Genomic DNA, 72,089 nt, shown 5'->3' with positions numbered 1-72,089 from the left:
CTCGAAACACCACTGCACTGCCCTAAACCCTGAATTACCAACCCCAGCATGACCCCCTACACTGCCCGAACACCACTGCACTGCCCTAAACCCTGAAACACCAACCCCAGCACGACCCTCTACACAGATCGAACCCCACTGCACTGCCCTAAACCCTAAAAGACCACCAGCAGCTCGACCTCCTACACTGCCCGAACACCACTGCACTATCCTAAACCCTAAAAGACAAGCTCCAGCATTACCACTCACACTGCCCGAACGCCACTACAGTGCCCTAAACCCTAAAACACCAGCCCCAGCACGACCCCCAACACTGCCCGAAAACCACTGCACTGCCCTATACCCTAAAACACCAGCCCTTGCACAACCTCTCACACTGCCCGAACACCACTGCACTGCCCTAAACCCTGAAACACCACCCCCAGCAAGACCCCTACAATGCCCAAACACCACTGCCCTAAACCCTGAAACACCAACCCCAGCAAGACCCACTACACTGCCCAAACACCACTGCAGTGCCCTAAACCCTGAAACACCACCCCCAGCAAAACCTCCTACACTGCACATACACCACTGCCCTAAACACTGAAACACCCCCCCAGCAAGACCCCCTACACTGCCCGAACACCACAGCCCTAAACCCTGAAACACCACCCCCAGCAAGACCCCCTACACTACCAGAACACCGCTGCACTGCCCTAAATACTGAAACATCACCCCAGTATGAACGCCTGCACTGCCCGAACACCGCTGCTCTGCCCTAAACCCTAAAACACCAGCCCCAGCATGAACCCCTACACTCCCCAAACACCTCTGCACTGCCCTAAAACCTGAAACACCACCCCCTGCACGACCCCCTACACTGCCCGAACACAACTGCACTGCCTTAAACCCTAAAACACCAGGCCCAGCACGACGCCCTATACCGCCCAAACACCACTGCACTACCCTAAACCCTGAAACACCACCCCCTGCACGACCCCCTACACTGCCCGAACACAACTGCACTGCCTTAAACCCTAAAACACCAGGCCCAGCACGACCCCCTACACTGCCCGAACACCACTGCACTGCCCTAAACCCTAAAACACCAGCCCCAGCATGAACCCCTACACTCCCCAAACACCTCTGCACTGCCCTAAAACTTGAAACACCACCCCCAGCATGACCCCCTATACCGCCCAAACACCACTGCACTACCCTAAACCCTGAAACACCACCCCGTGCACGACCCCCTACACTGCCTGAACACAACTGCACTGCCTTAGACCCTAAAACACCAGGCCCAGCACGACCCCCTCCACTGCCGGAACACCACTGCACTGCCCTAAACCCTAAAACACCAGCCCCCCACAACCCCCTACACTGCCCGAACACCACTGCATTGCCCTAAACCCCATAACAGCACCCCCAGCATGACCGTCTACACTGCTCAAACCCCACTGCACTGCCCTTAACCCTAAAACACCACCCTCAGCACTACCCTCTACACTGACCGAACACCACTGCACTGCCCTTTTCCATGAAACACCAGCACGACTCCCTACACTGCCCGAACACCACAGCACTGCCCTAAACCTTGAAACACCATTCCCAGCACGACCCCCTACACTACATGAACAGCACTGCTCTGCCCAAAACCCTGAAACACCAGCCCCAGCACGACCCCGTACACTGCCCGAACACAACTCCCTAATCCCTGAAACAACACCCCCAGCTAGACCCCCTACACTGCCCAAACACCACTACCCTAATCCCTGAAACAACACCCCCATCTAGACCACCTACACTGCCCGAACACCACTGCCCTAAACCCTGAAACACCACCCCCTGCATGACCCCCTATACTGTCCGAACACCACTGCCATAAACCCTGAAACACCACCCCAGCATGACCCCCTACACTCCCCAAACACGACTGCACTGTCCTAAACCCTGAAACACCACCCCCAGCAAGACCCACTACACTGCCCGAACACCACTGCACTGCCCTAAACCCTGAAACACCACCCCCAGCACAACCCCCTACACTACACGAACAGCACTGCTCTGCCCAAAACCCAGAAACACCAGCACCAGCACGACCCCCTACGCTGCCCAAACACCACTGCACTGCCCTAAACCCTGAAACACCAGCCCCAGCATGACCCCCTACACTACCAGAACACCACTGCCCTAATCCCTGAAACACCACCCCAGCAAGACCACCTACACTACCAGAACACCACTTCCCTAAGCCCTGAAACACCACCCCAGCATGTCCCCCTACTTTGCCCAAAAACACCACTGCACGACCCAGAAACCTGAAACACCATCCCCTGGTTGACCCCCTACACTGTCCGAACACCACTGCCCTAAACCCTGAAACAGCACCCCCAGCAAGACCCCCTACAATGGCCGAACACCACTGCCCTAAACCCTGAAACACCAACCCCAGCAAGATCCCCTACACTGCCCAAACACCACTGCAGTGCCCTAAACCCTGAAACACCACCCCCAGCAATACCTCCTACACTGCACATACACCACTGCCGTAAACACTGAAACACCCCACCCAGCAAGACCCCCTACACTGCCCAAACACCACTGCACAGCCCTAAACCCTGTAACACTATCCTCAGCAAGACCCCCTACACTGCCCCAACACTACTGCACTGCCCTAACCCCTGAAACACAACCTCCAGCAAGACTCTCTACACTGCCCGAACACCACTGCACTGCCCCAAACCCTAAAACACCAGCCCCCGCACAACCCCAGACACTGCCCAAACACCACTGCACTGCCCTAAACCCTGAAACACCAGCCCCGCGTGACCCTCCGCACTGCACGAAAACCACTCCACTGCCATAAACCCTAAAACACCAGCCCCCGCACGACCCCCTTCACTGCCCGAACACGACTGCACCGCCCTAAACCCTGAAACACCAGCCCCCGCATGACCCCCTACACTGCCCGAACACCACTGCACTGCCCTAAACCCTGAAACTCCACCCCCAGGACGACCCTCTACACGGTCCGAACACCACTGCACTGCCCTAAACCCTGAAACACCAGCCCCCGAATGACCCCCTACACTGCCCGAACACCACTGCACTGCCCTAAACCCTGAAACTCCACCCCCAGGACGACCCTCTACACAGTCCGAACACCACTGCACTGCCCTAAACCCTGAAACACCAGCCCCAGCACGACTCCCTACACTGCCCAAACACCACAGCACTGCCCTAAACCTTGAAACACCATCCCCAGCACGACCCCCTACACTACACGAACAGCACTGCTCTGCCCAAAACCCTGAAACACCAGCCCCAGCACGACCCCCTACACTGCCCGAACACCACTCCCTAATACCTGAAACACCACCCCCAGCTAGACCCCCTACACTGCCCAAACACCACTACCCTAATCCCTGAAACAACACCCCCAGCAAGACCACCTACACTGCCCGAACACCACTGCCCTAAACCCTGAAACACCACCCCCTGCATGACCCCTATACTGTCCGAACACCACTGCCATTAACCCTGAAACACTACAACCAGCATGACCCCCTACACTCCCCAAACACCACTGCACTGTTCTAAACCCTGAAACACCACCCCCAGCAAGACCCACTACACTGCCCGAACACCACTGCACTGCCCTAAACCCTGAAACACCACCCCCAGCACAACCCCCTACACTACACGAACAGCACTGCTCTGCCCAAAACCCTGAAACACCAGCCCCAACATGACCCCCTACACTGCCCAAACACCACTGCACTGCCCTAAACCCTGAAACACCAGCCCCAGCACGACCCCCTACACTACCCGAACACCACTGCCCTAATCTCTGAAACACCACCCCCAGAAAGACCACCTACACTACCAGAACACCACTTCCCTAAGCCCTGAAACACCACCCCAGCATGTCCCCCTACTTTGCCCAAAAACACCACTGCACGACCCAGAAACCTGAAACACCATCCCCAAGTTGACCCCCTACACTGTCCGAACACCACTGCCCTAAGCCCTGAAACACCACCCCCAGCAAGACCCCCTACAATGCCCGAACACCACTGCCCTAAACCCTGAAACACCAATCCCAGCAAGACCCCCTACACTGCCCAAACACCACTGCAGTGCCCTAAACCCTGAAACACCACCCCCAGCAATACCTCCTACACTGCACATACACCACTGCCGTAAACACTGAAACACCCCACCCAGCAAGACCCCCTACACTGCCCAAACACCACTGCACAGCCCTAAACCCTGAAACACTATCCCTAGCAAGACCTCCTACACTGCCCCAACACTACTGCACTGCCCTAACCCCTGAAACACTATCCCCAGCAAGACCCCCTACACTGCCCAAACACAACTACACTGCCTTAAACCCTGAAACACCAGCCCCCGCATGACCCTCCGCACTGCACGAACACCACTCCACTGCCCTAAACCCTGAAACACCAGCCCCCGCATGACCCCCTACATTGCCCGAACACGACTGCACCACCCTAAACCCTGAAACACCAGCCCCGCATGACCCCCTACACTGCCCGAACACCACTGCACTGCCCTAAACCCTGAATTACCAACCCCAGCATGACCCCTACACTGCCCGAACACAACTGCACTGCCCTAAACCCTGAAAAACCAACCCCAGCACGACCCTCTACACAGATCGAACCCCACTGCACTGCCCTAAACCCTAAAAGACCACCAGCAGCTCGACCCTCTACACTTCTCGAACACCACTGCACTGCCCTAAACCACCACCCCCAGCAAGACCTCCTACACTGCCCGAACACCACTGCACTATCCTAAACTCTAAAAGACCAGCCCCAGCATTACCACTCACACTGCCCGAACCCCACTACAGTGCCCTAAACCCTAAAACACCAGCCCCAGCATGACCCCCAACACTGCCCGAAAACCACTGCACTGCCCTATACCCTAAAACACCAGCCCTTGCACAACCTCTCACACTGCCCGAACACCACTGCACTGCCCTAAACCATGAAACACCACCCCCAGCAAGACCCCCTACAATGCCCGAACACCACTGCCCTAAACCCTGAAACACCAACCCCAGCAAGACCCACTACACTGCCCAAACACCACTGCAGTGCCCTAAACCCTGAAACACCACCCCCAGCAAGACCCCCTACAATGTCCGAACACCACTGCCCTAAACCCTGAAACACCAACCCCAGCAAGACCCACTACACTGCCCAAACACCACTGCAGTGCCCTAAACCCTGAAACACCACCCCCAGCAAAACCTCCTACACTGCACATACACCACTGCCCTCAACACTGAAACACCCCCCCAGCAAGACCCCCTACACTGCCCGAACACCACAGCCCTGAACTCTGAAACACCACCCCCAGCAAGAACCCCTACACTACCAGAACACCACTGCACTGCCCTAAATACTGAAACATCACCCCAGTACGAACCCCTGCACTGCCCGAACACCGCTGCTCTGCCCTAAACCCTAAAACACCAGCCCCAGCATGAACCCCTACACTCCCCAAACACCTCTGCACTGCCCTAAAACCTGAAACACCACCCCCAGCACAACCCCCTACACTACACAAACAGCACTGCTCTGCCTAAAACCCTGAAACACCAGCCCCAGCACGACCCCCTACACTGCCCAAACACCACTGCACTGCCCTAAACCCTGAAACACCAGCCCCAGCACGACCCCCTACACTACCCGAACACCACTGCCATAATCCCTGAAACAACACCCCCAGCAAGACCACCTACACTACCAGAACACCACTTCCCTAAGCCCTGAAACACCACCCCAGCATGTCCCCGTACTTTGCCCAAAAACACCACTGCACGACCCAGAAACCTGAAACACCATCCCCTGGTTGACCCCCTACACTGTCCGAACACCACTGCCCTAAACCCTGAAACACCACCCCCAGCAAGACCCCCTACAATGCCCGAACACCACTGCCCTAAACCCTGAAACACCAACCCCAGCAAGATCCTCTACACTGCCCAAACACCCCTGCAGTGCCCTAAACCCTGAAACACCACCCCCAGCAATACCTTCTACACTGCACATACACCACTGCCGTAAACACTGAAACACCCCACCCAGCAAGACCCCCTACACTGCCCAAACACCACTGCACAGCCCTAAACCCTGAAACACTATCCTCAGCAAGACCCCCTACACTGCCCCAACACTACTGCTCTGCCCTAACCCCTGAAACACCACCCCCAGCAAGACTCTCTACACTGCCCGAACACCACTGCACTGCCCCAAACCCTAAAACACCAGCCCCCGCGTGACCCTCCGCACTGCACGAACACCATTCCACTGCCCTAAACCCTGAAACACCAGCCCCCGCACGACCCCCTTCAGTGCCCGAACACGACGGCACCGCCCTAAACCCTGAAACACCAGCCCCCGAATGACCCCCTACACTGCCCGAACACCACTGCACTGCCCTAAACCCTGAAACTCCACCCCCAGGACGACCCTCTACATGGTCCGAACACCACTGCACTGCCCTAAACCCTGAAACAGCAGCCCCAGCACAACCGCTACACTGCCTGAACACCACTGCACTATCCTTATCCCTGAAACACCAGCACGACTCCCTACACTGCCCAAACACCACAGCACTGCCCTAAACCTTCAAACACCATCCCCAGCACGACCCCCTACACTACACGAACAGCACTGCTCTGCCCAAAACCCTGAAACACCAGCCCCAGCACGACCCCCTACACTGCCCGAACACCACTCCCTAATACCTGAAACACCACCCCCAGCTAGACCCCCTACACTGCCCAAACACCACTACCCTAATCCCTGAAACAACACCCCCAGCTAGACCACCTACACTGCCCGAACACCACTGCCCTAAACCCTGAAACACCACCCCCTGCATGACCCCCTATACTGTCCGAACACCACTGCACTGTTCTAAACCCTGAAACACCACTCCCAGCAAGACCCACTACACTGCCCAAACACCACTGCACTGCCCTAAACCCTGAAACACCACCCCCAGCACAACCCCCTACACTACACGAACAGCACTGCTCTGCCCAAAACCCTGAAACACCAGCCCCAGCACGACCCCCTACACTGCCCGAACACCCCTCCCTAATACCTGAAACACCACCCCCAGCTAGACCCCCTACACTGCCCAAACACCACTACCCTAATCCCTGAAACAACACCCCCAGCTAGACCACCTACACTGCCCGAACACCACTGCCCTAAGCCCTGAAACACCACCCCCTGCATGACCCCCTACACTGTCCGAACACCACTGCCCTAAGCCCTGAAACACCACCCACAGCAAGACCCCCTACAATGCCCGAACACCACTGCCCTAAACCCTGAAACACCAACCCCAGCAAGACCCCCTACACTGCCCAAACACCACTGCAGTGCCCTAAACCCTGAAACACCACCCCCAGCCATACCTCCTACACTGCACATACACCACTGCCGTAAACACTGAAACACCCCACCCAGCAAGATCCCCTACACTGCCAGAACACCGCTGCACTGTATGAACCCCCACACTGCCCGAACACCGCTGCTCTGCCCTAAACCCTAAAACATCACCCCGCCCCAAGCACGAACCCCTACACTGCCCGAACACCACTGCACTGCCCTAAACCCTGAAATTCCAGCCCCCGCACAACCCCATACACGGCCTGAACACAACTGCACTGCCCTAAACCCTGAAACAACAGCCCCAGCACGACCCTGTACACTCCCCGAACATCACTGCACTGCCCTAAACCCTGAAACACCACCTCCAGCACGACCCCCTACACTTCCCAAACACGACTGCACTATCCTAAACCCTAAAACCCAGCCGCAGCACGACCACTCACACTGCCCGAACACCACTCCAGTGCCCTAAACCCTAAAACACCAGCCCCAGCACGAACCCTATACTGCCTGAACACAACTGTACAGCCCTAAACCCTAAAACACCAGCCCCAGCACGAGCCATCACACTGCCCGAGCACCACTACACATCCCTAAACCCTGAAACACCACTCCCAGCAAGACCCCCTACACTGCCCGGACACCACTGCCCTAAACCCTGAAACACCACCCCCAGCAAGACCCCCTACACTGTCAGAAAACTGCTGCACTGCCCTAAACACTGAAACACCACCCCCAGTACGAACCCCTACACTACATGAACACCACTGCTCTGCCCTAAACCACCACCCCAACACGAACCCCTACACTCTCCGAACACCACTGCACTGCACTAAACCCTAAAACATCAGTCCCAGCACAAACCCTTACACTCCCCGAACACCACTGCACTGTCCTAAACTCTCAAACACCAGGAGCAGTATGACCCCCCACACTGCCCGAACACCACTGCATTGCCCTAAACCCTGGAACACCAGCCCTAGCACGAACCCCTACACTGCACGAAAACCACGGCACTGCCCTAACCCCTGAAACATCACCTCCTGAACACCACTGCCCTAAAACCTGAAACACCACCCCCAGCAAGACCCCCTACACTGCCCGAACACCACTGCACTGCCCAAACCCTAAAACACCAGCCCTGGCACGACCCTCTACATTGCCTGAACACCACTGCACTGCCCTAAACCCTGAAACACCAGCCCCGCACGACCCCCTACACTGCCCAAACACGACTGAACTACCCTAAACCCTGAAACACCAGCCCCGCACGACCCCCTACACTGCCCAAACACCACTGCACTGCCCTAAACTCTGAAACACCAGCCCCAGCACGACCCACTACTCTGCCCGAACACCACAGCAATGCCCTAAACCCTGAAAAATCACACCAAGCACGACCCCCTACACTGCTCGAACCCCACTGCAGTGCCCTAAACCCTAAAAGACCACCAGCAGCTCGACCCTCTAAACTGCCCGAACAACACTGCACTGCCCTAAACCCTAAAAGACCAGCCCCAATACGACCACTCACACTGCCCAAACGCCACTCCAGTGCCCTAAACCCTAAAACACCAGCCCCAGCACGACCCCCTACACTGCCCGAACACCACTACACTGCCCTAAACCCTAAAACACCAGCCCTAGCATGACCCCTAACACTGCCCGAACACCATTGCACTGCCCTAAACCCTGAAACACCACCCCCAGCAAGCCCCCTACACTGCCCGAACACCACTGCCCTAAACCCTGAAACACCACCCCCAGCACGACCCCCTACACTTGCCAGAACACCGCTGCACTGCCCTAAACACTGAAACACCACCCCCAGTACAGACCCTTACACGGCCTGAACACCGCTGCTCTGCCCTAAACCCTAAAATACCACCCACAGCACGAACCCCTACACTGCCCGAACACCACTGCACTGACCTAAACCCTGAAACACCATCCCCAGCACATCCCTACACTGCGTGAACACCATTGCACTGCCCTAAACCCTGAAACACCAGCCCCAGCACAAACCCCTACACTCCTCGAACACCACTGCACTGCCCTAAACCCTGAAACAGCAGCCCCAGCATGAACCCCTATACTACCCGAACACCACTGCACTGCCTTAAACCCTCAAACAACAGCCCCAGCACAATCCTCTGCACTGCCCAAACACCACTGCACTGTCCTAAACCCTGAAACACCAGCCCTAGCACGAACCCCTACACTGCACGAAAACCACTGCACTGCCCTAACCCCTGAAACATCACCTCCTGCAAGTCCCCCTACACTTCCCGAACACCACTGCCCTAAAACCTGAAACACCACCCCTAGGAAGACCCCCTACACTGCCCGAACACCACTGCACTGCCCAAACCCTAAAACACCAGCCCTGGCACGACCCTCTACATTGCCCGAACACCACTGCACTGCCCTAAACCCTGAAACACCAGCCCCGCACGACACCCTACACTGCCCAAACACGACTGAACTACCCTAAACCCTGAAACACCAGCCCCACACGAACCCCTACACTGCCCAAAAACCACTGCACTGCCCTAAACCCTGAAACACCAGCCCCAGCACGACCCACTACTCTGCCCGAACACCACTGCAATGCCATAAACCCTGAAAAATCACCACCAGCAAGACCCCCTACACTGCTCGAACCCCACTGCAGTGCCCTAAACCCTAAAAGACCACCAGCAGCTCGACCTCTATACTGCCCGAACACCACTGCACGGCCCTAAACCCTAAAAGACCAGCCCCAATACGACCACTCACACTGCCCAAACGCCACTCCAGTGCCCTAAATGCTAAAACACCAGCCCCAGCACGACCCACTACACTGCCCGAACACCACTACACTGCCCTAAACCCTAAAAAACCAGCCCTAGCACGACCCCTAACACTGCCCGAACACCACTGCACTGCCTTAAACCCTGAAACACCACCCCTAGCAAGCCCCCTACACTGCCCGAACACCACAGCCCTAAACCCTGAAACACCACCCCCTAAACTTGCCAGAACACCGCTGCACTGCCCTAAACACTGAAACACCACCCCCAGTACAGACCCTTACAAGGCCTGAACACCGCTGCTCTGCCCTAAACCCTAAAATACCACCCACAGCACGAACCCCTACACTGCCCGAACACCACTGCACTGACCTTAACCCTGAAACACCATCCCCAGCACATCCCTACACTGCGTGAACACCATTGCACTGCCCTAAACCCTGAAACACCAGCCCCAGCACAAACCCCTACACTCCTCGAACACCACTGCACTGCCCTAAACCCTGAAACAGCAGCCCCAGCATGAACCCCTACACTACCCGAACACCACTGCACTGCCTTAAACCCTCAAACAACAGCCCCAGCACAATCCTCTACACTGCCCAAACACCACTGCACTGTCCTAAACCCTAAAACACCAGCCCCATCACAACCCCCAACACTCCCCGAATACCACTGCATTGCCCTAAACCCTGAAACACCAGCCCCAGCAGGACCCCCTACACTGCCCGAACACCACTGCACTGCCCTAAACCCTGAAACACCACCCCCTGCACGATCCCGTACACTGCCAGAACACCACTGCTCTGACATAAACCCTGAAACACCACCCCCAGCACGACCCACTACACTGCCCGAACACCACTGCACTGCCCTAAACCCTGAAACAACACCCCCAGCAAGACCTGCTACAATGCCCGAACACCACTGCCCTAAACCCTGAAACACAAAACCCAGCAAGACCACCAACACTGCCCGAACACCACTGCACTGCCCTAAACCCTGAAACACTACCCCCAGCATGACCCCCTACACTACCCAAACACCACTGCACATCCTAAACCCTGAAACACCACCCGCTGCATGACCCCCTACACTGCCCAAACACCACTGCACTGCCTTAAACCCTAAAACACCAGCCCCAGCACGACCCCCTACACTGCCCGAACACAACTACACTGCCCTAAACCCCAAAACACCACCCCCAGCATGACCCCCCTACACTGCCCGAACATCACTGCACTGCCTTAAACCCTGAAACACCACCACCTACATGACCCCCTACATTGCCCGAACACCATTGCACTGCCCTAAATCCTGGAACACCACCCCCAGCACGACCCCTATACTGCCCGAACACCACTGCACTTCCCTAAACCCTGAAACACCAGCCCCCGCACGACCCCCTACACTCCCCGAACACCACTGCACTGCCCTAAACCCTCAAACACCAGCCCCTGCATTACCCCCTACATTGCCCGAACACCACTGCACTGCCCTAAGCCCTGAAACTCTACCCCACAGCATGACCCTCTACATTGCCCAAACACCACTGCCCTGCCCTAAACCCTGAAACACCACCCCCCTGCACGACCCCCTACACTGCCCGATCACCACTGCACTGCCCTAATCCCTAAAACACCACCCCTAGCAATACCCCCTACACCGCCTGAACATCACTGCCCTAAACAATGAAAAACCACCACCAGCAAGACCCCCAACATTGTACGAACACCACTGCACTGCCCTGTACCTTAAAACACCACACCAGCACTGCCCCCTACACTACCCGAACACCACTGCACTGCCCTAAACCCTAAAACACCACCCCCTGCAAGACCCCCTACACTGCCCGAACACCACTGCACTGCCTTAAACCATAAAACACCAGCCCCGCAGGACTCCCTACACTGCCCAAACACCACTGCATGCCCAAACCTTAAAAAACCAGCCCCCACACGACCCTCTACATTGCCCGAACACCACTGCACTGCCCTAAACCCTGAAACACCAGCCCCGCACGACCCCCTACACTGAACAAATACGACTGAACTAACCTAAACCCTGAAACACCAGCCCCCGCATGACCCCCTACACTGCCCAACATCACTGCAATGCCCTAAACCCTGAAAAACCACCCCCAGCATGACCCCCTACACTGCTCGAACCCCACTGCAGTGCCCTAAACCCTAACAGACCACGAGCAGCTCGACCCTCTATACTGCCCGAACACCACTGCACGTCCCTAAACCCTAAAAGACCAGCCCCAATACGACCACTCACACTGCCCAAACGCCACTCCAGTGCCCTAAACCCTAAAACACCAGCCCCAGCACGACCCCCTACACTGCCCGAACACCACTACACTGCCCTAAACCCTAAAACACCAGCCCTAGCAAGACCCCTAACACTGCCCGAACACCATTGCTCTGCCCTAAACCCTGAAACACCAACCCAAGCAAGCCCCCTACACTGCCCGAATACCACTGCCCTAAACCCTGAAACAACACCCCCAGCAAGACCCCCTACACTGCTCGAACACCACTGCACTGCCCTAAAACCTGAAACACGACCCCCAGCAAGACCTCCTATACTGTATGAACACCACTGCCCTAAACACTGAAACATCACCCCCAGCAAGACCCCCTTCACTGCCCGAACACCACTGCCCTAAACCCTGAAACACCACCCCCAGCAAGACCCCCTACACTGCCAGAACACCGCTGCACTGCCCTAAACACTGAAACACCACCCCCAGTACAAACCCTTACACTGCCTGAACACCGCTGCTCTGCCCTAATCCCTAAAACACCACCCACAGCACGAACCCCTACACTGCCTGAACACCATTGCTCTGCCCTAAACCCTGAAACACCAACCCAAGCAAGCCCCCTACACTGCCCGAATACCACTGCCCTAAACCCTGAAACAACACCCCCAGCAAGACCCCCTACACTGCTCGAACACCACTGCACTGCCCTAAAACCTGAAACACGACCCCCAGCACTGACCTAAACCCTGAAACACCACCCCCAGCACTTCCCTACACTGCGTGAACACCACTGCACTGCCCTAAACCCTGAAACACCAGCCCCAGCACAAACCCCTACACTCCCCGAAAACCACTGCACTGCCCTAAACCCTGAAACAGCAGCCCCAGCACGACCCCTATACTGCCCGAACACAACTGCTCTGCCCTAAACCCTCAAACACCAGCCCCAGTGTTGGACTTGGCCCTTCTGGCAAGTTCACCCCTAAACTTTTTGCTTTTTATTGTGACCTGGTGTTAGTGATTTTTGGCTTCTGCGCACTTTACCACTGTGTCCCAGGGTAAAGTGCGTGTGTGTAGTGAGGTTGGCCTGCCCTCCCATAGGAATGCATGGGGGAATGTATGTGTCCCTGGTAGTTCCTGATGTGTGGGGAGTGCAGGTGCGAGTTTGGTATGTCCGGACTCGTTTGATGAAATGCTGCGCGATGATGTGTGCGGCGTCAATGTACCTAGTGTGGAAGTGCCACTTCTAGAAGTTGGCATTTCTGTGTGCAGTGTGAGATGAGTGCCTTGTCTGGCGATTGGCTGGCTGAGGTCATGTGATGGGCTAGGGAATCCGGCAGGATGAGTCACCCAGTGGTGAATGGGGAGGTCAGCAGCCGGATGGGTGGGAGGAGTGCAACTGGGACCTGAATAGGGCTGGGCTTTCCCCACACAATGCTGGCTCTGCCCCCTGTGGTGCGACTGATGACCCAGGCCTGTCCTGTGAAAGGAAGGAGAGGAGCTGAGCAAAACAAAGTGCTCAAGTGCTCCTGAACCAGTTGTAACTGGTTCTGCCCTAAACCCTGTGCTGTGTCACAAAAGAAAAATGTGTATGAAAAGGGGCTGTGACCCCTTACAAAGTGTTCTTCTGATCCTAACTGGGGGGGCCTGCTGCTGCTACTGGGCGCCAGGAGAGACCGCAACTGGGGACTGCCTCCCTGCCTGGAGGGCCCTGTGAGCTGGCCCCTAGGCCCAGCCCTTGCCCCCCTGCCCTCCTAGAAGACTTTGTTCCTGGGCCTTGCCTGGGAGGAGCGCTGTGTCTTCCCTGGCCGAGATGCGCATTATTTTTGACTTGCTGAAGTGCGCCTTCGTGATGACCAGCAGCGCTGAGCTGCAATAATTTATGAGGGAACCCCGACGTAGGGATTCCCCCGCTTTGCCCATGGATTATAGCGGGTGCCCACCCTGCATTGTGGTGCTCGTTGACGGGTGCCCACCCCGCTTATTTAATTATTTTTATAGCGGGTGCCCACCCCGCATTGCGGTGCTCGTTGGCGGGTGCCCACCCTGCTATTTCCGCCTATTTTCACTTTAAGACGAAGGCGGGAGCACACCCCGCGCTTCGGGGAAAGCAGAGGAGAAATCACCGCCGCAGCCGGGCTCCCACAGGAAGTCAGGCAGTTCTTGTTGGGACGTGGGCGGGGCCTCGTCCCGAAACCCAGAAGCAGACGGGAGCCTACCTGCGCTCCGGTGGTGAAGGAGGAAAGGGAAGCAAGAAGTCAGGAGCCCGGCAGGCTCCGCATCCAAGTCCCGGGTCCCAGGAGGGGGCCCGGATGAAGAGAGGTCCGCGCCGCAGAGGAGAGACACCCGAGAGAGGAGACGCCGGCTCCCAAACCGAAGGTGAGTGCGGGCGTCCCCGTGGGTCCCTCCTCCGCAGCGCACAGTGCTTTCTCTGCTGCCCTGCCCGCAGCGGCAGCTCCACTGTCGGGCCCATTGTCCCTGTGAGGCTCGCGAGTCACCCGAGCGGGACTCCAACGTCGGGGGTGATTTTTGTTGCAAGGGCCCCAGAGAGGGGGCCCCCACCTACCTGTGCCAGTGCTTGAGCGGCCCCGCCTGCCAGAGGGCCGCTCCAACGAAAGGGGCAGTAGTAATCAAGAGCCCATTGAGGCTCCAACATACGGGGGCATTCTTTTGGCGATAAGAGCGGCCCCGGAAGGCAGCGGGCCGCTCCAACGTTGTCCCGGGGGAATATTGGTGTTTTCGAGCCCACGAGGCTCCAACGTGATTGGGGCATATTTCTTTCTCTGATCTAGAGCCCCCGAGGCTCCCACATTGTTTTGGGCATACCAGAGCCCAGAGAGGGCTCAAGAGGCACGCCGGTGCCAGGTTCATTCATTCACAGCTGCCCAGCACTTAGTGGGCAGCTGCAACGTTTAGGTGGTGCCCTGCGCCCTGCACCCTGTGCGTTGTTGCATTTGCAGCTAGCCCTGATTCTGCTGGACAAAGGGCGTTTGAGCCCCTGAGAGGCCAGGTTGGCCTAGGAGACAGGTCTAAGTGATCTGTGCGCTATTTGTCATTATTGCCTAATGTGATTAATGCAATGCTTTGTGTATCCCTCTAGATGTATTTTTATACCTAGGAGGTTGTGTTACCTAGTATAGTGATACTAGTGATTTCATGGTTCCCTGCGCAATATTTTCCTAAGGTGGTTAGGGTTGCGTAGGTGGTACTTACCTGTTACCAGTGGTTACTGGTTGTGCTAATTGGTGCTACAGTGATTATATGTGCTATGTTCTAAAGTGTTATTCCTACAAAGTGCTAGTTCTAAAAGTGCTTATTCCTGACAGTGGTCCATGAGGCCCTGTCCCATGTAGATAATTCCCCTGTAAATTCTGCCCGTGCCAGTGGCATATTGTAAAGTGTGTATTTATTATCTAATGTGTTTGGTATAATACAAAGGCTATTTTTATATATACCTTGTGTGGAGTTTCTTTTGTGGTGGGCCTAGGGTGTTGTTGCTGTGTGTGCGCGCAAACGCTTTACACATTGCATCCGGGATAAGCCTGACTGCTCGTGCAAAGCTACCAAGGGGGTGAGCAGGGGTTAGCTTTGGCGTGTAACTCCCCAGCCCTGACTAGAGTGGTGGTTTCTGCCTGGCTTTGGCGCAAGCCCTAGCCAACTAGAAATCCCATTTCTAACACCCAGCACAACCCCTACGCTGCCCGAACACCACTGTACAGCCCTAAACCCTCACAAATCAGCCCCAGCACGAACCCCTACACTGCCAGAACACCACTGCACTGCCCTAAACCCTGAAACACCATCCCCAGCATGACCCCGACAATGCCCGAACACTACTGCGCTGCCCTAAACCCTGAAACACCAACCCCAGTACGACCCACTACACTGCCCAAACACCACTGCACTGCCCTAAACCCTGAAACTCCACCCCCAGGATGACCCTCTACTCTGTCCGAACACTACTGCACTGCCCTAAACCCTGAAACACCAGCCCCAGCACGACCCCTACACTGCCCAAACACCACTGCACTGCCCTAAACCCTGAAACTCCAGCCCCAGCACGACCCCCTACACTGCCCGAACAACACTGCAATGCCCTAAACCCTGAAACACCAACCCCAGCATGACCCCCTACACTGCTCAAACACCACTACACTGCCCTAAACCCTCAAACACTAATCCCAGCATGACTCCCTACACTGCCCAAACACCACTGCTCTGTCCTAAAACCTGAAACACTACCAAAAGCATGACCTCCTACACTGCCCGAACATCACAGCACTGCCCTAAACCCTGAAAAACCACCCCCAGCGAGACCCACTACACTGCTCGAACACCACTGCACTGCCCTAAAACCAGAAACACCAGCCCCCGCATGATCCCCTACACTGCCCGAACACCACTGCTCTAAACCGTGAAACACCAGCCCCAGCACAACCCCCTACACTGCCCGAACACCACTGCACTGCCCTAAACCTCGAAACACCAGCCCCAGCACGACCAATCACACTGCCCTAACACCACTCCAGGGCCCTAAACCCTAAAACACCAGCCCCAGCATGACCACCTACACTGCCCGAACACCATTGCACTGCCCTAAACCCTAAAACACCAGCCCCAGCACGACCACCTACACTGCCCAAAACTGCTGCACTTCCCTAAACCCTAAAAAAGCAGCCCCAGCACGACCCCTCACACTGCCCGAACACCACTGCACTGCCCTAAACCCCAGCACGACCCCTACACTGCCCAAACACCACTGCACTGCCCTAAACCCACAAACACCAACCCCAGTACGACCTCCTACACTGCCCAAACACCACTGCACTGCCCTAAACCCTGAAACTCCAGCCCCAGCACGACCCTCTAAACTGCCCGAACACCACTGCACTGCCCTAAGCCCTGAAACACCACCACCTACATGACCCTTATTCTGCCCGAACTCCACTGCACTGCCCTAAACCCTGAAACATCACCTCCAGCACGACCCCCTACACTGCCCGAACACCACTGCACTGCCCTAAACCCTGAAACACCAGCACCAGCACGACACTCTACACTCCCCAAACACCACTGCACTGCCCTAAACCCTCAATCACCAGCCCCAGCATGACCCCCTGCATTGCTCGAACACCACTGCACTGCCCTAAACTCTGAAACTCCATCCCACAACAAGACCCTCTACAATGCCCGAACACCACTGCCCTGCCCTAAACCGTGAAACACTACCCCCTGCACGACCCCTATACTGCCCGATCACCACTGCACTGCCCTAAACCCTAAAACACCACCCCTAGTAATACCCCCTACACTGCCCAAACACCACTGCCCTAAACCCTGAAACACTACCCCCAGCAAGACCCCCAACACTGCCCGAACACCAAGCACTGCCCTACACCTTAAAACACCATCCCCAGCACGACTCCCTACACTACCCGAACACCACTGCCCTGCCCTAAACCCTGAAACACCACCCACTGCAAGACCCCCTACACTGCCCGAACACCACTGCACTGCCCTAAACCCTGAAACACCAGCCCCCACATGACCCCCGACACTGCCCGAACACCACTGCACTGCCCTAAACCCTGAAACACTAGCCCCAGCTAGACCACCAATACAGCCCGAACACCACTGCACTGCCCTATACCCTGAAACACTAGCACCAGCACAACCCCCTACACTGTTCGAATACCACTGCACTGCCCTACACCCTGAAACACTAGCCCCAGCATGACCCCCTACACTGCCCGAACACCACTGCAGTGCCCTAAACCCTGAAACACCACACCCAGCATGACCCCCTAAATTGCCCGAACACCACTGCACTGCCCAAAACACTGAAACACCAGCCTTAGCATGACCCCCTACACTGCCCGAACACCTCTGCACTGCCCTAAACCCTGAAACACTACCCCCAGCAAGACCCCCTACAATGCCCGAACACCACTACCCTAATCCCTGAAACACCACCGCCCACTAGACCACCTACACTGCCCGAACACCACTGCCCTAAACCCTGAAACACCACCCCCTGCACGACCCCCTACACTGTCCAAACACCACTGCACTGCCCCAAACCCTGAAACACTACCCCCAGCACGACCCCCTTCACTCCCCGAACACCACTGCACTGCAGTAAACCCTGAAACACTACCCACAGAAAGACCCACTACACTGTCCGAACACTACTGCACTTCCCTAACCCCTGAAACATCACCTCCAGCAAGACCCCCTACACTGCCCAAACACCACTGCACTGCCCAACACCCTGAAACACCACCCCCAGCACAACCCCCTACACTACACAAACACCACTGCACTGCCCTAAACCCTGAAACACCACCCCCAGCACAACCCCCTACACTACCCGAACACCACTGCCCTGCCCTAAACCCTGAAACACCACCCACTGCAAGACCCCCTACACTGCCCGAACACCACTGCACTGCCCTAAACCCTGAAACACCAGCCCCCACACGACCCCCGACACTGCCCGAACACCACTGCACTGCCCTAAACCCTGAAACACTAGCCCCAGCTAGACCACCAATACAGCCCGAACACTACTGCACTGCCCTATACCCTGAAACACTAGCACCAGCACAACCCCCTACACTGTTCGAATACCACTGCACTGCCCTACACCCTGAAACACTAGCCCCAGCATGACCCCCTACACTGCCCGAACACCACTGCAGTGCCCTAAACCCTGAAACACCACACCCAGCATGACCCCCTAAATTGCCCGAACACCACTGCACTGCCCAAAACACTGAAACACCAGCCTTAGCATGACCCCCTACACTGCCCGAACACCTCTGCACTGCCCTAAACCCTGAAACACTACCCCCAGCAAGACCCCCTACAATGCCCGAACACCACTACCCTAATCCCTGAAACACCACCGCCCACTAGACCACCTACACTGCCCGAACACCACTGCCCTAAACCCTGAAACACCACCCCCTGCACGACCCCCTACACTGTCCAAACACCACTGCACTGCCCCAAACCCTGAAACACTACCCCCAGCACGACCCCCTTCACTCCCCGAACACCACTGCACTGCAGTAAACCCTGAAACACTACCCACAGAAAGACCCACTTCACTGTCCGAACACTACTGCACTTCCCTAACCCCTGAAACATCACCTCCAGCAAGACCCCCTACACTGCCCAAACACCACTGCACTGCCCAACACCCTGAAACACCACCCCCAGCACAACCCCCTACACTACACAAACACCACTGCACTGCCCTAAACCCTGAAACACCACCCCCAGCACAACCCCCTACACTACACGAACAGCACTGCACTACCCTAAACCCTGAAACACCAGCCCCAGCACGACCCCCTAAACTGCCCGAACACCACTGCACTGAACCCTGAATCACCAGCCCCAGCATGACTCCCTAAACTGCCCGAACACCACTGCCCTAATCCCTGAAACACCACCCCCTTCAAGTCCACCTACAATGCCAGAATCACCACTTCCCTAAGCCCTGAAACACCACCCCAGCATGTCCCCCTACTTTGCCCAAAAACACCACTGCACGACCCTAAACCCTGAAACACCACCCCCTGGTTGACCCCCTACACTGTCTGAAAACCACTACACTGCCCTAAACCGTGAAACACCACCATCAACACGACCCCCTACACTGCCCGAACACCACTGCTCTGCCCTAAACCCAGAAACAGCACCCCCAGCACGACCCCCTACTCTGTCCGAACACCACTGCTCTTCCCTAAAGCCTAAAACACCATCCCCAGCACGTCCCCTACACTGCCCGAACACCACTGCACTACCCAAAACCCTGAAACACTAGCCCCAGCTAGACCACCAACACTGCCCGAACACAACTGCACTGTCCTATACCCTGAAACACTAGCCCCAGCATGACCCCCTATCAATCAATCAATCATTGGCATTTGTATAGCCCGCTACTCACCCGGAGGGTCTCAAGGCGCTGGGGGGGGGGGGCTTCACTGCTCGAACAGCCAGGTCTTGAGTTGCTTCCTGAATGCGAGAAGGTCCTGGGTTGTCGGGAGGTGAATGGGGAGGGAGTTCCAAGTCTTTGCTGCCAGGTAGGAGAAGGATCTTCCTCCGGCGGTGGCTCTTCGGATGCGAGGTACGGCGGCGAGGGCGAGGCTGGCGGAGCGGAGCTGGCGGGTGGGTTTGTGGAAGGTCAGGCGGTTGTTGAGGAGCTTGTGGCCCAGGTCGTGGAGGGCCTTGTGTGCGTGGGTGAGGAGTCTGAACGTGATCCTCTTGTTGACGGGGAGCCAGTGCAGGTCTCTCAGGTGTCCGGTGATGTGGCTGTGTCGGGGGATGTCCATGACGAGTCGTGCTGAGGCGTTCTGGATTCATTGGAGTTTCATCTGGAGTTTGGCGGTGGTGCTGGCGTAGAGGGCGTTCCCGTAGTCCAGCCGGCTGGTGACGAGGGCCTGGGTGACCGTCTTCCTGGTCTCGGTGGGGATCCACCGGAAGATCTTTCGAAGCATGCGCAGAGTGTTGAAGCATGAAGACGTGACAGCGTTGACTTGTCTGGTCATCGAGAGGGAGGAGTCCAGGATGAAGCCCAGGTTGCGTGCGTGGTCTGTTGGCTTGGGGGTGGCGCCCAGGGCAGGGGGCCACCAGGAGTCGTCCCAGGCGGAGGGTGATGATCCCAGGATGAGGACCTCCGTTTTCTCTGAGTTCAGTTTCAAGCGGCTGTTCTTCATCCATTCGGCAACGTCTTTCATCCCTTCGTGTAGGCTGGCTCTGGCAGTGTCCGGGTCGTTGGTGAGGGAGAGGATCAGCTGGGTGTCGTCGGCGTAGGTGATGATTTTGAGGTTGTGTTGGCGTGCGATGGCTGCGAGGGGGCTCATGTAGACGTTGAAGAGGATGGGGCTGAGCGATGACCCCTGAGGAACGCCACAGATGACTTCGGTGGACGCTGACCGGAACGGGGGGAGGCGGACTCTCTCGGTTCTTCCGGCGAGGAACGAGATGATCCACTCCAGGGCCTTCTCCTGGATTCCGGTGTTGTTCAGGCGTTGTACCAGGGTGCGGTGGCAGACGGTGTCGAACGCCGTGGAGAGGTCCAGGAGGATGAGGGCCGCTGTTTCTCCGTTGTCCAGTAGGGATCTGATGTCGTCTGTGGCTGCGATGAGGGCGGTCTCCGTGCTGTGGTTGGCTCGGAAGCCGGACTGCGAGTGGTCGAGGGATCCGTTTGTCTCGAGGAAGGCGGCAAGCTGTCTGTTGACTGTCTTCTCGATGACTTTGGCAGGAAACGGGAGGAGCGAGATGGGGCGGAAGTTCTTGAGGTTGGTGGAGTCTGCTGATGGTTTCTTCAGTAGGGCGGTGAAACACTACCCCCAGCAAGACCGCTTACATTGCCCGAACACTACTGCACTGACCTAACCCCTGAAACATCACCTCTTGCAAGAACATCTACACTGACCGAACACCACTGCCCTAAACCCTGAAACACCACCCCCAGCAAGTCCCCCTACACTGCCCGAACACCTTTGCACTGCCAAAAACCCTAAAACACCAGCCCCCGCAAGACCCCCTACACTGCCCGAACACCACTGCACTGCCCTAAACCCTGAAACACCAGCCTTAATACGACCCCTTACACTGCCCGAACACCACTGCACTGCCCTAAACCCTAAAAGACCACCAGCAGCTCGTCCCTCTACACTGCCGGAACACCACTGCACTGCCTAAACCCTAAAACACCACCCCCAGCACGACCCCTACACTGCTCGAACACCACTGCACTATCCTAAACCCTAAAAGACCAGCTCCAGAACGACCACTCACACTGCCCGAACCCCACTACAGTGCCCTAAACCCTAAAACACCAGCCCCAGCACGACCCCCTAAACTGTCCGAACACCACTACACTGCCCTAAACCCTAAAACACCAGCCCTAGCACAACCTCTCACACTGCCCGAACACCACTGCACTGCCCTAAACCCTGAAACACCACCCCCAGCGAGACCCCCTACACTGCCCGAACACCACTGCAGTGCCCTAAACCCTTAAACACCACCCCCAGCAAGACCTCCTACACTGCACGAACACCACTGCCCTAAACACTAAAACACCACCCCCAGCAAGACCCCCTACACTGCCTGAACACCACTGCCCTAAACTCTCAAACACCACCCCCAGCAAGACCCCCTAGACTGCCAGAACACTGCTGCACTGCCCTAAACTCTAAAACACCATCCCCAGCACAAACCCCTATACTCCCCGAACACCACTGCACTGCCCAAAACCTGAAACACCAGCCCCAGCACATACCTACACTGCCCGAACACCACTGCACTGCCCTAAACCCTGAAACACCAGCCCCAGCACGAACCCCTACACTCCCCGAACTCCTCTGTACTGCCCTAAACCCTGAAACAGCAGCCCCAGCTCGAACCCCTACACACCCCGAACACAACTGCTCTGCCCTAAACCCTCAAACACCAGCCCCAGCACGACCCCTACACTCACCGAACACCACTGCACTGCCCTAAACCCTCAAACACCAGCCCTGACACCACCCCCTACACTGCCCAAACACCACTGCACTGCCCTAATCTCTGAAACACCAGCCCCAGCACAACCACCTACACTCCCTGAACACCACTGCACTGCACTAAACCCTGAAACACCAGCCTCAGCAGGACCCCCTATACTGCCCGAACACCACTGCACTGCCTTAAACCCTAAAACACCAGCCCCAGCACGACCCCTTACACTGCCCGAACACCACTGCTCTACCCTAAAGCCTAAAACACCATCCCCAGCACATCCCCAACACTGTCCAAACACCAATGCACTGCCCAAAACCCTGAAACACTAGCCCCAGCTAGACCAGCAATACTGCCCGAACACCACTGCACTGCCCTAAACCCTGAAACACTAGCCCCAGCATGACCCCCTAAACTGCCAGAACACCACTGCACTGCCCTAAATCCTGAAACAACATCCCTTTCAAGACCCGCTACAATGCCTGAACACCACTGCCCTAAACCCTGAAACACCAAACCCAGCAAGACCCCCAACACTGCCCGAACACCACTGCCCTGCCCTAAACCCTGAAACACCACCCCCAGCACGACCCCCTACACCGCCCGTACACCACTGCACTGCCCTGACCGCTGAAACATCACCTCCAGTAAGACCCCCTACACTGCCGGAACACCACTGCATTACTCCAAACCCTAAAACACAGCCCCATATGATCCCCTACACAGCCCAAACACCATTGCACTGCCCTAAACCCTGAAACACCACCCCCAGCACAACCCCCTACACTACACGAACAGCACTGCTCTGCCCAAAACCCTAAAACACCAGCCCCAGCACAACCCCCTACACTGCCCGAACACCACTGCACTACCCAAAACCCTGAAACTCTAGCCCCAGCACGACCCCCTACACTGCCCAAACACCACTGCACTGCCCTATACCCTGAAACACCAGCCCCAGCACGACCCCCTACACTGCCTGAACACCACTGCCCTAATCCCTGAAACACCACGCCCAGCAAGACCACCTACACTACCAGAACACCACTTCCCTAAGCCCTGAAACACCACCCCAGAATGTCCCCCTACTTTGCCCAAAAACACCACTGCATGACCCAGAACCATGAAACACCACCCCCTGGTGGACCCCCTACACTGTCCGAACACCACTGTACTACCCTAAACCCTGAAACACCACCCCCTGCACGACCCACTACACTGCCCGAACACAACTGCACTGCCTTAAACACTAAAACACCAGCCCCAGCACGACCCCCTAGTCTGCCCGAACACCACTGCACTGCCCTAAACCCTGAAACACCAGCCCCTGCACGACCCCCTACGCTGCCCGAACACCACTGCACTGCCCTAAACCATGGAGCACCAGCCCCCAAAAGACCCTCTACACTGCCCGAACACCACTGCACTGCCCTAAACCCTGAAACACCAGCCCCCGTACGACCCCCTACACTGCCCGAACACAACTGCACTGCCCTAAACACTGAAACACCAGCCCCCGCACAAACCCCTACACTGCCCGAACACCACTGCACTGCCCTAAACCCTGAAACACCACCCCAACACAACCCCCTACACTGCCAGAACACCACTGCACTGCCCTAAACCCTGAAACAACACCCCCAGCAAAACCCGCTACAATGCCGGAACACCACTGCCCTAAACCCTGAAACACCAAATCCAGCAAGACCCCCAAAACTGCCGAAACACCACTGCGCTGCCCAAAACCCTGAAATACCACCCCCAGCATGACCCCTTATACCGCCCTAACACCACTGCACTACCCTAAACCCTGAAACATCACTCCCTGCACGACCCCCTGCACTGCCCGAACACAACTGCACTGCCTTAAACCCTAAAACACCAGCCCCAGCACGACCCCTACACTGCCCGAACACCACTGCACTGCCCTAAACCCTGAAACACCAGCCCCCGCACAACCCCCTACACTGCCAGAACACCACTGCACTGTGCTAAACCCTGAAACACTAGCCCCAGCACGACCCCCCTCACTTCCCAAACACCACTGCATTGCCCTAAACCCCAAAACACCACCCCCAGCATGACCCCCTACACTGCGCGAACCCCACTGCACTTTCCTTAACCCTAAAACACCACCCTCAGCACTACCATCTACACTGCCCGAACACCACTGCACTGCCCTAAACCATGGAGCACCAGCCCCCAAAAGACCCTCTACACTGCCCGAACACCACTGCACTGCCCTAAACCCTGAAACACCACCCCAACACAACCCCCTACACTGCCAGAACACCACTGCACTGCCCTAAACCCTGAAACAACACCCCCAGCAAAACCCGCTACAATGCCGGAACACCACTGCCCTAAACCCTGAAACACCAAATCCAGCAAGACCCCCAAAACTGCCGAAACACCACTGCGCTGCCCAAAACCCTGAAATACCACCCCCAGCATGACCCCTTATACCGCCCTAACACCACTGCACTACCCTAAACCCTGAAACACCACTCCCTGCACGACCCCCTGCACTGCCCGAACACAACTGCACTGCCTTAAACCCTAAAACACCAGCCCCAGCACGACCCCTACACTGCCCGAACACCACTGCACTGCCCTAAACCCTGAAACACCAGCCCCCGCACAACCCCCTACACTGCCAGAACACCACTGCACTGTGCTAAACCCTGAAACACTAGCCCCAGCACGACCCCCCTCACTTCCCAAACACCACTGCATTGCCCTAAACCCCAAAACACCACCCCCAGCATGACCCCCTACACTGCGCGAACCCCACTGCACTTTCCTTAACCCTAAAACACCACCCTCAGCACTACCATCTACACTGCCCGAACACCACTGCACTGCCCTAAACCCTAAAACACTACCCCCAGCACGACCCCCTACACTGTCCAAACACCACTGCACTATCCTAAACCCTAAAACACCAGCCCCAGCACAACCACTCACACTGCCCGAACACCACTCCAGTGCCCTAATCCTTAAAACACCATCCCCAGCACGACCCCCTACACTGCCCGAACAGCACTGCACTAAACCCTAAAACACCATCCCCAGCATGACCCCTCACACTGCCCGAAGACCACTGACCTGCCCTAAACCCTGAAACACCACCCCCAGCAAGACCCTCTATACTGACCAAACACCACTTCCCTAAACCCTCAAACACCAGCCCCAGCACGACCCCCTACACTGCCCGAACACCACTGCACTGCCCTAAACCCTAAAACACCATCCCCAGCACGACCCCTCACACTGCCCGAACACCACTGACCTGCCCTAAACCCTGAAACACCACCCCCAGCAAGACCCTCTACACTGACCAAACACCACTTCCCTAAACCCTCAAACACAGCCCCAGCACGAACCTCTACACGGTACGAACACCACTGCACTGCCCTAAACCCTGAAACACCAGCCCCAGCACAACCCCAGCACTGCCCGAACACCACTGCACTGCCCTTATCCTTGAAACACCAGCACGACTCCCTACACTGCCCGAACACCACAGCACTGCCCTAAACTTTGAAACACCATCCCCAGCACGACCCCCTACACTACACGAACAGCACTGCTCTGCCCAAAACCCTGAAACACCAGCCCCAGCACGACCCCCTACACTGCCCGAACACCACTGCACTACCCTAAACCCTGAAACACCAGCCCCAGTACGACCCCCTACACTGCCCGAACACCACTGCACTGCCCTAAACCCTGAAACAAGAGCCCCAGCACGACCCCCTACACTGCCCGAACACCACTACCCTAATCCCTGAAACACCACCCCCAGCTAGACCCCCTACACTGCCCAAACACCACTACCCTAATCCCTGAAACAACGCCCCCAGCTAGACCACCTACACTGCCCGAACACCACTGCCCTCAACCCTGAAACACCACCCCCTGCATGACCCCCTATACTGTCCGAACACCACTGCACTGCCCTAAACCCTGAAACACTACCCCCAGCATGACCCCCTACACTCCCCGAACACCACTGCACTGTCCTAAACCCTGAAACACCACCACCAGCAAGACCCACTACACAGCCCAAACACCATTGCACTGCCCTAAACCCTGAAACACCACCCCCAGCACAACCCCCTACACTACACGAACAGCACTGCTCTGCCCAAAACCCTAAAACACCAGCCCCAGCACAACCCCCTACACTGCCCGAACACCACTGCACTACCCAAAACCCTGAAACTCTAGCCCCAGCACGACCCCCTACACTGCCCAAACACCACTGAACTGCCCTATACCCTGAAACACCAGCCCCAGCACGACCCCCTACACTGCCTGAACACCACTGCCCTAATCCCTGAAACACCACGCCCAGCAAGACCACCTACACTACCAGAACACCACTTCCCTAAGCCCTGAAACACCACCCCAGAATGTCCCCCTACTTTGCCCAAAAACACCACTGCATGACCCAGAACCATGAAACACCACCCCCTGGTGGACCCCCTACACTGTCCGAACACCACTGCACTGCCCTAAACCGTGAAACACCACCACCAACACGACCCCCTAAACTGACCGAACACCACTGCTTTGCTCTAAACCCAGAAACAGCACCCCCAGCACGACCCCCTACTCTGCCCAAACACCACTGCTCTTCCCTAAAGCCTAAAACACCATCCCCAGCACGTCCCCTACACTTCCCGAACACTACTGCACTGCCCAAAACCCTGAAACACTAGCCCCAGCTAGACCACCAATACTGCCCGAACACCACTGCACTGCCCTATACCCTGAAACACTAGCCCCAGCACAACCCACTACACTGCCCGAACACCACTGCACTGCCCTAAACCCTGAAAAACTAACCCCAGCAAGACCCCCTACACTGCTTGAACACCAGTGCACAGCCCTAAACCCTGAAATACTACCCCCAGCAAGACCCCTTACAGTGCCCGAACACTACTGCACTGCCCTAACCCCTGAAACATCACCTCTTGCAAGACCCCCTACACTGTCCAAACACCACTGCCCTAAACCCTGAAACACCACCCCCAGCAAGACCCCCTACACTGCCGGAACACCACTGCACTGCCCCAAACCCTAAAACACCAGCCCTGCACGACCCCCTACACTGCCCAAACACCACTGCATAGCCCTAAACCCTGAAACACTATCCCCAGCAAGACCCCCTACACTGCCCCAACACTACTGCACTGCCCTAACCCCTGAAACATCACCTCCTGCAAGACCCCTACACTGCCCGAACACCACTGCCCTGAACCCTGAAACACCACCCTCAGCAAGACCCCCTACACTGCCCGAACACCATTGCACTGCCCCAAACCCTAAAACACCAGCCCCGCACAACCCCCTGCACTGCCCAAACACCACTGCACTGGCCAAAACCCTGAAACAACAGCCCCCGCACGACCCTCTACATTGCCCGAACACCACTGCACTGCCCTAAACACTGAAACACCAGCCCGCAGCGCGACCCCCTAGACTGCACGAACAAAACTGCACTGCCATAACCCTGAAATATTAGCCCCCGCACGACCCCCTACACAGCCTGAACACCTCTGCACTGCCCTAAACCCTGAAAAAACAGCCCCAGCACGACCCCCTACACTGCAAGAACACCACTGCACTGCCCTAAACCCCAAAACACCACCCCCAGCATGACCCCCTACACTGCTCAAACCCCCCTGCACTGCCCTAAACCCTAAAACACCAGCCCCAGGACGAACCTCTACACTCCCCGAACAAAACTGCACTGCCCTAAACCCTGAAGCACCAGCCCCCGCATGACCCTCTACAATGCCCGAACACCACGGCACTGCCCTAAACCTGAAACACCACCTCCAGCATGACCCCCTAAACTGCCAGAACACCATTGCACTTCCCTAAATCCTGAAACAACATCCCCGGCAAGACCCGCTACAGTGCCCGAACACCACTGCCCTAAACCCTGAAACACCAAACCCAGCAAGACCCCCAACACTGCCCGAACACCACCTCCCTAAACCCTGAAACACCACCCGCAGCAAGTCCCCCTACACTGCCCGAACACCTTTGCACTGCCCCAAACCCTAAAACACCAGCCCCCGCAAAACACCCTACACTGCCCGAACACCACTGCACTGCCCTAAACCCTGAAACACCAGCCTTAACACGACCCCTTACACTGCCCGAACACCACTGCACTGCCCTAAACCCCAAAAAACCATCCCCAACATGACCCCCTACTGTGCTCAAAGCCCACTGTACTACCCTAAACCCTGAAACACCACACCCTGCACAACCCCCTACACTGCCTGAAAACAACTGCACTGCCTTAAACACTAAAACACCAGCCCCAGCACGACCCCCTAGACTGCCCGAACACCACTTTACTGCCCTAAACCCTGAAACACCAGCCCCCGTACGACCCCCTACACTGCCCGAACACGACTGCACTGCCCTAAACCCTGAAACACCAGCCCCCGCACAACCCCCTACACTGCCCGAACACCACTGCACTGCCGTAAACCCTGAAACACCACCCCCAACACGACCCCCTACACTGCCCGAACACCACTGCACTGCCCTAAACCCTGAAACACCCCCAGCAAAACCCGCTACAATGCCCGAACACCACTGCCCTAAACCCTGAAACACCAAATCCAGCAAGACCCCCAACACTGCCGAAACACCACTGCACTGCCCTAAACCCTGAAACACCACCCCTAGCACAACCCCTTATACTGCCCTAACACCACTGCACTACCCTAAACCCTGAAACACCACCCCCTGCACGACCCCCTACACTGCCCGAACACAACTGCACTGCCTTAAACCCTAAAACACCAGCCCCAGCACGACCCCTACACTGCCCGAACACCACTGCACTTCCCTAAACCCTGAAACACCAGCCCCCCCACAACCCCCTACACTGCCCAAATACCACTGGACTGCCCTAAACCCTGAAACACCAGCCCCAGCACGACCCCCCTCACTTCCCAAACACCACTGCATTGCCCTAAACCCCAAAACACCACCCCCAGCATGACCCCCTACACTGCGCGAACCCCACTGCACTGCCCTTAACCCTAAAACACCGCCCTCAGCACTACCCTCTACACTGCCCGAACACCACTGCACTGCCCTAAACCCTAAAACACTACCACTAGCACGACCCCCTACACTGTCCGAATACCACTGCACTATCCTAAACGCTAAAACACCAGCCCCAGCACAACCACTCACACTGCCCGAACACCACTCCAGTGCCCTAATCCTTAAAACACCATCCCCAGCACGACCCCCTACACTGCCCGAATAGCACTGCACTAAACCCTAAAACACCACCCCCAGCACGACCCCTCACACTGCCCGAAGACCACTGACCTGCCCTAAACCCTGAAACACCACCCCCAGCAAGACCCTCTATACTGACCAAACACCACTTCCCTAAACCCTCAAACACCAGCCCCAGCACGACCCCCTACACTGCCCGAACACCACTGCACTGCCCTAAACCCTAAAACACCATCCCCAGCACGACCCCTCACACTGCCCGAACACCACTGACCTGCCCTAAACCCTGAAACACCACCCCCAGCAAGACCCTCTACACTGACCAAACACCACTTCCCTAAGCCCTCAAACACAGCCCCAGCACGACCCTCTACACGGTCCGAACACCACTGCACTGCCCTAAACCCTGAAACACCACCCCCAGCAAGACCCTCTACACTGACCAAACACCACTTCCCTAAACCCTCAAACACAGCCCCAGCACGACCCTCTACACGGCCCGAACACCACTGCACTGCCCTTATCCCTGAAACACCAGCATGACTCCCTACACTGCCCGAATACCACAGCACTGCCCTAAACTTTGAAACACCATCCCCAGAACAACCCCCTACACTACACGAACAGCACTGCTCTGCCCAAAACCCTGAAACACCAGCCCCAGCACGACCCCCTACACTGCCTGAACACCACTGTTCTGACCTAAACCCTAAAACACCAGCCCCAGCAAGTCCCCTAACACTGCCCGAACACCATTGCACTTCCCTAAACCCTGAAACAAAACCCCCAGCAAGACCCACTACACTGCCCGAACACCACTGCCCTAAACCCTGAAACACTACCCCCAGCAATACCCCCTACACTTTCCAAACACCACTGCACTATCCTAAACCCTAAAACACCTGCCCCAGCACAACCCCTACACTGCCTGAACACCACTGTACTGACATAAACCCTAAAACACCAGCCCCAGCACGACCCCTAACACTGCCCGAACACCATTGCACTTCCCTAAACCCTGAAACAAAACCCCCAGCAAGACCCACTACACTGCCCGAACACCACTGCCCTAAACCCTGAAACACTACCCCCAGCAATACCCCCTACACTACCCAATCACCACTGCACTGCCCTAAACCCTAAAACACCCCCCCAGCAAGACCCCCTACACTGCCCGAACACCACTGCACTACCCTAAACCCTGAAACACCACCCCCTGCACGACCCCCTACACTGCCCGAACACAACTGATCTGCCTTAAACCCTAAAACACAAGCCCCAGCACGACCCCCTACACTGCCCAAACACCACTGCACTGCCCAAAACCCTGAAACAACACCCCCAGCAAAACCAGCTACAATGCCCGAACACCACTGCCCTAAACCCTGAAACACCAAATCTAGCAAGACCCCCAACACTGCCCGAACACCACTGCACTGCTCTAAACCCTGAAACACCACCCCCAGCATGACCCCCTACACCGCCCGAACACCACTGCACTACCCTAAACCCTGAAACACCACCCACGCATGACCCCCTACACTGCCTGAAAACCACGGCACTGCCCAAAACCCTAAAACACCAGCCCCCGTACGACCCCCTACACTGCCCAAACATCACTGCACTGCCCAAAACCCTGAAACACCTGCCCCAGCACGACCCTCTACACTGCCCGAACACCACTGCGCTGCCCTAAACACTGAAACACCAGCCCGCAGCGCGACCCCCTAGACTGCACGAACATGACTGCACTGCCATAACCCTGAAACATTAACCCCGCACGATCCCCTACACAGCCTAAACACCACTGCACTGCCCTAAACCCTGAAACACCAGCCCCAGCACGACCCCTACACTGTAAGAACACCACTGCACTGCCCTAAACCCCGAAACACCACCCCCAGCACAACCCCCTACAATGCTCGAACCCCACTGCACTGCCCTAATCCCTAAAACACCTGCCCCAGCACGACCCTCTACACTGCCCGAACAACACTGCACTGCCCTAAACCCTGAAGCACCAGCCCCCGCATGACCCTCTACAATGCCCAAACACCACTGCACTGCCCTAAACCTGAAACACCACCTCCAGCATGACCCCCTAAACTGCCAGAACACCACTGCACTGCCCTAAATCCTGAAACAACATCCCCGGCAAGACCTGCTACAATGCCCGAACACCACTGCCCTAAACCCTGAAACACCAAACCCAGCAAGACCCCCAACACTGCCCAAAAACCACTGCCCTAAACCCTGAAACACCACCCCCTGCAAGACCCCCTACACTTTCCAAACACCACTGCACTATCCTAAACCCTAAAACACCAGCCCCAGCGCGACCCCTAACACTGCCTGAACACCATTGCACTTCCCTAAACCCTGAAACAAAACCCCCAGCAAGACCCACTACACTGCCCGAACACCACTGCCCTAAACCCTGAAACACTACTCCCAGCAATACCCCCTACACTACCCAATCACCACTGCACTGCCCTAAACCCTGAAACACCACCCCCAGCAAGATCCCCTACACTGCCAGAACACCGCTGCACTGTATGAACCCCCACACTGCCCGAACACCGCTGCTCTGCCCTAAACCCTAAAACATCACCCCGCCCCAAGCACGAACCCCTACACTGCCCGAACACCACTGCACTGCCCTAAACCCTGAAATTCCAGCCCCCGCACAACCCCATACACGGCCTGAACACAACTGCACTGCCCTAAACCCTGAAACAACAGCCCCAGCACGACCCTGTACACTCCCCGAACATCACTGCACTGCCCTAAACCCTGAAACACCACCTCCAGCACGACCCCCTACACTTCCCAAACACGACTGCACTATCCTAAACCCTAAAACCCAGCCGCAGCACGACCACTCACACTGCCCGAACACCACTCCAGTGCCCTAAACCCTAAAACACCAGCCCCAGCACGAACCCTATACTGCCTGAACACAACTGTACAGCCCTAAACCCTAAAACACCAGCCCCAGCACGAGCCATCACACTGCCCGAGCACCACTACACATCCCTAAACCCTGAAACACCACTCCCAGCAAGACCCCCTACACTGCCCGGACACCACTGCCCTAAACCCTGAAACACCACCCCCAGCAAGACCCCCTACACTGTCAGAAAACTGCTGCACTGCCCTAAACACTGAAACACCACCCCCAGTACGAACCCCTACACTACATGAACACCACTGCTCTGCCCTAAACCACCACCCCAACACGAACCCCTACACTCTCCGAACACCACTGCACTGCACTAAACCCTAAAACATCAGTCCCAGCACAAACCCTTACACTCCCCGAACACCACTGCACTGTCCTAAACTCTCAAACACCAGGAGCAGTATGACCCCCCACACTGCCCGAACACCACTGCATTGCCCTAAACCCTGGAACACCAGCCCTAGCACGAACCCCTACACTGCACGAAAACCACGGCACTGCCCTAACCCCTGAAACATCACCTCCTGAACACCACTGCCCTAAAACCTGAAACACCACCCCCAGCAAGACCCCCTACACTGCCCGAACACCACTGCACTGCCCAAACCCTAAAACACCAGCCCTGGCACGACCCTCTACATTGCCTGAACACCACTGCACTGCCCTAAACCCTGAAACACCAGCCCCGCACGACCCCCTACACTGCCCAAACACGACTGAACTACCCTAAACCCTGAAACACCAGCCCCGCACGACCCCCTACACTGCCCAAACACCACTGCACTGCCCTAAACTCTGAAACACCAGCCCCAGCACGACCCACTACTCTGCCCGAACACCACAGCAATGCCCTAAACCCTGAAAAATCACACCAAGCACGACCCCCTACACTGCTCGAACCCCACTGCAGTGCCCTAAACCCTAAAAGACCACCAGCAGCTCGACCCTCTAAACTGCCCGAACAACACTGCACTGCCCTAAACCCTAAAAGACCAGCCCCAATACGACCACTCACACTACCCAAACGCCACTCCAGTGCCCTAAACCCTAAAACACCAGCCCCAGCACGACCCCCTACACTGCCCGAACACCACTACACTGCCCTAAACCCTAAAACACCAGCCCTAGCATGACCCCTAACACTGCCCGAACACCATTGCACTGCCCTAAACCCTGAAACACCACCCCCAGCAAGCCCCCTACACTGCCCGAACACCACTGCCCTAAACCCTGAAACACCACCCCCAGCAAGACCCCCTACACTTGCCAGAACACCGCTGCACTGCCCTAAACACTGAAACACCACCCCCAGTACAGACCCTTACACGGCCTGAACACCGCTGCTCTGCCCTAAACCCTAAAATACCACCCACAGCATGAACCCCTACACTGCCCGAACACCACTGCACTGACCTAAACCCTGAAACACCATCCCCAGCACATCCCTACACTGCGTGAACACCATTGCACTGCCCTAAACCCTGAAACACCAGCCCCAGCACAAACCCCTACACTCCTCGAACACCACTGCACTGCCCTAAACCCTGAAACAGCAGCCCCAGCATGAACCCCTATACTACCCGAACACCACTGCACTGCCTTAAACCCTCAAACAACAGCCCCAGCACAATCCTCTGCACTGCCCAAACACCACTGCACTGTCCTAAACCCTGAAACACCAGCCCTAGCACGAACCCCTACACTGCACGAAAACCACTGCACTGCCCTAACCCCTGAAACATCACCTCCTGCAAGTCCCCCTACACTTCCCGAACACCACTGCCCTAAAACCTGAAACACCACCCCTAGGAAGACCCCCTACACTGCCCGAACACCACTGCACTGTCCAAACCCTAAAACACCAGCCCTGGCACGACCCTCTACATTGCCCGAACACCACTGCACTGCCCTAAACCCTGAAACACCAGCCCCGCACGACACCCTACACTGCCCAAACACGACTGAACTACCCTAAACCCTGAAACACCAGCCCCACACGAACCCCTACACTGCCCAAAAACCACTGCACTGCCCTAAACCCTGAAACACCAGCCCCAACACGACCCACTACTCTGCCCGAACACCACTGCAATGCCATAAACCCTGAAAAATCACCACCAGCAAGACCCCCTACACTGCTCGAACCCCACTGCAGTGCCCTAAACCCTAAAAGACCACCAGCAGCTCGACCTCTATACTGCCCGAACACCACTGCACGGCCCTAAACCCTAAAAGACCAGCCCCAATACGACCACTCACACTGCCCAAACGCCACTCCAGTGCCCTAAATGCTAAAACACCAGCCCCAGCACGACCCACTACACTGCCCGAACACCACTACACTGCCCTAAACCCTAAAAAACCAGCCCTAGCACGACCCCTAACACTGCCCGAACACCACTGCACTGCCTTAAACCCTGAAACACCACCCCTAGCAAGCCCCCTACACTGCCCGAACACCACAGCCCTAAACCCTGAAACACCACCCCCTAAACTTGCCAGAACACCGCTGCACTGCCCTAAACACTGAAACACCACCCCCAGTACAGACCCTTACAAGGCCTGAACACCGCTGCTCTGCCCTAAACCCTAAAATACCACCCACAGCACGAACCCCTACACTGCCCGAACACCACTGCACTGACCTTAACCCTGAAACACCATCCCCAGCACATCCCTACACTGCGTGAACACCATTGCACTGCCCTAAACCCTGAAACACCAGCCCCAGCACAAACCCCTACACTCCTCGAACACCACTGCACTGCCCTAAACCCTGAAACAGCAGCCCCAGCATGAACCCCTACACTACCCGAACACCACTGCACTGCCTTAAACCCTCAAACAACAGCCCCAGCACAATCCTCTACACTGCCCAAACACCACTGCACTGTCCTAAACCCTAAAACACCAGCCCCATCACAACCCCCAACACTCCCCGAATACCACTGCACTGCCCTAAACCCTGAAACACCAGCCCCAGCAGGACCCCCTACACTGCCCGAACACCACTGCACTGCCCTAAACCCTGAAACACCACCCCCTGCACGATCCCGTACACTGCCAGAACACCACTGCTCTGACATAAACCCTGAAACACCACCCCCAGCACGACCCACTACACTGCCCGAACACCACTGCACTGCCCTAAACCCTGAAACAACACCCCCAGCAAGACCTGCTACAATGCCCGAACACCACTGCCCTAAACCCTGAAACACAAAACCCAGCAAGACCACCAACACTGCCCGAACACCACTGCACTGCCCTAAACCCTGAAACACCACCCCCAGCATGACCCCCTACACTACCCAAACACCACTGCACATCCTAAACCCTGAAACACCACCCGCTGCATGACCCCCTACACTGCCCAAACACCACTGCACTGCCTTAAACCCTAAAACACCAGCCCCAGCACGACCCCCTACACTGCCCGAACACAACTACACTGCCCTAAACCCCAAAACACCACCCTCAGCATGACCCCCCTACACTGCCCGAACATCACTGCACTGCCTTAAACCCTGAAACACCACCACCTACATGACCCCCTACATTGCCCGAACACCATTGCACTGCCCTAAATCCTGGAACACCACCCCCAGCACGACCCCTATACTGCCCGAACACCACTGCACTTCCCTAAACCCTGAAACACCAGCCCCCGCACGACCCCCTACACTCCCCGAACACCACTGCACTGCCCTAAACCCTCAAACACCAGCCCCTGCATTACCCCCTATATTGCCCGAACACCACTGCACTGCCCTAAGCCCTGAAACTCTACCCCACAGCATGACCCTCTACATTGCCCAAACACCACTGCCCTGCCCTAAACCCTGAAACACCACCCCCCTGCACGACCCCCTACACTGCCCGATCACCACTGCACTGCCCTAATCCCTAAAACACCACCCGTAGCAATACCCCCTACACCGCCTGAACATCACTGCCCTAAACAATGAAAAACCACCACCAGCAAGACCCCCAACATTGTACGAACACCACTGCACTGCCCTGTACCTTAAAACACCACACCAGCACTGCCCCCTACACTACCCGAACACCACTGCACTGCCCTAAACCCTAAAACACCACCCCCTGCAAGACCCCCTACACTGCCCGAACACCACTGCACTGCCTTAAACCATAAAACACCAGCCCCGCAGGACTCCCTACACTGCCCGAACACCACTGCATGCCCAAACCTTAAAAAACCAGCCCCCACACGACCCTCTACATTGCCCGAACACCACTGCACTGCCCTAAACCCTGAAACACCAGCCCCGCACGACCCCCTACACTGAACAAATACGACTGAACTAACCTAAACCCTGAAACACCAGCCCCCGCACGACCCCCTACACTGCCCAACATCACTGCAATGCCCTAAACCCTGAAAAACCACCCCCAGCATGACCCCCTACACTGCTCGAACCCCACTGCAGTGCCCTAAACCCTAACAGACCACGAGCAGCTCGACCCTCTATACTGCCCGAACACCACTGCACGTCCCTAAACCCTAAAAGACCAGCCCCAATACGACCACTCACACTGCCCAAACGCCACTCCAGTGCCCTAAACCCTAAAACACCAGCCCCAGCACGACCCCCTACACTGCCCGAACACCACTACACTGCCCTAAACCCTAAAACACCAGCCCTAGCACGACCCCTAACACTGCCCGAACACCATTGCTCTGCCCTAAACCCTGAAACACCAACCCAAGCAAGCCCCCTACACTGCCCGAATACCACTGCCCTAAACCCTGAAACAACACCCCCAGCAAGACCCCCTACACTGCTCGAACACCACTGCACTGCCCTAAAACCTGAAACACGACCCCCAGCAAGACCTCCTATACTGTATGAACACCACTGCCCTAAACACTGAAACATCACCCCCAGCAAGACCCCCTTCACTGCCCGAACACCACTGCCCTAAACCCTGAAACACCACCCCCAGCAAGACCCCCTACACTGCCAGAACACCGCTGCACTGCCCTAAACACTGAAACACCACCCCCAGTACAAACCCTTACACTGCCTGAACACCGCTGCTCTGCCCTAATCCCTAAAACACCACCCACAGCACGAACCCCTACACTGCCTGAACACCATTGCTCTGCCCTAAACCCTGAAACACCAACCCAAGCAAGCCCCCTACACTGCCCGAATACCACTGCCCTAAACCCTGAAACAACACCCCCAGCAAGACCCCCTACACTGCTCGAACACCACTGCACTGCCCTAAAACCTGAAACACGACCCCCAGCACTGACCTAAACCCTGAAACACCACCCCCAGCACTTCCCTACACTGCGTGAACACCACTGCACTGCCCTAAACCCTGAAACACCAGCCCCAGCACAAACCCCTACACTCCCCGAAAACCACTGCACTGCCCTAAACCCTGAAACAGCAGCCCCAGCACGACCCCTATACTGCCCGAACACAACTGCTCTGCCCTAAACCCTCAAACACCAGCCCCAGTGTTGGACTTGGCCCTTCTGGCAAGTTCACCCCTAAACTTTTTGCTTTTTATTGTGACCTGGTGTTAGTGATTTTTGGCTTCTGCGCACTTTACCACTGTGTCCCAGGGTAAAGTGCGTGCGTGTAGTGAGGTTGGCCTGCCCTCCCATAGGAATGCATGGGGGAATGTATGTGTCCCTGGTAGTTCCTGATGTGTGGGGAGTGCAGGTGCGAGTTTGGTATGTCCGGACTCGTTTGATGAAATGCTGCGCGATGATGTGTGCGGCGTCAATGTACCTAGTGTGGAAGTGCCACTTCTAGAAGTTGGCATTTCTGTGTGCAGTGTGAGATGAGTGCCTTGTCTGGCGATTGGCTGGCTGAGGTCATGTGATGGGCTAGGGAATCCGGCAGGATGAGTCACCCAGTGGTGAATGGGGAGGTCAGCAGCCGGATGGGTGGGAGGAGTGCACCTGGGACCTGAATAGGGCTGGGCTTTCCCCACACAATGCTGGCTCTGCCCCCTGTGGTGCGACTGATGACCCAGGCCTGTCCTGTGAAAGGAAGGAGAGGAGCTGAGCAAAACAAAGTGCTCAAGTGCTCCTGAACCAGTTGTAACTGGTTCTGCCCTAAACCCTGTGCTGTGTCACAAAAGAAAAATGTGTATGAAAAGGGGCTGTGACCCCTTACAAAGTGTTCTTCTGATCCTAACTGGGGGGGCCTGCTGCTGCTACTGGGCGCCAGGAGAGACCGCAACTGGGGACTGCCTCCCTGCCTGGAGGGCCCTGTGAGCTGGCCCCTAGGCCCAGCCCTTGCCCCCCTGCCCTCCTAGAAGACTTTGTTCCTGGGCCTTGCCTGGGAGGAGCGCTGTGTCTTCCCTGGCCGAGATGCGCATTATTTTTGACTTGCTGAAGTGCGCCTTCGTGATGACCAGCAGCGCTGAGCTGCAATCATTTATGAGGGAACCCCGACGTAGGGATTCCCCCGCTTTGCCCATGGATTATAGCGGGTGCCCACCCTGCATTGTGGTGCTCGTTGACGGGTGCCCACCCCGCTTATTTAATTATTTTTATAGCGGGTGCCCACCCCGCATTGCGGTGCTCGTTGGCGGGTGCCCACCCTGCTATTTCCGCCTATTTTCACTTTAAGACGAAGGCGGGAGCACACCCCGCGCTTCGGGGAAAGCAGAGGAGAAATCACCGCCGCAGCCGGGCTCCCACAGGAAGTCAGGCAGTTCTTGTTGGGACGTGGGCGGGGCCTCGTCCCGAAACCCAGAAGCAGACGGGAGCCTACCTGCGCTCCGGTGGTGAAGGAGGAAAGGGAAGCAAGAAGTCAGGAGCCCGGCAGGCTCCGCATCCAAGTCCCGGGTCCCAGGAGGGGGCCCGGATGAAGAGAGGTCCGCGCCGCAGAGGAGAGACACCCAAGAGAGGAGACGCCGCCTCCCAAACCGAAGGTGAGTGCGGGCGTCCCCGTGGGTCCCTCCTCCGCAGCGCACAGTGCTTTCTCTGCTGCCCTGCCCGCAGCGGCAGCTCCACCGTCGGGCCCATTGTCCCTGTGAGGCTCGCGAGTCACCCGAGCGGGACTCCAACGTCGGGGGTGATTTTTGTTGCAAGGGCCCCAGAGAGGGGGCCCCCACCTACCTGTGCCAGTGCTTGAGCGGCCCCGCCTGCCAGAGGGCCGCTCCAACGAAAGGGGCAGTAGTAATCAAGAGCCCATTGAGGCTCCAACATACGGGGGCATTCTTTTGGCGATAAGAGCGGCCCCGGAAGGCAGCGGGCCGCTCCAACGTTGTCCCGGGGGAATATTGGTGTTTTCGAGCCCACGAGGCTCCAACGTGATTGGGGCATATTTCTTTCTCTGATCTAGAGCCCCCGAGGCTCCCACATTGTTTTGGGCATACCAGAGCCCAGAGAGGGCTCAAGAGGCACGCCGGTGCCAGGTTCATTCACAGCTGCCCAGCACTTAGTGGGCAGCTGCAACGTTTAGGTGGTGCCCTGCGCCCTGCACCCTGTGCGTTGTTGCATTTGCAGCTAGCCCTGATTCTGCTGGACAAAGGGCGTTTGAGCCCCTGAGAGGCCAGGTTGGCCTAGGAGACAGGTCTAAGTGATCTGTGCGCTATTTGTCATTATTGCCTAATGTGATTAATGCAATGCTTTGTGTATCCCTCTAGATGTATTTTTATACCTAGGAGGTTGTGTTACCTAGTATAGTGATACTAGTGATTTCATGGTTCCCTGCGCAATATTTTCCTAAGGTGGTTAGGGTTGCGTAGGTGGTACTTACCTGTTACCAGTGGTTACTGGTTGTGCTAATTGGTGCTACAGTGATTATATGTGCTATGTTCTAAAGTGTTATTCCTACAAAGTGCTAGTTCTAAAAGTGCTTATTCCTGACAGTGGTCCATGAGGCCCTGTCCCATGTAGATAATTCCCCTGTAAATTCTGCCCGTGCCAGTGGCATATTGTAAAGTGTGTATTTATTATCTAATGTGTTTGGTATAATACAAAGGCTATTTTTATATATACCTTGTGTGGAGTTTCTTTTGTGGTGGGCCTAGGGTGTTGTTGCTGTGTGCGCGCGCAAACGCTTTACACATTGCATCCGGGATAAGCCTGACTGCTCGTGCAAAGCTACCAAGGGGGTGAGCAGGGGTTAGCTTTGGCGTGTAACTCCCCAGCCCTGACTAGAGTGGTGGTTTCTGCCTGGCTTTGGCGCAAGCCCTAGCCAACTAGAAATCCCATTTCTAACACCCAGCACAACCCCTACGCTGCCCGAACACCACTGTACAGCCCTAAACCCTCACAAATCAGCCCCAGCACGAACCCCTACACTGCCAGAACACCACTGCACTGCCCTAAACCCTGAAACACCATCCCCAGCATGACCCCTACAATGCCCGAACACTACTGCGCTGCCCTAAACCCTGAAACACCAACCCCAGTACGACCCACTACACTGCCCAAACACCACTGCACTGCCCTAAACCCTGAAACTCCACCCCCAGGATGACCCTCTACTCTGTCCGAACACTACTGCACTGCCCTAAACCCTGAAACACCAGCCCCAGCACGACCCCTACACTGCCCAAACACCACTGCACTGCCCTAAACCCTGAAACTCCAGCCCCAGCACGACCCCCTACACTGCCCGAACATAACTGCACTGCCCTAAACCCTGAAACACCACCACCTAACTGCCCCCCTACACTGCCCAAACACCACTGCACTGCCCTAAACCCTGAAACACCATCCCCAGCACGACCTCCTAAACTGCCCGAACACCACTACACTGCCCTAAACCCTGAAACACCAGCCCCCCCACGACCCCCTACACTGCCCGAACAACACTGCAATGCCCTAAACCCTGAAACACCAACCCCAGCATGACCCCCTACACTGCTCAAACACCACTACACTGCCCTAAACCCTCAAACACTAATCCCAGCATGACTCCCTACACTGCCCAAACACCACTGCTCTGTCCTAAAACCTGAAACACTACCAAAAGCATGACCTCCTACACTGCCCGAACATCACAGCACTGCCCTAAACCCTGAAAAACCACCCCCAGCGAGACCCACTACACTGCTCGAACACCACTGCACTGCCCTAAAACCAGAAACACCAGCCCCCGCATGATCCCCTACACTGCCCGAACACCACTGCTCTAAACCGTGAAACACCAGCCCCAGCACGACCCCCTACACTGCCCGAACACCACTGCACTGCCCTAAACCTCGAAACACCAGCCCCAGCACGACCAATCACACTGCCCTAACACCACTCCAGGGCCCTAAACCCTAAAACACCAGCCCCAGCATGACCACCTACACTGCCCGAACACCATTGCACTGCCCTAAACCCTAAAACACCAGCCCCAGCACGACCACCTACACTGCCCAAAACTGCTGCACTTCCCTAAACCCTAAAAAAGCAGCCCCAGCACGACCCCTCACACTGCCCGAACACCACTGCACTGCCCTAAACCCCAGCACGACCCCTACACTGCCCAAACACCACTGCACTGCCCTAAACCCACAAACACCAACCCCAGTACGACCTCCTACACTGCCCAAACACCACTGCACTGCCCTAAACCCTGAAACTCCAGCCCCAGCACGACCCTCTAAACTGCCCGAACACCACTGCACTGCCCTAAGCCCTGAAACACCACCACCTACATGACCCTTATTCTGCCCGAACTCCACTGCACTGCCCTAAACCCTGAAACATCACCTCCAGCACGACCCCCTACACTGCCCGAACACCACTGCACTGCCCTAAACCCTGAAACACCAGCACCAGCACGACACTCTACACTCCCCAAACACCACTGCACTGCCCTAAACCCTCAATCACCAGCCCCAGCATGACCCCCTGCATTGCTCGAACACCACTGCACTGCCCTAAACTCTGAAACTCCATCCCACAACAAGACCCTCTACAATGCCTGAACACCACTGCCCTGCCCTAAACCGTGAAACACTACCCCCTGCACGACCCCTATACTGCCCGATCACCACTGCACTGCCCTAAACCCTAAAACACCACCCCTAGTAATACCCCCTACACTGCCCAAACACCACTGCCCTAAACCCTGAAACACTACCCCCAGCAAGACCCCCAACACTGCCCGAACACCATGCACTGCCCTACACCTTAAAACACCATCCCCAGCACGACTCCCTACACTACCCGAACACCACTGCCCTGCCCTAAACCCTGAAACACCACCCACTGCAAGACCCCCTACACTGCCCGAACACCACTGCACTGCCCTAAACCCTGAAACACCAGCCCCCACACGACCCCCGACACTGCCCGAACACCACTGCACTGCCCTAAACCCTGAAACACTAGCCCCAGCTAGACCACCAATACAGCCCGAACACCACTGCACTGCCCTATACCCTGAAACACTAGCACCAGCACAACCCCCTACACTGTTTGAATACCACTGCACTGCCCTACACCCTGAAACACTAGCCCCAGCATGACCCCCTACACTGCCCGAACACCACTGCAGTGCCCTAAACCCTGAAACACCACACCCAGCATGACCCCCTAAATTGCCCGAACACCACTGCACTGCCCAAAACACTGAAACACCAGCCTTAGCATGACCCCCTACACTGCCCGAACACCTCTGCACTGCCCTAAACCCTGAAACACTACCCCCAGCAAGACCCCCTACAATGCCCGAACACCACTACCCTAATCCCTGAAACACCACCGCCCACTAGACCACCTACACTGCCCGAACACCACTGCCCTAAACCCTGAAACACCACCCCCTGCACGACCCCCTACACTGTCCAAACACCACTGCACTGCCCCAAACCCTGAAACACTACCCCCAGCACGACCCCCTTCACTCCCCGAACACCACTGCACTGCAGTAAACCCTGAAACACTACCCACAGAAAGACCCACTACACTGTCCGAACACTACTGCACTTCCCTAACCCCTGAAACATCACCTCCAGCAAGACCCCCTACACTGCCCAAACACCACTGCACTGCCCAAAACCCTGAAACACCACCCCCAGCACAACCCCCTACACTACACAAACACCACTGCACTGCCCTAAACCCTGAAACACCACCCCCAGCACAACCCCCTACACTACACGAACAGCACTGCACTACCCTAAACCCTGAAACACCAGCCCCAGCACGACCCCCTAAACTGCCCGAACACCACTGCACTGAACCCTGAATCACCAGCCCCAGCATGACCCCCTAAACTGCCCGAACACCACTGCCCTAATCCCTGAAACACCACCCCCTTCAAGTCCACCTACAATGCCAGAATCACCACTTCCCTAAGCCCTGAAACACCACCCCAGCATGTCCCCCTACTTTGCCCAAAAACACTACTGCACGACCCTAAACCCTGAAACACCACCCCCTGGTTGACCCCCTACACTGTCTGAAAACCACTACACTGCCCTAAACCGTGAAACACCACCATCAACACGACCCCCTACACTGCCCGAACACCACTGCTCTGCCCTAAACCCAGAAACAGCACCCCCAGCACGACCCCCTACTCTGTCCGAACACCACTGCTCTTCCCTAAAGCCTAAAACACCATCCCCAGCACGTCCCCTACACTGCCCGAACACCACTGCACTACCCAAAACCCTGAAACACTAGCCCCAGCTAGACCACCAACACTGCCCGAACACAACTGCACTGCCCTATACCCTGAAACACTAGCCCCAGCATGACCCCCTATCAATCAATCAATCATTGGCATTTGTATAGCCCGCTACTCACCCGGAGGCTGGCGGAGCGGAGCTGGCGGGTGGGTTTGTGGAAGGTCAGGCGGTTGTTGAGGAGCTTGTGGCCCAGGTCGTGGAGGGCCTTGTGTGCGTGGGTGAGGAGTCTGAACGTGATCCTCTTGTTGACGGGGAGCCAGTGCAGGTCTCTCAGGTGTCCGGTGATGTGGCTGTGTCGGGGGATGTCCATGACGAGTCGTGCTGAGGCGTTCTGGATTCATTGGAGTTTCATCTGGAGTTTGGCGGTGGTGCTGGCGTAGAGGGCGTTCCCGTAGTCCAGCCGGCTGGTGACGAGGGCCTGGGTGACCGTCTTCCTGGTCTCGGTGGGGATCCACCGGAAGATCTTTCGAAGCATGCGCAGAGTGTTGAAGCATGAAGACGTGACAGCGTTGACTTGTCTGGTCATCGAGAGGGAGGAGTCCAGGATGAAGCCCAGGTTGCGTGCGTGGTCTGTTGGCTTGGGGGTGGCGCCCAGGGCAGGGGGCCACCAGGAGTCGTCCCAGGCGGAGGGTGATGATCCCAGGATGAGGACCTCCGTTTTCTCTGAGTTCAGTTTCAAGCGGCTGTTCTTCATCCATTCGGCAACGTCTTTCATCCCTTCGTGTAGGCTGGCTCTGGCAGTGTCCGGGTCGTTGGTGAGGGAGAGGATCAGCTGGGTGTCGTCGGCGTAGGTGATGATTTTGAGGTTGTGTTGGCGTGCGATGGCTGCGAGGGGGCTCATGTAGACGTTGAAGAGGATGGGGCTGAGCGATGACCCCTGAGGAACGCCGCAGATGACTTCGGTGGACGCTGACCGGAACGGGGGGAGGCGGACTCTCTCGGTTCTTCCGGCGAGGAACGAGATGATCCACTCCAGGGCCTTCTCCTGGATTCCGGTGTTGTTCAGGCGTTGTACCAGGGTGCGGTGGCAGACGGTGTCGAACGCCGTGGAGAGGTCCAGGAGGATGAGGGCCGCTGTTTCTCCGTTGTCCAGTAGGGATCTGATGTCGTCTGTGGCTGCGATGAGGGCGGTCTCCGTGCTGTGGTTGGCTCGGAAGCCGGACTGCGAGTGGTCGAGGGATCCGTTTGTCTCGAGGAAGGCGGCAAGCTGTCTGTTGACTGTCTTCTCGATGACTTTGGCAGGAAACGGGAGGAGCGAGATGGGGCGGAAGTTCTTGAGGTTGGTGGAGTCTGCTGATGGTTTCTTCAGTAGGGCGGTGAAACACTACCCCCAGCAAGACCGCTTACATTGCCCGAACACTACTGCACTGACCTAACCCCTGAAACATCACCTCTTGCAAGAACATCTACACTGACCGAACACCACTGCCCTAAACCCTGAAACACCACCCCCAGCAAGTCCCCCTACACTGCCCGAACACCTTTGCACTGCCAAAAACCCTAAAACACCAGCCCCCGCAAGACCCCCTACACTGCCCGAACACCACTGCACTGCCCTAAACCCTGAAACACCAGCCTTAATACGACCCCTTACACTGCCCGAACACCACTGCACTGCCCTAAACCCCAAAAAACCATCCCCAACATGACCCCCTCCTCTGCTCGAACCCCACTGCACTGCCCTAAACCCTAAAAGACCACCAGCAGCTCGTCCCTCTACACTGCCGGAACACCACTGCACTGCCTAAACCCTAAAACACCACCCCCAGCACGACCCCTACACTGCTCGAACACCACTGCACTATCCTAAACCCTAAAAGACCAGCTCCAGAACGACCACTCACACTGCCCGAACCCCACTACAGTGCCCTAAACCCTAAAACACCAGCCCCAGCACGACCCCCTAAACTGTCCGAACACCACTACACTGCCCTAAACCCTAAAACACCAGCCCTAGCACAACCTCTCACACTGCCCGAACACCACTGCACTGCCCTAAACCCTGAAACACCACCCCCAGCGAGACCCCCTACACTGCCCGAACACCACTGCAGTGCCCTAAACCCTTAAACACCACCCCCAGCAAGACCTCCTACACTGCACGAACACCACTGCCCTAAACACTAAAACACCACCCCCAGCAAGACCCCCTACACTGCCTGAACACCACTGCCCTAAACTCTCAAACACCACCCCCAGCAAGACCCCCTAGACTGCCAGAACACTGCTGCACTGCCCTAAACTCTAAAACACCATCCCCAGCACAAACCCCTATACTCCCCGAACACCACTGCACTGCCCAAAACCTGAAACACCAGCCCCAGCACATACCTACACTGCCCGAACACCACTGCACTGCCCTAAACCCTGAAACACCAGCCCCAGCACGAACCCCTACACTCCCCGAACTCCTCTGTACTGCCCTAAACCCTGAAACAGCAGCCCCAGCTCGAACCCCTACACACCCCGAACACAACTGCTCTGCCCTAAACCCTCAAACACCAGCCCCAGCACGACCCCTACACTCACCGAACACCACTGCACTGCCCTAAACCCTCAAACACCAGCCCTGACACCACCCCCTACACTGCCCAAACACCACTGCACTGCCCTAATCTCTGAAACACCAGCCCCAGCACAACCACCTACACTCCCTGAACACCACTGCACTGCACTAAACCCTGAAACACCAGCCTCAGCAGGACCCCCTACACTGCCCGAACACCACTGCACTGCCTTAAACCCTAAAACACCAGCCCCAGCACGACCCCTTACACTGCCCGAACACCACTGCTCTACCCTAAAGCCTAAAACACCATCCCCAGCACATCCCCAACACTGTCCAAACACCAATGCACTGCCCAAAACCCTGAAACACTAGCCCCAGCTAGACCAGCAATACTGCCCGAACACCACTGCACTGCCCTAAACCCTGAAACACTAGCCCCAGCATGACCCCCTAAACTGCCAGAACACCACTGCACTGCCCTAAATCCTGAAACAACATCCCTTTCAAGACCCGCTACAATGCCTGAACACCACTGCCCTAAACCCTGAAACACCAAACCCAGCAAGACCCCCAACACTGCCCGAACACCACTGCCCTGCCCTAAACCCTGAAACACCACCCCCAGCACGACCCCCTACACCGCCCGTACACCACTGCACTGCCCTGACCGCTGAAACATCACCTCCAGTAAGACCCCCTACACTGCCGGAACACCACTGCATTACCCCAAACCCTAAAACACAGCCCCATATGATCCCCTACACAGCCCAAACACCATTGCACTGCCCTAAACCCTGAAACACCACCCCCAGCACAACCCCCTACACTACACGAACAGCACTGCTCTGCCCAAAACCCTAAAACACCAGCCCCAGCACAACCCCCTACACTGCCCGAACACCACTGCACTACCCAAAACCCTGAAACTCTAGCCCCAGCACGACCCCCTACACTGCCCAAACACCACTGCACTGCCCTATACCCTGAAACACCAGCCCCAGCACGACCCCCTACACTGCCTGAACACCACTGCCCTAATCCCTGAAACACCACGCCCAGCAAGACCACCTACACTACCAGAACACCACTTCCCTAAGCCCTGAAACACCACCCCAGAATGTCCCCCTACTTTGCCCAAAAACACCACTGCATGACCCAGAACCATGAAACACCACCCCCTGGTGGACCCCCTACACTGTCCGAACACCACTGTACTACCCTAAACCCTGAAACACCACCCCCTGCACGACCCACTACACTGCCCGAACACAACTGCACTGCCTTAAACACTAAAACACCAGCCCCAGCACGACCCCCTAGTCTGCCCGAACACCACTGCACTGCCCTAAACCCTGAAACACCAGCCCCTGCACGACCCCCTACGCTGCCCGAACACCACTGCGCTGCCCTAAACCATGGAGCACCAGCCCCCAAAAGACCCTCTACACTGCCCGAACACCACTGCACTGCCCTAAACCCTGAAACACCAGCCCCCGTACGACCTCCTACACTGCCCGAACACAACTGCACTGCCCTAAACCCTGAAACACCAGCCCCCGCACAAACCCCTACACTGCCCGAACACCACTGCACTGCCCTAAACCCTGAAACACCACCCCAACACAACCCCCTACACTGCCAGAACACCACTGCACTGCCCTAAACCCTGAAACAACACCCCCAGCAAAACCCGCTACAATGCCGGAACACCACTGCCCTAAACCCTAAAACACCAAATCCAGCAAGACCCCCAAAACTGCCGAAACACCACTGCGCTGCCCAAAACCCTGAAATACCACCCCCAGCATGACCCCTTATACCGCCCTAACACCACTGCACTACCCTAAACCCTGAAACACCACTCCCTGCACGACCCCCTGCACTGCCCGAACACAACTGCACTGCCTTAAACCCTAAAACACCAGCCCCAGCACGACCCCTACACTGCCCGAACACCACTGCACTGCCCTAAACCCTGAAACACCAGCCCCCGCACAACCCCCTACACTGCCAGAACACCACTGCACTGTGCTAAACCCTGAAACACTAGCCCCAGCACGACCCCCCTCACTTCCCAAACACCACTGCATTGCCGTAAACCCCAAAACACCACCCCCAGCATGACCCCCTACACTGCGCGAACCCCACTGCACTTTCCTTAACCCTAAAACACCACCCTCAGCACTACCATCTACACTGCCCGAACACCACTGCACTGCCCTAAACCATGGAGCACCAGCCCCCAAAAGACCCTCTACACTGCCCGAACACCACTGCACTGCCCTAAACCCTGAAACACCAGCCCCCGTACGACCCCCTACACTGCCCGAACACAACTGCACTGCCCTAAACCCTGAAACACCAGCCCCCGCACAAACCCCTACACTGCCCGAACACCACTGCACTGCCCTAAACCCTGAAACACCACCCCAACACAACCCCCTACACTGCCAGAACACCACTGCACTGCCCTAAACCCTGAAACAACACCCCCAGCAAAACCCGCTACAATGCCGGAACACCACTGCCCTAAACCCTGAAACACCAAATCCAGCAAGACCCCCAAAACTGCCGAAACACCACTGCGCTGCCCAAAACCCTGAAATACCACCCCCAGCATGACCCCTTATACCGCCCTAACACCACTGCACTACCCTAAACCCTGAAACACCACTCCCTGCACGACCCCCTGCACTGCCCGAACACAACTGCACTGCCTTAAACCCTAAAACACCAGCCCCAGCACGACCCCTACACTGCCCGAACACCACTGCACTGCCCTAAACCCTGAAACACCAGCCCCCGCACAACCCCCTACACTGCCAGAACACCACTGCACTGTGCTAAACCCTGAAACACTAGCCCCAGCACGACCCCCCTCACTTCCCAAACACCACTGCATTGCCCTAAACCCCAAAACACCACCCCCAGCATGACCCCCTACACTGCGTGAACCCCACTGCACTTTCCTTAACCCTAAAACACCACCCTCAGCACTACCATCTACACTGCCCGAACACCACTGCACTGCCCTAAACCCTAAAACACTACCCCCAGCACGACCCCCTACACTGTCCGAACACCACTGCACTATCCTAAACCCTAAAACACCAGCCCCAGCACAACCACTCACACTGCCCGAACACCACTCCAGTGCCCTAATCCTTAAAACACCATCCCCAGCACGACCCCCTACACTGCCCGAACAGCACTGCACTAAACCCTAAAACACCATCCCCAGCATGACCCCTCACACTGCCCGAAGACCACTGACCTGCCCTAAACCCTGAAACACCACCCCCAGCAAGACCCTCTATACTGACCAAACACCACTTCCCTAAACCCTCAAACACCAGCCCCAGCACGACCCCCTACACTGCCCGAACACCACTGCACTGCCCTAAACCCTAAAACACCATCCCCAGCACGACCCCTCACACTGCCCGAACACCACTGACCTGCCCTAAACCCTGAAACACCACCCCCAGCAAGACCCTCTACACTGACCAAACACCACTTCCCTAAACCCTCAAACACAGCCCCAGCACGAACCTCTACACGGTACGAACACCACTGCACTGCCCTAAACCCTGAAACACCAGCCCCAGCACAACCCCAGCACTGCCCGAACACCACTGCACTGCCCTTATCCTTGAAACACCAGCACGACTCCCTACACTGCCCGAACACCACAGCACTGCCCTAAACTTTGAAACACCATCCCCAGCACGACCCCCTACACTACACGAACAGCACTGCTCTGCCCAAAACCCTGAAACACCAGCCCCAGCACGACCCCCTACACTGCCCGAACACCACTGCACTACCCTAAACCCTGAAACACCAGCCCCAGTACGACCCCCTACACTGCCCGAACACCACTGCACAGCCCTAAACCCTGAAACAAGAGCCCCAGCACGACCCCCTACACTGCCCGAACACCACTACCCTAATCCCTGAAACACCACCCCCAGCTAGACCCCCTACACTGCCCAAACACCACTACCCTAATCCCTGAAACAACGCCCCCAGCTAGACCACCTACACTGCCCGAACACCACTGCCCTCAACCCTGAAACACCACCCCCTGCATGACCCCCTATACTGTCCGAACACCACTGCACTGCCCTAAACCCTGAAACACTACCCCCAGCATGACCCTCTACACTCCCCGAACACCACTGCACTGTCCTAAACCCTGAAACACCACCACCAGCAAGACCCACTACACAGCCCAAACACCATTGCACTGCCCTAAACCCTGAAACACCACCCCCAGCACAACCCCCTACACTACACGAACAGCACTGCTCTGCCCAAAACCCTAAAACACCAGCCCCAGCACAACCCCCTACACTGCCCGAACACCACTGCACTACCCAAAACCCTGAAACTCTAGCCCCAGCACGACCCCCTACACTGCCCAAACACCACTGAACTGCCCTATACCCTGAAACACCAGCCCCAGCACGACCCCCTACACTGCCTGAACACCACTGCCCTAATCCCTGAAACACCACGCCCAGCAAGACCACCTACACTACCAGAACACCACTTCCCTAAGCCCTGAAACACCACCCCAGAATGTCCCCCTACTTTGCCCAAAAACACCACTGCATGACCCAGAACCATGAAACACCACCCCCTGGTGGACCCCCTACACTGTCCGAACACCACTGCACTGCCCTAAACCGTGAAACACCACCACCAACACGACCCCCTAAACTGACCGAACACCACTGCTTTGCTCTAAACCCAGAAACAGCACCCCCAGCACGACCCCCTACTCTGCCCAAACACCACTGCTCTTCCCTAAAGCCTAAAACACCATCCCCAGCACGTCCCCTACACTTCCCGAACACTACTGCACTGCCCAAAACCCTGAAACACTAGCCCCAGCTAGACCACCAATACTGCCCGAACACCACTGCACTGCCCTATACCCTGAAACACTAGCCCCAGCACAACCCACTACACTGCCCGAACACCACTGCACTGCCCTAAACCCTGAAAAACTAACCCCAGCAAGACCCCCTACACTGCTTGAACACCAGTACACAGCCCTAAACCCTGAAATACTACCCCCAGCAAGACCCCTTACAGTGCCCGAACACTACTGCACTGCCCTAACCCCTGAAACATCACCTCTTGCAAGACCCCCTACACTGTCCAAACACCACTGCCCTAAACCCTGAAACACCACCCCCAGCAAAAACCCCTACACTGCCGGAACACCACTGCACTGCCCCAAACCCTAAAACACCAGCCCTGCACGACCCCCTACACTGCCCAAACACCACTGCATAGCCCTAAACCCTGAAACACTATCCCCAGCAAGACCCCCTACACTGCCCCAACACTACTGCACTGCCCTAACCCCTGAAACATCACCTCCTGCAAGACCCCCTACACTGCCCGAACACCACTGCCCTGAACCCTGAAACACCACCCTCAGCAAGACCCCCTACACTGCCCGAACACCATTGCACTGCCCCAAACCCTAAAACACCAGCCCCGCACAACCCCCTGCACTGCCCAAACACCACTGCACTGGCCAAAACCCTGAAACAACAGCCCCCGCACGACCCTCTACATTGCCCGAACACCACTGCACTGCCCTAAACACTGAAACACCAGCCCGCAGCGCGACCCCCTAGACTGCACGAACAAAACTGCACTGCCATAACCCTGAAATATTAGCCCCCGCACGACCCCCTACACAGCCTGAACACCTCTGCACTGCCCTAAACCCTGAAAAAACAGCCCCAGCACGACCCCCTACACTGCAAGAACACCACTGCACTGCCCTAAACCCCAAAACACCACCCCCAGCATGACCCCCTACACTGCTCAAACCCCCCTGCACTGCCCTAAACCCTAAAACACCAGCCCCAGGACGAACCTCTACACTCCCCGAACAAAACTGCACTGCCCTAAACCCTGAAGCACCAGCCCCCGCATGACCCTCTACAATGCCCGAACACCACGGCACTGCCCTAAACCTGAAACACCACCTCCAGCATGACCCCCTAAACTGCCAGAACACCATTGCACTTCCCTAAATCCTGAAACAACATCCCCGGCAAGACCCGCTACAGTGCCCGAACACCACTGCCCTAAACCCTGAAACACCAAACCCAGCAAGACCCCCAACACTGCCCGAACACCACCTCCCTAAACCCTGAAACACCACCCGCAGCAAGTCCCCCTACACTGCCCGAACACCTTTGCACTGCCCCAAACCCTAAAACACCAGCCCCCGCAAAACACCCTACACTGCCCGAACACCACTGCACTGCCCTAAACCCTGAAACACCAGCCTTAACACGACCCCTTACACTGCCCGAACACCACTGCACTGCCCTAAACCCCAAAAAACCATCCCCAACATGACCCCCTACTGTGCTCAAAGCCCACTGTACTACCCTAAACCCTGAAACACCACACCCTGCACAACCCCCTACACTGCCCGAAAACAACTGCACTGCCTTAAACACTAAAACACCAGCCCCAGCACGACCCCCTAGACTGCCCGAACACCACTTTACTGCCCTAAACCCTGAAACACCAGCCCCCGTACGACCCCCTACACTGCCCGAACACGACTGCACTGCCCTAAACCCTGAAACACCAGCCCCCGCACAACCCCCTACACTGCCCGAACACCACTGCACTGCCGTAAACCCTGAAACACCACCCCCAACACGACCCCCTACACTGCCCGAACACCACTGCACTGCCCTAAACCCTGAAACACCCCCAGCAAAACCCGCTACAATGCCCGAACACCACTGCCCTAAACCCTGAAACACCAAATCCAGCAAGACCCCCAACACTGCCGAAACACCACTGCACTGCCCTAAACCCTGAAACACCACCCCTAGCACAACCCCTTATACTGCCCTAACACCACTGCACTACCCTAAACCCTGAAACACCACCCCCTGCACGACCCCCTACACTGCCCGAACACAACTGCACTGCCTTAAACCCTAAAACACCAGCCCCAGCACGACCCCTACACTGCCCGAACACCACTGCACTTCCCTAAACCCTGAAACACCAGCCCCCCCACAACCCCCTACACTGCCCAAATACCACTGGACTGCCCTAAACCCTGAAACACCAGCCCCAGCACGACCCCCCTCACTTCCCAAACACCACTGCATTGCCCTAAACCCCAAAACACCACCCCCAGCATGACCCCCTACACTGCGCGAACCCCACTGCACTGCCCTTAACCCTAAAACACCACCCTCAGCACTACCCTCTACACTGCCCGAACACCACTGCACTGCCCTAAACCCTAAAACACTACCACTAGCACGACCCCCTACACTGTCCGAATACCACTGCACTATCCTAAACGCTAAAACACCAGCCCCAGCACAACCACTCACACTGCCCGAACACCACTCCAGTGCCCTAATCCTTAAAACACCATCCCCAGCACGACCCCCTACACTGCCCGAACAGCACTGCACTAAACCCTAAAACACCACCCCCAGCACGACCCCTCACACTGCCCGAAGACCACTGACCTGCCCTAAACCCTGAAACACCACCCCCAGCAAGACCCTCTATACTGACCAAACACCACTTCCCTAAACCCTCAAACACCAGCCCCAGCACGACCCCCTACACTGCCCGAACACCACTGCACTGCCCTAAACCCTAAAACACCATCCCCAGCACGACCCCTCACACTGCCCGAAGACCACTGACCTGCCCTAAACCCTGAAACACCACCCCCAGCAAGACCCTCTATACTGACCAAACACCACTTCCCTAAACCCTCAAACACCAGCCCCAGCACGACCCCCTACACTGCCCGAACACCACTGCACTGCCCTAAACCCTAAAACACCATCCCCAGCACGACCCCTCACACTGCCCGAACACCACTGACCTGCCCTAAACCCTGAAACACCACCCCCAGCAAGACCCTCTACACTGACCAAACACCACTTCCCTAAGCCCTCAAACACAGCCCCAGCACGACCCTCTACACGGTCCGAACACCACTGCACTGCCCTAAACCCTGAAACACCACCCCAGCAAGACCCTCTACACTGACCAAACACCACTTCCCTAAACCCTCAAACACAGCCCCAGCACGACCCTCTACACGGCCCGAACACCACTGCACTGCCCTTATCCCTGAAACACCAGCATGACTCCCTACACTGCCCGAATACCACAGCACTGCCCTAAACTTTGAAACACCATCCCCAGAACAACCCCCTACACTACACGAACAGCACTGCTCTGCCCAAAACCCTGAAACACCAGCCCCAGCACGACCCCCTACACTGCCCGAACACCACTGCACTACCCTAAACCCTGAAACACCAGCCCCAGCACGACCCCCTACACTGCCCGAACACCACTGCACTGCCCTAAACCCTGAAACACCAGCCCCAGCACGACCCCCTACACTGCCCGAACACCACTACCCTAATCCCTAAAACACCACCCCCAGCTAGACCCCCTACACTGCCCAAACACCACTACCCTAATCCCTGAAATAACACCCCCTGCATGACCCCCTATAATGTCCGAAAACCACTGCACTGCCCCAAACCCTGAAACACTACCCCCAGCATGACCCCCTACACTCCCCGAACACCACTGCACTGTCCTAAACCCTGAAACACCACCCCCAGCAAGACCCACTACACAGCCCAAACACCATTGCACTGCCCTAAACCCTGAAACACCACCCCCAGCACAACCCCCTACACTACACGAACAGCACTGCTCTGCCCAAAACCCTAAAACACCAGCCCCAGCACAACCCCCTACACTGCCTGAACACCACTGCACAACCCAAAACCCTGAAACTCTAGCCCCAGCACGACCCCCTACACTGCCCAAACACCACTGCACTGCCCTAAACCCTGAAACACCAGCCCCAGCATGACCCCCTACACTGCCTGAACAACACTGCCCTAATCCCTGAAACACCACGCCCAGCAAGACCACCTACACTACCAGAACACCACTTCCCTAAGCCCTGAAACACCACCCCAGAATGTCCCCCTACTTTGCCCAAAAACACCACTGCATGACCCAGAACCATGAAACACCACCCCCTGGTTGACCCCCTACACTGTCCGAACACCACTGCACTGCCCTAAACCGTGAAACACCACCACCAACACGACCCCCTAAACTGACCGAACACCACTGCTCTGCTCTAAACCCAGAAACAGCACCCCCAGCACGACCCCCTACTCTGCCCGAACACCACTGCTCTTCCCTAAAGCCTAAAACACCATCCCCAGCATGCCCCCTACACTGCCCGAACACCACTGCACTGCCCAAAACCCTGAAACACTAGCCCCAGCTAGACCACCAATACTGCCCGAACACCACTGCACTGCCCTATACCCTGAAACACTAGCCCCAGCACAACCCACTACACTGCCCGAACACCACTGCACTGCCCTAAACCCTGAAACACTAGCCCCAGCAAGACCCCCTACACTGCTTGAACACCAGTGCACAGCCCTAAACCCTGAAATACTACCCCCAGCAAGACCCCTTACAGTGCCCGAACACTACTGCACTGCCCTAACCCCTGAAACATCACCTCTTGCAAGGCCCCCTACACTGTCCAAACACCACTGCCCTAAACCCTGAAACACCACCCCCAGCAAGACCCCCTACACTGCCCGAACACCACTGCACTGCCCCAAACCCTAAAACACCAGCCCTGCATGACCCCCTACACTGCCCAAACACCACTGCATAGCCCTAAACCCTGAAACACTATTCCAAGCAAGACCCCCTACACTGCCCAAACACTACTGCACTGCCCTAACCCCTGAAACATCACATCCTGCAAGACCCCCTACACTGCCCGAACTCCACTGCCCTAAACCCTGAAACACCACCCTCAGCAAGACCCCCTACACTGCCCGAACACCACTGCACTGCCCCAAACCCTAAAACATCAGCACCGCACAACCCCCTACACTGCCCAAACTGCACTGCACTGCCCAAAACCCTGAAACAACAGCCCCCGCACGACCCTCTACACTGCCCGAACACCACTGCACTGCCCTAAACACTGAACCACCAGCCCGCAGTGCGACACCCTAGACTGCACGAACACAACTGCACTGTAATAACCCTGAAACATTAGCCCCCACACGACCCCCTACACAGCCTGAACACCTCTGCACTGCCCTAAACCCTAAAACACCAGCCCCAGCACGACCCTCTACACTGCCCGAACAACACTGCACTGCCCTAAACCCTGAAGCACCAGCCCCCGCATGACCCTCTACAATGCCCGAACACCACTGCACTGCCCTACACCTGAAACACCACCTCCAGCATGACCCCCAAAACTGCCAGAACACCACTGCACTGCCCTAAATCCTGAAACAACATCCCCGGGAAGACCCGCTACAATGCCCGAACACCACTGCCCTAAACCCTGAAACACCAAACCCAGCAAGACCCCCAACACTGCCCGAACACCACCGCCCTAAACCCTGAAACACCACCCCCAGCAAGATCCCCTACACTTCCCAAACACCACTGCACTATCCTAAACCCTAAGACACCAGCCCCAGCACAACCACTCACGCTGCCTGAACTCCACTCCAGTGCCCTAAACCCTAAAACACCAGCCCCAGCACGACCCCTACACTGCCTGAACACCACTGTACTGACCTAAACCCTAAAACACCAGCCCCAGCACGAGCCCTAACACTGCCCGAACACGATTGCACTTCCCTAAACCCTGAAACACCAAGCCCAGCAAGACCCACTACACTGCCCGAACACCACTGCCCTAAACCCTGAAACCCTGGCCCCCAGTAAGACCCCCTACACAATCACCACTGCACTGCCCTAAACCCTAAAACACCACCCCCAGCAAGACCCCCTACACTGCCCAAACACCTCTTCCCTTAACACTGAAACAACACCCCCAGCAAGACCAACTACACTGCCTGAACACCACTGCCCTAAACCCTGAAACACCACCCCCAGCAAGACCCCCTACACTGCCAGAAAACTGCTGCACTGCCCTAAACACTGAAACACCACCCCCAGCACGAACCCCTACACAGCCCGAACACCACAGCACTGCCCTAAACCCTGAAATACCAGCCCCCGCACGACCCCATACACTGCCCGAACACAACTGCACTGCCCTAAACCCTGAAACACCAGCCCCCACACGACCCACTACACTGCGCGAACACCACTGCACTGCCCTAAACCCTGAAACAACAGCCCCAGCACGACCCCGTACACTCCCCGAACATCACTGCACTGCCCTAAACACTGAAACACCACCTCCAGCATGACCCCCTACACTTCCCAAACTTGACTGCACTATCCTAAACCCTAAAACCCAGCCGCAGCACGACTACTCGCACTGCCTGAACACCTCTCCAGTGCACTAAACCCTAAAATACCAGCCCCAGCACGACCCCCTATACAGCCTGAACACAACTGTACAGCCCTAAACCCTGAAACACCACCTCCCTGCACGCACCCGTACTCTGCCCGAACACCACTGCTCTGACATACACCCTGAAACACCACCCCCAGCACGACCCACTACACTGCCCGAACACCACTGCACTGCCCTAAACCCTGAAACAACACCCCCAGCAAGACCCCTACAATGCCCGAACACCAGTGCCCTAAACCTTGAAACACCAAACCCAGCAAGACCCCCAACACTGCCCGAACACCACTACACTGCCCTAAACCCTGAAACACTACCCCCAGCACTACCCCCTACACTACCCAAACACCACTGCACATCCTAAACCCTGAAACACCACCCGTTGCACGACCCCCTACACTGCCCAAACACCACTGCACTGCCTTAAACCCTAAAACACCAGCCCCAGCACGACCCCCTACACTGCCTGAACACCACTGCTCTGCCCTAAAGCCTAAAACACCATTCCCAGCACGTTCCCTACACTGCCCGATCACCACTGCACTGCCCTAAACTCTGAAATACCAGCCCCAGCACGATCCCTACACTGCCCAAAGACCACTGCACTGCTCTAAACCCTGAAACACCAGCCCCAGTACGACCCCCTATACTGTCTGAGCACCACTGTACTACCCTAAAGCCTCAAACACCAGCCCCAGCACGACCCCTACACTGCCTGAACACCACTGTACTGACCTAAACCCTAAAACACCAGCCCCAGCACGAGCCCTAACACTGCCCGAACACCATTGCACTTCCCTAAACCCTGAAACACCAAGCCCAGCAAGACCCACTACACTGCCCGAACACCACTGCCCTAAACCCTGAAACACTGGCCCCCAGTAAGACCCCCTACACAATCACCACTGCACTGCCCTAAACCCTAAAACACCACCCCCAGCAAGACCCCCTACACTGCCCAAACACCTCTTCCCTTAACACTGAAACAACACCCCCAGCAAGACCAACTACACTGCCTGAACACCACTGCCCTAAACCCTGAAACACCACCCCCAGCAAGACCCCCTACACTGCCAGAAAACTGCTGCACTGCCCTAAACACTGAAACACCACCCCCAGTATGAACCCCTACACTGCCCGAACACCGCTGCTCTGCCCTAAACCCTAAAACACCACCCCCAGCACGAACCCCTACACAGCCCGAACACCACAGCACTGCCCTAAACCCTGAAATACCAGCCCCCGCACGACCCCATACACTGCCCGAACACAATTGCACTGCCCTAAACCCTGAAACACCAGCCCCCACATGACCCACTACACTGCCAGAACACCACTGCACTGCCCTAAACCCTGAAACAACAGCCCCAGCACGACCCCGTACACTCCCCGAACATCACTGCACTGCCCTAAACACTGAAACACCACCTCCAGCATGACCCCCTACACTTCCCAAACATGACTGCACTATCCTAAACCCTAAAACCCAGCTGCAGCACGACTACTCACACTGCCCGAACACCTCTCCAGTGCACTAAACCCTAAAATACCAGCACGACCCCCTATACTGCCTGAACACAACTGTACAGCCCTAAACCCTGAAACACCACCTCCCTGCACGCACCCGTACTCTGCCCGAGCACCACTGCTCTGACATAAACCCTGAAACACCACCCCCAGCACGACCCACTACACTGCCCGAACACCACTGCACTGCCCTAAACCCTGAAACAACACCCCCAGCAAGACCCCTACAATGCCCGAACACCACTGCCCTAAACCCTGAAACACCAAACCCAGCAAGACCCCCAACACTGCCCGAACACCACTGCACTGCCCTAAACCCTGAAACACTACCCCCAGCACGACCCCCTACACTACCCAAACACCACTGCACATCCTAAACCCTGAAACACCACTCGTTGCACGACCCCCTACACTGCCCAAACACCACTGCACTGCCTTAAACCCTAAAACACCAGCCCCAGCACGACCCCCTACACTGCCTGAACACCACTGCTCTGCCCTAAAGCCTAAAACACCATTCCCAGCACGTCCCCTACACTGCCCGATCACCACTGCACTGCCCTAAACTCTGAAATACAAGCCCCAGCACGATCCCTACACTGCCCAAACACCACTGCACTGCTCTAAACCCTGAAACACCAGCCCCAGTACGACCCCCTATACTGTCCGAGCACCACTGTACTACCCTAAAGCCTCACACACCAGCCCCAGCACGACCCCTACACTGCCCGAACATCACTACACTGCCTTAAACCCTGAAACACCCCCCTAGATGACCCCCTACACTGCCCGAACACCACTGCGCTGTACTAAACCCTGAAACACCAGCCACCGCACGACCCCCTGCACTGCCCGAACACCACTGCACTGCCATAAACCCTGAAATACCAGCCCCAGCACGACCCCTACACTGCTCGAACACCACTGCACTGCCCTAAACCCTGAAACACCAGCCGGAGCACGACTCTCTACTCTGCCAAAAACACCACTGCACTGCCCTAAACCCTAAAACACCCCCCTGCATGACCCCCTACACTGCCTAAACACCACTGCACTGTCCTAAACCGTGAAACACCACCCCCAGCACGACCCTCTACACTGCCCAAACATCACTGCACTGCACTAAACCCTGAAACACCAGCCACCGCACGACCCCCTACGCTGTCCGAACACTACTGCACTGCCATAAACCCTGAAACACCACCACCTGCATGACACCCTACACTGCCTGAACACCACTGCACTGCCCTAAACCCTGAAATACCAGCCCCTGCATGACCCCCTACACTCCCCGAACACCACTGCACTGCCCTAAACCATGAAACACCAGCACGACCCCCTACAATGCCCGAACACCACTGCACTGCTCTAAACCCTGAAAAACCACCCCCAGCATGACCCCCTTCACTGCCCGAACACCACTCCACTGCCCTAAACCCTAAAACATCACCTCCAGCATGACCCCCTACACTGCTCAAACACCACTGCACTGCCCTAAACCCTAAAACAGCAGCCCTCGTACAACCCCCTACACTGCCCAAACACCACTGCACTGCCCAAAACCCTGAAACACCACCCCAGCACGACCCCCTACACTGCCCAAACACCACTACCCTAATCCCTGAAACACCACCCCCAGCTGGACCCCCTACACTGCCCAAACACCACTACCCTAATCCTTGAAATAACACCCCCAGCTAGACCACCTACACTGCCTGAACACCACTGCCCTCAACCCTGAAACACCACCCCCTGCATGACCCCCTATACTGTCCGAACACCACTGCACTGCCCTAAACCCTGAAACACTACCCCAGCATGACCCCCGGCCTACACTCCCCGAACACCACTGCACTGTCCTAAACCCTGAAACACCACCCCCAGCAAGACCCACTACACAGCCCAAACACCATTGCACTGCCCTAAACCCTGAAACACCACCCCAGCACAACCCCCTACACTACACGAACAGCACTGCTCTGCCCAAAACCCTAAAACACCAGCCCCAGCACAACCCCCTACACTGCCCGAACACCACTGCACAACCCAAAACCCTGAAACTCTAGCCCCAGCACGACCCCCTACACTGCCCAAACAACACTGCACTGCCCTAAACCCTGAAACACCAGCCCCAGCACGACCCCCTACACTGCCTGAACACCACTGCCCTAATCCCTGAAACACCACGCCCAGCAAGACCACCTACACTACCAGAACACCACTTCCCTAAGCCCTGAAACACCACCCCAGAATGTCCCCCTACTTTGCCCAAAAACACCACTGCATGACCCAGAACCATGAAACACCACCCCCTGGTTGACCCCCTACACTGTCCGAACACCACTGCACTGCCCTAAACCGTGAAACACCACCACCAACATGACCCCCTAAACTGACCGAACACCACTGCTCTGCTCTAAACCCAGAAACAGCACCCCCAGCACGACCCCCTACTCTGCCCGAACACCACTGCTCTTCCCTAAAGCCTAAAACACCCTCCCCAGCACACCCCCTACACTGCCCGAACACCACTGCACTGCCCAAAACCCTGAAACACCAGCCCCAGCACGACCCCTACACTGCTCGAACACCACTGCACTGCCCTAAACCCTGAAACACCAGCCGGAGCACGACTCCCTACACTGCCCGAACACCACTGCACTGCCCTAAACCCTGAAACACCCCCCTGCATGACCCCCTACACTGCCTAAACACCACTGCACTGTCCTAAACCGTGAAACACCACCCCCAGCACGACCCTCTACACTGCCCGAACATCACTGCACTGCACTAAACCCTGAAACACCAGCCACCGCACGACCCCCTACACTGTCCAAACACTACTGCACTGCCATAAACCCTGAAACACCACCACCTGCATGACCCCCTACACTGCCTGAACACCACTGCACTGCCCTAAACCCTGAAATACCAGCCCCTGCATGACCCCCTACACTCCCCGAACACCACTGCACTGCCCTAAACCATGAAACACCAGCACGACCCCCTACAATGCCCGAACACCACTGCACTGCCATAAACCCTGAAACACCAGCCCCAGCACGACCCCTACACTGCTCGAACACCACTGCACTGCCCTAAACCCTGAAACACCAGCCGGAGCACAACTCCCTACACTGCCCGAACACCACTGCACTGCCCTAAACCCTGAAACACCCCCCTGCATGACCCCCTACACTGCCTAAACACCACTGCACTGTCCTAAACCGTGAAACACCACCCCCAGCACGACCCTCTACACTGCCCGAACATCACTGCACTGCACTAAACCCTGAAACACCAGCCACCGCACGACCCCCTACACTGTCCGAACACTACTGCACTGCCATAAACCCTGAAACACCACCACCTGCATGACCCCCTACACTGCCTGAACACCACTGCACTGCCCTAAACCCTGAAATACCAGCCCCTGCATGACCCCCTACACTCCCCGAACACCACTGCACTGCCCTAAACCATGAAACACCAGCACGACCCCCTACAATGCCCAAACACCACTGCACTGCTCTAAACCCTGAAAAACCACCCCCAGCATGACCCCCTTCACTGCCCGAACACCACTCCACTGCCCTAAACCCTAAAACATCACCTCCAGCACGACCCCCTACACTGCTCAAACACCACTGCACTGCCCTAAACCCTAAAACACCAGCCCTCGTACAACCCCCTACACTGCCCAAACACCACTGCACTGCCCAAAACCCTGAAACACCACCCCAGCACGACCCCCTACACTGCCCAAACACCACTACCCTAATCCCTGAAACACCACCCCCAGCTAGACCCCCTACACTGCCCAAACACCACTACCCTAATCCTTGAAATAACACCCCCAGCTAGACCACCTACACTGCCTGAACACCACTGCCCTCAACCCTGAAACACCACCCCCTGCATGACCCCCTATACTGTCCGAACACCACTGCACTGCCCTAAACCCTGAAACACTACCCCCAGCATGACCCCCTACACTCCCCGAACACCACTGCACTGTCCTAAACCCTGAAACACCACCCCCAGCAAGACCCACTACACAGCCCAAACACCATTGCACTACCCTAAACCCTGAAACACCACCCCCAGCACAACCCCCTACACTACACGAACAGCACTGCTCTGCCCAAAACCCTAAAACACCAGCCCCAGCACAACCCCCTACACTGCCCGAACACCACTGCACAACCCAAAACCCTGCAACTCTAGCCCCAGCACGACCCCCTACACTGCCCAAACACCACTGCACTGCCCTAAACCCTGAAACACCAGCCCCAGCACGACCCCCTACACTGCTTGAACACCACTGCCCTAATCCCTGAAACACCACGCCCAGCAAGACCACCTACACTACCAGAACACCACTTCCCTAAGCCCTGAAACACCACCCCAGAATGTCCCCCTACTTTGCCCAAAAACACCACTGCCAGAACCATGAAACACCACCCCCTGGTTGACCCCCTACACTGTCCGAACACCACTGCACTGCCCTAAACCGTGAAACACCACCACCAACATGACCCCCTAAACTGACCGAACACCACTGCTCTGCTCTAAACCCAGAAACAGCACCCCCAGCACGACCCCCTACTGTGCCCGAACACCACTGCTCTTCCCTAAAGCCTAAAACACCATCCTCAGCACGCCCCCTACACTGCCCGAACACCACTGCACTGCCCAAAACCCTGAAACACTAGCTCCAGCTAGACCACCAATACTGCCCGAACACCACTGCACTGCCCTACACCCTGAAACACTAGCCCCAGTACAACCCACTACATTGCCCGAAAACCTCTGCACTGCCCTAAACCCTGAAACACTAGCCCCAGCAAGACCCCCTACACTGCTTGAACACCAGTGCACAGCCCTAAACCCTGAAATACTACCCCAGCAAAACCCCTTACAGTGCCCGAACACTACTGCACTGCCCTAACCCCTGAAACATCACCTCTTGCAAGACCCCCTACACTGTCCAAACACCACTGCCCTAAACCCTGAAACACCACCCCCAGCAAGACCCCCTACACTGCCCGAACACCACTGCACTGCCCCAAACCCTAAAACACCAGCCCTGCACGACCCCCTACACTGCCCAAACACCACAGCACAGCCCTAAACCCTGAAACACTATTCCCAGCAAGACCCCCTACACTGCCCCAACACTACTGCACTGCCCTAACCCCTGAAACATCACATCCTGCAAGACCCCCTACACTGCCCCAACTCCACTGCCCTAAACACTGAAACACCAGCCCGCAGCGCGACCCCTAGACTGCACGAACACGACTGCACTGTAATAACCCTGAAACATTAGCCCCCGCACGACCCCCTACACAGCTGAAAACACCTCTGCACTGCCCTTAACCCTGAAACACCAGCCCCAGCACGACCCCCTACACTGCACGAACACCACTGCACTGCCCTAAACCCCGAAACACTACCCCAGCATGACCCCCTACACTGCTTGAACCCCACTGCACTGCCCTAAACCCTTAAACACCAGCCCCAGCACAACCCTCTACACTGCCCGAACAACACTGCACTGCCCTAAACCCTGAAGCACCAGCCCCCGCATGACCCTCTACAATGCCCGAACACCACTGCACTGCCCTAAACCTGAAACACCACCTCCAGCATGACCCCCTAAACTGCCAGAACACCACTGCACTGCCCTAAATCCTGAAACAACATCCCCGGGAAGACCCGCTACAATGCCCGAACACCACTGCCCTTAACCCTGAAACACCAAACCCAGCAAGACCCCCAACACTGCCCGAATACCACCGCCCTAAACCCTGAAACACCACCCCCAGCAAGATTCCCTACGTTTCCCAAACACCACTGCACTATCCTAAACCCTAAAACACCAGCCCCAGCACAACCACTCACGCTGCCTGAACTCCACTCCAATGCCCTAAACCCTAAAACACCAGCCCCAGCACAACCCCTACACTGCCTGAACACCACTGTACTGACCTAAACCCTAAAACACCAGCCCCAGCACGAGCCCTAACACTGCCCGAACACCATTGCACTTCCCTAAACCCTGAAACACCAAGCCCAGCAAGACCCACTACACTGCCCGAACACCACTGCCCTAAACCCTGAAACACTGGCCCCCAGTAAGACCCCAAACACAATCACCACTGCACTGCCCTAAACCCTAAAACACCACCCTCAGCAAGACCCCCTACACTGCCCAAACACCTCTTCCCTTAACACTGAGACAACACCCCCAGCAAGACCAACTACACTGCCTGAACACCACTGCCCTAAACCCTGAAACACCACCCCCAGCAAGACCCCTTACACTGCCAGAACACTGCTGCACTGCCCTAAACACTGAAACACCACCCCCAGTATGAACCCCTACACTGCCCGAACACCGCTGCTCTGCCCTAAACCCTAAAACACCACCCCCAGCACGAACCCCTACACAGCCCGAACACCACACCACAGCCCTAAACCCTGAAATAGCAGCCCCCGCACGACCCCATACACTGCCCGAACACAACTGCACTGCCCTAAACCCTGAAACACCAGCCCCCACACGACCCACTACACTGCCCGAACACAACTGCACTGCCCTAAACCCTGAAACAACAGCCCCAGCACGACCCTGTACACTCCCCGAACATCACTGCACTGCCCTAAACACTGAAACACCACCTCCAGCATGACCCCCTACACTTCCCAAACACGACTGCACTATCCTAAACCCTAAAACCCAGCCGCAGCACGACTACTCACACTGCCCGAACACCTCTCCAGTGCCCTAAACCCTAAAATACCAGCCCCAGCACGACCCCCTATACTGCCCGAACACAACTGTACAGCCCTAAACCCTGAAACACCACCCCCCTGCACGCACCCGTACTCTGCCCGAACACCACTGCTCTGACATAAACCCTGAAACACCACCCCCAGCATGACCCACTAAACTGTCCGAACACCACTGCACTGCCCTAAACCCTGAAACAACACCCCCAGCAAGACCCCTACAATGCCCGAACACCACTGCCCTAAACCCTGAAACACCAGCCCCTGCAAGACCCCTACACTACACGAACAGCACTGCTCTGCCCAAAACCCTAAAACACCAGCCCCAGCACAACCCCCTACACTGCCCGAACACCACTGCACAACCCAAAACCCTGAAACTCTAGCCCCAGCACGACCCCCTACACTGCCCAAACACCACTGCACTGCCCTAAACCCTGAAACACCAGCCCCAGCATGACCCCCTACACTGCCTGAACACCACTGCCCTAATCCCTGAAACACCACGCCCAGCAAGACCACCTACACTACCAGAACACCACTTCCCTAAGCCCTGAAACACCACCCCAGAATGTCCCCCTACTTTGCCCAAAAACACCACTGCATGACCCAGAACCATGAAACACCACCCACTGGTTGACCCCCTACACTGTCCGAACACCACTGCACTGCCCTAAACCGTGAAACACCACCACCAACACGACCCCCTAAACTGACCGAACACCACTGCTCTGCTCTAAACCCAGAAACAGCACCCCCAGCACGACCCCATACTCTGCCCGAACACCACTGCTCTTCCCTAAAGCCTAAAACACCATCCCCAGCATGCCCCATACACTGCCCGAACACCACTGCACTGCCCAAAACCCTGAAACACTAGCCCCAGCTAGACCACCAATACTGCCCGAACACCACTGCACTGCCCTATACCCTGAAACACTAGCCCCAGCACAACCCACTACACTGCCCGAACACCACAGCACTGCCCTAAACCCTGAAACACTAGCCCCAGCAAGACCCCCTACACTGCTTGAACACCAGTGCACAGCCCTAAACCCTGAAATACTACCCCCAGCAAGACCCCTTACAGTGCCCGAACACTACTGCACTGCCCTAACCCCTGAAACATCACCTCTTGCAAGGCCCCCTACACTGTCCAAACACCACTGCCCTAAACCCTGAAACACCACCCCAAACAAGACCCCCTACACTGCCCGAACACCACTGCACTGCCCCAAACCCTAAAACACCAGCCCTGCACGACCCCCTACACTGCCCAAACACCACTGCACAGCCCTAAACCCTGAAACACTATTCCAAGCAAGACCCCCTACACTGCCCCAACACTACTGCACTGCCCTAACCCCTGAAACATCACATCCTGCAAGACCCCCTACACTGCCCGAACTCCACTGCCCTAAACCCTGAAACACCACCCTCAGCAAGACCCCCTACACTGCCCGAACACCACTGCACTGCCCCAAACCCTAAAACATCAGCACCGCACAACCCCCTACACTGCCCAAACACCACTGCACTGCCCAAAACCCTGAAATAACAGCCCCCGCACGACCCTCTACACTGCCCGAACACCACTGCACTGCCCTAAACACTGAACCACCAGCCCGCAGTGCGACCCCTAGACTGCACGAACACAACTGCACTGTAATAACCCTGAAACATTAGCCCCCACACGACCCCCTACACAGCCTGAACACCTCTGCACTGCCCTAAACCCTGAAACACCAGCCCCTGCACGACCCCCTACACTGCAAGAACACCACTGCACTGCCCTAAACCCTGAAATACCACCCCCAGCATGACCCCCTACACTGCTCGAACCCCACTGCACTGCCCTAAACCCTAAAACACCAGCCCCAGCACGACCCTCTACACTGCCCGAACAACACTGCACTGCCCTAAACCCTGAAGCACCAGCCCCGCATGACCCTCTACAATGCCCAAACACCACTGCACTGCCCTACACCTGAAACACCACCTCCAGCATGACCCCCAAAACTGCCAGAACACCACTGCACTGCCCTAAATCCTGAAACAACATCCCCGGGAAGACCCGCTACAATGCCCGAACACCACTGCCCTAAACCCTGAAACACCAAACCCAGCAAGACCCCCAACACTGCCCGAACACCACCGCCCTAAACCCTGAAACACCACCCCAGCAAGATCCCCTACACTTCCCAAACACCACTGCACTATCCTAAACCCTAAGACACCAGCCCCAGCACAACCACTCACGCTGCCTGAACTCCACTCCAGTGCCCTAAACCCTAAAACACCAGCCCCAGCACGACCCCTACACTGCCTGAACACCACTGTACTGACCTAAACCCTAAAACACCAGCCCCAGCACGAGCCCTAACACTGCCCGAACACGATTGCACTTCCCTAAACCCTGAAACAACACCCCCAGCAAGACCCCTACAATGCCCGAACACCAGTGCCCTAAACCTTGAAACACCAAACCCAGCAAGACCCCCAACACTGCCCGAACACCACTACACTGCCCTAAACCCTGAAACACTACCCCCAGCACTACCCCCTACACTACCCAAACACCACTGCACATCCTAAACCCTGAAACACCACCCGTTGCACGACCCCCTACACTGCCCAAACACCACTGTACTGCCTTAAACCCTAAAACACCTGCCCCAGCACGACCGCCAACACTGCCTGAACACCACTGCTCTGCCCTAAAGCCTAAAACACCATTCCCAGCACGTCCCCTACACTGCCCGATCACCACTGCACTGCCCTTAACTCTGAAATACCAGCCCCAGCACGATCCCTACACTGCCCAAAGACCACTGCACTGCTCTAAACCCTGAAACACCAGCCCCAGTACGACCCCCTATACTGTCTGAGCACCACTGTACCTCCCTAAAGCCTCAAACACCAGCCCCAGCACGACCCCTACACTGCCTGAACACCACTGTACTGACCTAAACCCTAAAACACCAGCCCCAGCACGAGCCCTAACACTGCCCGAACACCATTGCATTTCCCTAAACCCTGAAACACCAAGCCCAGCAAGACCCACTACACTGCCCGAACACCACTGCCCTAAACCCTGAAACACTGGCCCCCAGTAAGACCCCCTACACAATCACCACTGCACTGCCCTAAACCCTAAAACACCACCCCCAGCAAGACCCCCTACACTGCCCAAACACCTCTTCCCTTAACACTGAAACAACACCCCCAGCAAGACCAACTACACTGCCTGAACACCACTGCCCTAAACCCTGAAACACCACCCCCAGCAAGACCCCCTACACTGCCAGAAAACTGCTGCACTGCCCTAAACACTGAAACACCAGCCCCAGCACGAACCCCTACACAGCCCGAACACCACAGCACTGCCCTAAACCCTGAAATACCAGCCCCCGCACGACCCCATACACTGCCCGAACACAACTGCACTGCCCTAAACCCTGAAACACCAGCCCCCACACGACCCACTACACTGCCCGAACACCACTGCACTGCCCTAAACCCTGAAACAACAGCCCCAGCACGACCCCGTACACTCCCCGAACATCACTGCACTGCCCTAAACACTGAAACACCACCTCCAGCATGACCCCCTACACTTCCCAAACATGACTGCACTATCCTAAACCCTAAAACCCAGCCGCAGCACGACTACTCGCACTGCCCGAACACCTCTCCAGTGCACTAAACCCTAAAATACCAGCCCCAGCACGACCCCCTATACTGCCTGAACACAACTGTACAGCCCTAAACCCTGAAACACCACCTCCCTGCACGCACCCGTACTCTGCCCGAACACCACTGCTCTGACATAAACCCTGAAACACCACCCCCAGCACGACCCACTACACTGCCCGAACACCACTGCACTGCCCTAAACCCTGAAACAACACCCCCAGCAAGACCCCTACAATGCCCGAACACCAGTGCCCTAAACCTTGAAACACCAAACCCAGCAAGACCCCCAACACTGCCCGAACACCACTACACTGCCCTAAACCCTGAAACACTACCCCCAGCACTACCCCCTACACTACCCAAACACCACTGCACATCCTAAACCCTGAAACACCACCCGTTGCACGACCCCCTACACTGCCCAAACACCACTGCACTGCCTTAAACCCTAAAACACCAGCCCCAGCACGACCCCCTACACTGCCTGAACACCACTGCTCTGCCCTAAAGCCTAAAACACCATTCCCAGCACGTCCCCTACACTGCCCGATCACCACTGCACTGCCCTAAACTCTGAAATACCAGCCCCAGCACGATCCCTACACTGCCCAAAGACCACTGCACTGCTCTAAACCCTGAAACACCAGCCCCAGTACGACCCCCTATACTGTCTGAGCACCACTGTACTACCCTAAAGCCTCAAACACCAGCCCCAGCACGACCCCTACACTGCCTGAACACCACTGTACTGACCTAAACCCTAAAACACCAGCCCCAGCACGAGCCCTAACACTGCCCGAACACCATTGCACTTCCCTAAACCCTGAAACACCAAGCCCAGCAAGACCCACTACACTGCCCGAACACCACTGCCCTAAACCCTGAAACACTGGCCCCCAGTAAGACCCCCTACACAATCACCACTGCACTGCCCTAAACCCTAAAACACCACCCCCAGCAAGACCCCCTACACTGCCCAAACACCTCTTCCCTTAACACTGAAACAACACCCCCAGCAAGACCAACTACACTGCCTGAACACCACTGCCCTAAACCCTGAAACACCACCCCCAGCAAGGCTCCCTACACTGCCAGAAAACTGCTGCACTGCCCTAAACACTGAAACACCACCCCCAGTATGAACCCCTACACTGCCCGAACACCGCTGCTCTGCCCTAAACCCTAAAACACCACCCCCAGCACGAACCCCTACACAGCCCGAACACCACAGCA

This window comes from Triturus cristatus, chromosome 1_1, assembly GCF_964204655.1.
Source record: "Triturus cristatus chromosome 1_1, aTriCri1.1, whole genome shotgun sequence".
Classification (NCBI taxonomy): Eukaryota; Metazoa; Chordata; class Amphibia; order Caudata; family Salamandridae; genus Triturus; species Triturus cristatus.
The sequence above is the reverse complement of the archived record's forward strand: the minus strand, read 5'-3'. Positions refer to the sequence as shown.